Source organism: Oncorhynchus kisutch, linkage group LG16 (genome assembly GCF_002021735.2).
Source record: "Oncorhynchus kisutch isolate 150728-3 linkage group LG16, Okis_V2, whole genome shotgun sequence".
NCBI classification, from domain to species: domain Eukaryota; kingdom Metazoa; phylum Chordata; class Actinopteri; order Salmoniformes; family Salmonidae; genus Oncorhynchus; species Oncorhynchus kisutch.
This window is the reverse complement of record NC_034189.2, coordinates 13,219,300-13,290,030: the sequence shown is the minus strand read 5'-3', so window position 1 is coordinate 13,290,030 and position 70,731 is coordinate 13,219,300. Positions and strand designations below refer to the sequence as shown.

General features: G+C 44.4%; 3 protein-coding genes across 4 annotated transcripts in view; all 3 read right to left on the bottom strand.

The window, feature by feature from the left end:
* Positions 1–21,890: 21,890 nt before the first annotated feature.
* LOC116353950 (mucin-5AC-like) lies at positions 21,891–23,730 on the bottom strand. Its single transcript, XM_031791819.1, has one exon. It carries the CDS (start codon positions 23,640–23,642, stop codon positions 22,086–22,088), a length of 1,557 nt encoding a protein of 518 aa, XP_031647679.1. The 5' UTR covers positions 23,643–23,730; the 3' UTR covers positions 21,891–22,085.
* An 11,057-nt stretch (positions 23,731–34,787) lies between these two features.
* LOC116353949 (mucin-22-like) lies at positions 34,788–47,488 on the bottom strand. Of its 2 annotated transcripts, XM_031791817.1 has the most exons (3): positions 39,147–47,488; positions 36,282–38,573; positions 34,788–35,131 (listed from the first exon to the last, which is right to left on the bottom strand). In XM_031791817.1, the coding sequence occupies exons 1-3, from the start codon at positions 47,440–47,442 to the stop codon at positions 34,956–34,958; spliced, it is 10,764 nt and encodes a 3,587-aa protein (XP_031647677.1). In that variant the 5' UTR covers positions 47,443–47,488; the 3' UTR covers positions 34,788–34,955. The 2 variants fall into 2 exon arrangements, with proteins under 2 accessions (XP_031647677.1, XP_031647678.1); XM_031791818.1 differs by lacking the exon at positions 39,147–47,488 and having other exon boundaries at positions 36,282–38,819.
* A 22,540-nt stretch (positions 47,489–70,028) lies between these two features.
* LOC109887993 (mucin-17) overlaps positions 70,029–70,731 on the bottom strand; it is a 7,515-nt gene continuing 6,812 nt past the window's right edge. Inside the window, exon 12 of the mRNA XM_031791816.1 lies at positions 70,029–70,731. This exon is cut by the window's right edge and continues 1,048 nt beyond it. The gene's annotated coding sequence lies outside the window, so the exon portion shown is untranslated.

The following is a 70,731-nucleotide window of genomic DNA, read 5'->3' as shown; positions in this document are numbered from 1 at the left end:
TGACTAGATGGTGAAGGCTTCTCTCGTGACTAGACGGTGAAGGCTTGTCTTGTGACTAGATGGTGAAGGCTTGTCTTGTGACTAGATGGTGAAGGCTTGTCTTGTGACTAGATGGTGAAGGCTTCTCTCATGAATAGATGGTGAAGGCTTCTCTCATGACTAGATGGTGAAGGCTTCACTTACTGCACGTAAACATTTATGTCACTCTTTGTGTTGTCCCTGATATTTTTAGCTGCTGTGTTGATGTGTAGTCAGTCTCACCTATGTAATTGTCGTCTATGCCAGGGCACATAGACCACCATGACCCCCACGGCTGCTATCGCCAGTCCTGCCAGGGTCAGTAGCGCGGCAAAGAGGTCCCTCTTCAGGATAGGACCGAAGCAATCAGAGTCTAGGTACCAGTAGTCCTGGTTACATCTGTGTGGTGGTGGATGGGACACAGAAGGATGGAGGGTTAAGTGGAGTCATTGTGCTGGTTTTATGTTGGCTATATGTTGGCTAGTATGTTGGCGATATGTTGTATGTTGTATGTTGGCTATATGTTATATGTGTTGTATGTTGGCTATGTGTTGTATGTTGGCTATATGTTGTATATGTAGTATGTTGGCTCTATTTATTATGTTGGCTATATTTAGTATGTTGGCTATATTTAGTGTGTTGGCTATATGTTGTATTTTGGCTATATGTTGTATGTTGGTTATATGTTGTATGTTGGCTATATGTTGTATTTTGGCTATATGTTGTATGTTGGTTATATGTTGTATGTTGGCTATATGTTGTATGTTGGCTATATGTTGTATGTTGGCTATATGTTGTATGTTGGCTATATGTTATATGTTGGCTATATGTTATATGTTGGCTATATGTTATATGTTGGCTATATGTTATATGTTGGCTATATGTTATATGTTGGCTATATGTTATATCTTGGCTATATGTAGTATGTTGTCTATATGTAGTATGTTGTCTATATGTTGTATGTTGTCTATATGTTGTATGTTGTCTATATGTTGTATGTTGTATGTTGTCTATATGTTGTATGTTGTCTACATGTTGTATGTTGTCTATATGTTGTATGTTATGCTATGCTATGTTATAAGAAGTCATAAGAGGTAATACTCTTACCTGCAGACCGGACCGTCCCTTGACATACTACATGTGCCGGTGTTGCAGTTCTTTTCCCTGTTGTGTCCGGGGGCACAGGGAGAGACACAGACCAGTCGCCCATCTATTTGTGCTGCATGGTAGTATATCCTCAAGTCCTTATCTAGTTTGGCCGTGTCGCATACCGCTACACAAAGACGATGGTAAGTTTGTTATGTTATGTTAAAAGTCAATGCAGGAGATGAATTGGAATTTTTCAAAGGTTTGGACAAACCTACTCATTCAAGGGTCTTTCTTTATTTGTACTATTTTCTACACTGTTGAATAATAGTGACGACATCAAAACTATGAAATAACACATATGGAATAATGTAGAAACCAAAATTGTTGAAAGTAGCCACCTTTTGCCTTGGTGACAGTTTTGGACACTCTTGGTGTTCTGAATTACAGTAACCGACCCCAACCCTGGTAGGAACAGCTTTACAGTATAACCTCATTCACTAAAATGTGTTGAATGGATATCCATAGATACCCTGGTGTGGACTCACAAATATAGGCTTTAGTGTACTTACATTCTTTATCAAATGTGGAATTTTTTACTATGACATCTCCAATTATGTCCACCCCAATACAGCCTACTTGGCCTGTGAATGCAACAGAAAGGTTTGTTATACAAAACAAATGATTTGACACGTGATTTGTCAATAATACCATCTTTTAATAACGCAGTAGAATTTTTTTGTCAATGTAAAGTTTACGCGTGGTAATTTTTCTTACTTTTCTTTAATTTCATACACATTGGTCAGCTAACCCAGGTCTAATATGTGATTTTAACAACGTTGGGTGTGATCGTTAATTCAAATCTGGAGTGCCAGAGTGCGCTCTCAGGGTGTTCGGAAATTCAGAACATTGACAGATTGTCCATTCATAAATTCAGAGTGTTTCGCTCTGGCCTACTTAACCGGTTTCTAATATCGTAAGTGTCTGTAGTCTGACTAGCTATACTCGGCCTTGTCTCAGGATGGTAAGTTGGTGGTTGAAGATATCCCTCTAGTGGTGTGGGGGCTGTGCTTTGGCAAAGTGGGTGGGGTTATATCCTGCCTGTTTGGCCCTGTCCGGGGGTATCATAGGATGGGGCCACAGTGTCTCCTGACCCCTCCTGTCTCAGCCTCCAGTATTTATGCTGCAGTAGTTTATGTGTCGGGGGGGTAGAGTCAGTCTGTTATATCTGGAGTACTTCTCCTGTCTTATCCGGTGTCCTGTGTGAATTTAAGTATGCTCTATCAAATATTTTCTTTCTTTCTTTCTTTCTCTCTCGGCGGAGGAGGACCTGAGCCCTCGGACCATGCCTCAGGACTACCTGGCATGATGACTCCTTCCTGTCCCCAGTCCACCCGGCCCCGCTGCTGCTCCAGTTTCAACTGTTCTGCCTGCAGCTATGGAACCCTGACCTGTTCACCGGACATGCTACCTGTCCCAGACCTGCTGTTTTCAACTCTCTAGAGACAGCAGGAGCGGTAGAGATACTCTCAATGATCGGCTACGAAAAGCCAGCTGACACTTACTCCTGAGATGCTGACTTGTTGCACCCTCAACAACTACTGTGATTATTATTATTATTATTTGGCCCTGCTGGTCATCTATGAACATTTGAACATCTTGGCCATGTTCTGTTATAATCTCCACCCGGCACAGCCAGAAGAGGACTGGCCACCCCTCATAGGCTGGTTCCTCTCTAGGTTTCTTCCTAGGTTTTGGCCTTTCTAGGGTGGCTTTTCCCAAGCCACCCTGCTTCTACACCTGCATGCTTGCTGTTTTGAGTTTTAGGCTGGGTTTCTGTACAGCACTTTGAGATATCAGCTGATGTAAAAAGGGCTATATAAATACATTTGATTGGATTTGGATTTGATTTGATTTGTAGTCAGTTACTGACCTGTGGTGCAGTTTTTGGCCGCATTGAGAATGTCCTTGATTTGTTGTTCTGACTCAGCAATCTCATTACTTAGGTTCTTCCCATTCTCTATGCGCAGTAGAACCACATGCTCCACCACGACACTGCCATTCCTGATAGAGAGCGAAGAGATTCCAAAAAAAGGTTCCACATTTTAAATAGACGTTCTAAAAAGAGGTTCAACTAACCTTTTAAAGTAAGTGTTTAATGTACATGCATACTGCCTCTTTGTTGCGACGTTTCCTCAAATGTTCACATACCTGAGTCCTATTATTACTATGCCGATAAAATTGTTAATAGTGCGGTTGTACAGTAAGGTCATCTGGAAAACATAAGTTGTTATAGCTCAGTTAGTTACTATTAATGAGCTCATTAAGATTATACATGTATCATTAAAAAAGAGTTTATGTAAATTAGGCACTTACATCGTTGGTGAAATTTTTTGTAAAATCTTGGTATTCCTGTGTTGACGGGTGACTGTATTCTTCTTTAAATGTTTTGTTGAGTCTAACAGTGACATCTGTTGATACTTCAATAGTGTCTGTAGTTCATTGACATGAATAGGACGATAAGGAACAACAATTAGACCATTTATGGACCAGTAGTGGTTAGATAAACCAGGACAGTATATTCCATAGGACTGGCAGTTTTTTACTGAAAAAAACTTCCAAGCCCTAGTAGTATCACAGAGTATTTCCTGGTCACGTCATGTGATCACTCACCCACAGTCACAATTATCGGAGGTTCAGTTGTTGAGAGTGAAGTTGACGTCAATGAAGCAGATGCAGTTGTAGAAGTTGGACTGGATGCAGTAGAAGGGTTAGTTGGGGTAGTTGAAGTAGGTGTAGTAGAAGGGGTAGGTGTATTAGAAGGGGTAGTTGGGATAGGTGTATTAGAAGGGGTAGTTGGGGTAGGTGTAGTAGAATGGGTAGGTGTATTAGAAGGGGTAGTTGGGATTGGTGTAGTATAAGGGGTAGTTGGGGTAGGTGTTGTAGTTAGGTTAGGTGTAGTAGAAGGGGCAGTAGAAGGGGTAGTTGGGATAGGTGTAGTAGAAGGGGCAGGTGGGATAGGTGTAGTAGAATGTGTAGTTGATGTAAGGGTAGTTGGAGAAGGTGTGGTACGTGTAGTTGATGCAGTTAATGTAGTTGGAGGTGTGGTAGGTGCGGTAGTTGATGTAATTAGGGTGGTTGTAGAAGGTGTGGTAGGTGGGGTAGTTGATGTAGTTGAAGGTGTGTTGGGTGTGGTTGTGAAAGGTAATGTAGTTTGAGTAGTTAGAAAGGGTGTGGTAGATGTGGGAGTTGGAGACTGTGTTGTGGTTATTGCTTCTATCGTTGGGCTAGCTGATGAACCTTGTGTAACAATGGTCGTTGTTTCAGCTGGAATTGTTGACATTTCTAACGTAGTTGTGTGATCTTCAAGGGTCGTTCCCGCTGCAGTTGTGGAGTCAGTTGGCTCTGCAGTTGTACTTTCAGATCCCTGGGTAGATGAGAGTCCAACGGTAGTGGAAGATATTTGCCCGTCCGTCACTGCTGAAGTTAGGTCATTTGTAGTGGCAGGCTCACTGGTAATCGTAGAAGGTTGTGAGGGACTTGTTTCCGGCAAGGTACTGGTTGAAGATTCTGTTACACTTGAGGACATAGCTGTAGTTGTTTCCATTGTGTCTTTGGTTGATTCGGGTGTCATGGTCACTCCCGATGTTGAAAACGTAGCTTCCACAGTTGCACTTGTTAAGCCAGCTGAGGTCGCTGTCGATTCTTCAGCAGATGTGTTTGCTTCAGAAGTTGTTGTTGATAACTCACTTGATGTTGAGGTACCAGCAGTGCTAGATAGAGACTCACTTGTAATGTCAGAGGGCACTGTTGTGTGACCAGAAGTGATTGTGGGAGATGGGCTTGTCACAGTCTCTGAGCTAGCTGATGGTTCTTGTGTAACAATGGTCGTTGTTTCAGCTGGAATTGTTGTTATTTCTAACGTTGTTGTGTGATCTTCAAGGGTCGTTCCCGCTGCAGAAGTGGAGTCAGTTGGCTCTGCAGTTGTACTTTCAGATCCCTGGGTAGATGAGAGTCCAACGGTAGTGGAAGATATTTGCCCGTCTGTGACTGCTGAAGTTAGTTCATTTGTAGTGGCAGGCTCACTGGTAATCGTAGAAGGTTGTGAGGGACTTGTTTCCGGCAAGGTATTGGTTGAAGATTCTGTTACACTTGAGGACATAGCTGTAGTTGTTTCCATTGTGTCTTTGGTTGATTCGGGTGTCATGGTCACTCCCGATGTTGAAAACGTAGCTTCCACAGTTGCACTTGTTAAACCAGCTGTCGTCCATGTTGACGCTTCAGCAGATGTGCTTGCTTCAGAAGTTGTTGTTGATGCCTCACTTGATGTTGAGGTACCAGCAGTGCTAGTTACAGACTCACTTGTAACTTCAGAGGGCACTGTTGTGTGACCAGAGGTGATTGTGGGAGATGGGCTTGTCACAGTCTCTGAGCTAGCTGATGGTTCTTGTGTAACAATGGTCGTTGTTTCAGCTGGAATTGTTGACATTTCTAACGTTGTTGTGTGATCTTCAAGGGTCGTTCCCGCTGCAGTTGTGGAGTCAGTTGGCTCTGCAGTTGTACTTTCAGATCCCTGGGTAGATGAGAGTCCAACGGTAGTGGAAGATATTTGCCCGTCTGTGACTGCTGAAGTTAGTTCATTTGTAGTGGCAGGCTCACTGGTAATCGTAGAAGGTTGTGAGGGACTTGTTTCCGGCAAGGTACTGGTTGAAGATTCTGTTACACTTGAGGACATAGCTGTAGTTGTTTCCATTGTGTCTTTGGTTGATTCGGGTGTCATGGTCACTCCCGATGTTGAAAACGTAGCTTCCACAGTTGCACTTGTTAAACCAGCTGAGGTCGCTGTCGATTCTTCAGCAGATGTGTTTGCTTCAGAAGTTGTTGTTGATGCCTCACTTGATGTTGAGGTACCAGCAGTGCTAGTTACAGACTCATTTGTAACTTCAGAGGGCACTGTTGTGTGACCAGAGGTGATTGTGGGAGATGGGCTTGTCACAGTCTCTGAGCTGGCTGATGGTTCTTGTGTAACAATGGTCGTTGTTTCAGCTGGAATTGTTGACATTTCTAACGTTGTTGTGTGATCTTCAAGGGTCGTTCCCGCTGCAGTTGTGGAGTCAGTTGGCTCTGCAGTTGTACTTTCAGATCCCTGGGTAGATGAGAGTCCAACGGTAGTGGAAGATATTTGCCCGTCTGTGACTGCTGAAGTTAGTTCATTTGTAGTGGCAGGCTCACTGGTAATCGTAGAAGGTTGTGAGGGACTTGATTCCGGCGAGGTACTGGTTGAAGTTTCTGTTACACTTGAGGACATAGCTGTAGTTGTTTCCATTGTGTCTTTGGTTGATTCGGGTGTCATGGTCACTCCCGATGTTGAAAACGTAGCTTCCACAGTTGCACTTGTTAAACCAGCTGAGGTCGCTGTCGATTCTTCAGCAGATGTGTTTGCTTCAGAAGTTGTTGTTGATGCCTCACTTGATGTTGAGGTACCAGCAGTGCTAGTTACAGACTCACTTGTAACTTCAGAGGGCACTGTTGTGTGACCAGAGGTGATTGTGGGAGATGGGCTTGTCACAGTCTTTGAGCTAGCTGATGGTTCTTGTGTAACAATGGTTGTTGTTTCAGCTGGAATTGTTGTTATTTCTAACGTTGTGTGATCTTCAAGGGTCGTTCCCGCTGCAGAAGTGGAGTCAGTTGGCTCTGCAGTTGTACTTTCAGATCCCTTGGTAGATGAGAGTCCAACGGTAGTGGAAGATATTTGCCCGTCTGTGACTGCTGAAGTTAGTTCATTTGTAGTGGCAGGCTCACTGGTAATCGTAGAAGGTTGTGAGGGACTTGTTTCCGGCAAGGTACTGGTTGAAGATTCTGTTACACTTGAGGACATAGCTGTAGTTGTTTCCATTGTGTCTTTGGTTGATTCGGGTGTCATGGTCACTCCCGATGTTGAAAACGTAGCTTCCACAGTTGCACTTGTTAAACCAGCTGTCGTCCATGTTGACGCTTCAGCAGATGTGCTTGCTTCAGAAGTTGTTGTTGATGCCTCACTTGATGTTGAGGTACCAGCAGTGCTAGTTACAGACTCACTTGTAACTTCAGAGGGCACTGTTGTGTGACCAGAGGTGATTGTGGGAGATGGGCTTGTCACAGTCTCTGAGCTAGCTGATGGTTCTTGTGTAACAATGGTCGTTGTTTCAGCTGGAATTGTTGACATTTCTAACGTTGTTGTGTGATCTTCAAGGGTCGTTCCCGCTGCAGAAGTGGAGTCAGTTGGCTCTGCAGTTGTACTTTCAGATCCCTGGGTAGATGAGAGTCCAACGGTAGTGGAAGATATTTGCCCGTCTGTGACTGCTGAAGTTAGTTCATTTGTAGTGGCAGGCTCACTGGTAATCGTAGAAGGTTGTGAGGGACTTGTTTCCGGCAAGGTACTGGTTGAAGATTCTGTTACACTTGAGGACATAGCTGTAGTTGTTTCCATTGTGTCTTTGGTTGATTCGGGTGTCATGGTCGCTCCCGATGTTGAAAACGTAGCTTCCACAGTTGCACTTGTTAAACCAGCTGAGGTCGCTGTCGATTCTTCAGCAGATGTGTTTGCTTCAGAAGTTGTTGTTGATGCCTCACTTGATGTTGAGGTACCAGCAGTGCTAGTTACAGACTCACTTGTAACTTCAGAGGGCACTGTTGTGTGACCAGAAGTGATTGTGGGAGATGGGCTTGTCACAGTCTCTGAGCTAGCTGATGGTTCTTGTGTAACAATGGTCGTTGTTTCAGCTGGAATTGTTGTTATTTCTAACGTTGTTGTGTGATCTTCAAGGGTCGTTCCCGCTGCAGTTGTGGAGTCAGTTGGCTCTGCAGTTGTACTTTCAGATCCCTGGGTAGATGAGAGTCCAACGGTAGTGGAAGATATTTGCCCGTCTGTGACTGCTGAAGTTAGTTCATTTGTAGTGGCAGGCTCACTGGTAATCGTAGAAGGTTGTGAGGGACTTGATTCCGGCGAGGTACTGGTTGAAGTTTCTGTTACACTTGAGGACATAGCTGTAGTTGTTTCCATTGTGTCTTTGGTTGATTCGGGTGTCATGGTCACTCCCGATGTTGAAAACGTAGCTTCCACAGTTGCACTTGTTAAACCAGCTGTCGTCCATGTTGACGCTTCAGCAGATGTGCTTGCTTCAGAAGTTGTTGTTGATGCCTCACTTGATGTTGAGGTACCAGCAGTGCTAGTTACAGACTCACTTGTAACTTCAGAGGGCACTGTTGTGTGACCAGAGGTGATTGTGGGAGATGGGCTTGTCACAGTCTCTGAGCTAGCTGATGGTTCTTGTGTAACAATGGTCGTTGTTTCAGCTGGAATTGTTGACATTTCTAACGTTGTTGTGTGATCTTCAAGGGTCGTTCCCGCTGCAGTTGTGGAGTCAGTTGGCTCTGCAGTTGTACTTTCAGATCCCTGGGTAGATGAGAGTCCAACGGTAGTGGAAGATATTTGCCCATCTGTGACTGCTGAAGTTAGTTCATTTGTAGTGGCAGGCTCACTGGTAATCGTAGAAGGTTGTGAGGGACTTGTTTCCGGCAAGGTACTGGTTGAAGATTCTGTTACACTTGAGGACATAGCTGTAGTTGTTTCCATTGTGTCTTTGGTTGATTCGGGTGTCATGGTCACTCCCGATGTTGAAAACGTAGCTTCCACAGTTGCACTTGTTAAACCAGCTGAGGTCGCTGTCGATTCTTCAGCAGATGTGTTTGCTTCAGAAGTTGTTGTTGATGCCTCACTTGATGTTGAGGTACCAGCAGTGCTAGTTACAGACTCACTTGTAACTTCAGAGGGCACTGTTGTGTGACCAGAAGTGATTGTGGGAGATGGGCTTGTCACAGTCTCTGAGCTAGCTGATGGTTCTTGTGTAACAATGGTCGTTGTTTCAGCTGGAATTGTTGTTATTTCTAACGTTGTTGTGTGATCTTCAAGGGTCGTTCCTGCTGCAGAAGTGGAGTCAGTTGGCTCTGCAGTTGTACTTTCAGATCCCTGGGTAGATGAGAGTCCAACGGTAGTGGAAGATATTTGCCCGTCTGTGACTGCTGAAGTTAGTTCATTTGTAGTGGCAGGCTCACTGGTAATCGTAGAAGGTTGTGAGGGACTTGTTTCCGGCAAGGTACTGGTTGAAGATTCTGTTACACTTGAGGACATAGCTGTAGTTGTTTCCATTGTGTCTTTGGTTGATTCGGGTGTCATGGTCACTCCCGATGTTGAAAACGTAGCTTCCACAGTTGCACTTGTTAAACCAGCTGAGGTCGCTGTCGATTCTTCAGCAGATGTGTTTGCTTCAGAAGTTGTTGTTGATGCCTCACTTGATGTTGAGGTACCAGCAGTGCTAGTTACAGACTCACTTGTAACTTCAGAGGGCACTGTTGTGTGACCAGAAGTGATTGTGGGAGATGGGCTTGTCACAGTCTCTGAGCTAGCTGATGGTTCTTGTGTAACAATGGTCGTTGTTTCAGCTGGAATTGTTGTTATTTCTAACGTTGTTGTGTGATCTTCAAGGGTCGTTCCTGCTGCAGAAGTGGAGTCAGTTGGCTCTGCAGTTGTACTTTCAGATCCCTGGGTAGATGAGAGTCCAACTGTAGTGGAAGATATTTGCCCGTCTGTGACTGCTGAAGTTAGTTCATTTGTAGTGGCAGGCTCACTGGTAATCGTAGAAGGTTGTGAGGGACTTGTTTCTGGCAAGGTACTGGTTGAAGATTCTGTTACACTTGAGGACATAGCTGTAGTTGTTTCCATTGTGTCTTTGGTTGATTCGGGTGTCATGGTCACTCCCGATGTTGAAAACGTAGCTTCCACAGTTGCACTTGTTAAACCAGCTGAAGTCGCTGTCGATTCTTCAGCAGATGTGTTTGCTTCAGAAGTTGTTGTTGATACCTCACTTGATGTTGAGGTACCAGCAGTGCTAGATAGAGACTCACTTGTAATGTCAGAGGGCACTGTTGTGTGACCAGAAGTGATTGTGGGAGATGGGCTTGTCACAGTCTCTGAGCTAGCTGATGGTTCTTGTGTAACAATGGTCGTTGTTTCAGCTGGAATTGTTGACATTTCTAACGTTGTTGTGTGATCTTCAAGGGTCGTTCCCGCTGCAGTTGTGGAGTCAGTTGGCTCTGCAGTTGTACTTTCAGATCCCTGGGTAGATGAGAGTCCAACGGTAGTGGAAGATATTTGCCCGTCCGTCACTGCTGAAGTTAGGTCATTTGTAGTGGCAGGCTCACTGGTAATCGTAGAAGGTTGTGAGGGACTTGTTTCCGGCAAGGTACTGGTTGAAGATTCTGTTACACTTGAGGACATAGCTGTAGTTGTTTCCATTGTGTCTTTGGTTGATTCGGGTGTCATGGTCACTCCCGATGTTGAAAACGTAGCTTCCACAGTTGCACTTGTTAAACCAGCTGAGGTCGCTGTCGATTCTTCAGCAGATGTGTTTGCTTCAGAAGTTGTTGTTGATGCCTCACTTGATGTTGAGGTACCAGCAGTGCTAGTTACAGACTCACTTGTAACTTCAGAGGGCACTGTTGTGTGACCAGAAGTGATTGTGGGAGATGGCCTTGTCACAGTCTCTGAGCTAGCTGATGGTTCTTGTGTAACAATGGTCGTTGTTTCAGCTGGAATTGTTGTTATTTCTAACGTTGTTGTGTGATCTTCAAGGGTCGTTCCCGCTGCAGTTGTGGAGTCAGTTGGCTCTGCAGTTGTACTTTCAGATCCCTGGGTAGATGAGAGTCCAACGGTAGTGGAAGATATTTGCCCGTCCGTCACTGCTGAAGTTAGGTCATTTGTAGTGGCAGGCTCACTGGTAATCGTAGAAGGTTGTGAGGGACTTGTTTCCGGCAAGGTACTGGTTGAAGATTCTGTTACACTTGAGGACATAGCTGTAGTTGTTTCCATTGTGTCTTTGGTTGATTCGGGTGTCATGGTCACTCCCGATGTTGAAAACGTAGCTTCCACAGTTGCACTTGTTAAACCAGCTGAGGTCGCTGTCGATTCTTCAGCAGATGTGTTTGCTTCAGAAGTTGTTGTTGATGCCTCACTTGATGTTGAGGTACCAGCAGTGCTAGTTACAGACTCACTTGTAACTTCAGAGGGCACTGTTGTGTGACCAGAAGTGATTGTGGGAGATGGCCTTGTCACAGTCTCTGAGCTAGCTGATGGTTCTTGTGTAACAATGGTCGTTGTTTCAGCTGGAATTGTTGTTATTTCTAACGTTGTTGTGTGATCTTCAAGGGTCGTTCCCGCTGCAGTTGTGGAGTCAGTTGGCTCTGCAGTTGTACTTTCAGATCCCTGGGTAGATGAGAGTCCAACGGTAGTGGAAGATATTTGCCCGTCCGTCACTGCTGAAGTTAGGTCATTTGTAGTGGCAGGCTCACTGGTAATCGTAGAAGGTTGTGAGGGACTTGTTTCCGGCAAGGTACTGGTTGAAGATTCTGTTACACTTGAGGACATAGCTGTAGTTGTTTCCATTGTGTCTTTGGTTGATTCGGGTGTCATGGTCACTCCCGATGTTGAAAACGTAGCTTCCACAGTTGCACTTGTTAAACCAGCTGAGGTCGCTGTCGATTCTTCAGCAGATGTGTTTGCTTCAGAAGTTGTTGTTGATGCCTCACTTGATGTTGAGGTACCAGCAGTGCTAGTTACAGACTCACTTGTAACTTCAGAGGGCACTGTTGTGTGACCAGAAGTGATTGTGGGAGATGGCCTTGTCACAGTCTCTGAGCTAGCTGATGGTTCTTGTGTAACAATGGTCGTTGTTTCAGCTGGAATTGTTGTTATTTCTAACGTTGTTGTGTGATCTTCAAGGGTCGTTCCCGCTGCAGAACTGGAGTCAGTTGGCTCTGCAGTTGTACTTTCAGATCCCTGGGTAGATGAGAGTCCAACGGTAGTGGAAGATATTTGCCCGTCTGTGACTGCTGAAGTTAGTTCATTTGTAGTGGCAGGCTCACTGGTAATCGTAGAAGGTTGTGAGGGACTTGTTTCCGGAAAGGTACTGGTTGAAGATTCTGTTACACTTGAGGACATAGCTGTAGTTGTTTCCATTGTGTCTTTGGTTGATTCGGGTGTCATGGTCACTCCCGATGTTGAAAACGTAGCTTCCACAGTTGCACTTGTTAAACCAGCTGAGGTCGCTGTCGATTCTTCAGCAGATGTGTTTGCTTCAGAAGTTGTTGTTGATGCCTCACTTGATGTTGAGGTACCAGCAGTGCAGGTTACAGACTCACTTGTAACTTCAGAGGGCACTGTTGTGTGACCAGAAGTGATTGTGGGAGATGGCCTTGTCACAGTCTCTGAGCTAGCTGATGGTTCTTGTGTAACAATGGTCGTTGTTTCAGCTGGAATTGTTGTTATTTCTAACGTTGTTGTGTGATCTTCAAGGGTCGTTCCCGCTGCAGTTGTGGAGTCAGTTGGCTCTGCAGTTGTACTTTCAGATCCCTGGGTAGATGAAAGTCCAACGGTAGTGGAAGATATTTGCCCGTCCGTCACTGCTGAAGTTAGGTCATTTGTAGTGGCAGGCTCACTGGTAATCGTAGAAGGTTGTGAGGGACTTGTTTCCGGCAAGGTACTGGTTGAAGATTCTGTTACACTTGAGGACATAGCTGTAGTTGTTTCCATTGTGTCTTTGGTTGATTCGGGTGTCATGGTCACTCCCGATGTTGAAAACGTAGCTTCCACAGTTGCACTTGTTAAACCAGCTGAGGTCGCTGTCGATTCTTCAGCAGATGTGTTTGCTTCAGAAGTTGTTGTTGATGCCTCACTTGATGTTGAGGTACCAGCAGTGCTAGTTACAGACTCACTTGTAACTTCAGAGGGCACTGTTGTGTGACCAGAAGTGATTGTGGGAGATGGCCTTGTCACAGTCTCTGAGCTAGCTGATGGTTCTTGTGTAACAATGGTCGTTGTTTCAGCTGGAATTGTTGTTATTTCTAACGTTGTTGTGTGATCTTCAAGGGTCGTTCCCGCTGCAGTTGTGGAGTCAGTTGGCTCTGCAGTTGTACTTTCAGATCCCTGGGTAGATGAGAGTCCAACGGTAGTGGAAGATATTTGCCCGTCCGTCACTGCTGAAGTTAGGTCATTTGTAGTGGCAGGCTCACTGGTAATCGTAGAAGGTTGTGAGGGACTTGTTTCCGGCAAGGTACTGGTTGAAGATTCTGTTACACTTGAGGACATAGCTGTAGTTGTTTCCATTGTGTCTTTGGTTGATTCGGGTGTCATGGTCACTCCCGATGTTGAAAACGTAGCTTCCACAGTTGCACTTGTTAAACCAGCTGAGGTCGCTGTCGATTCTTCAGCAGATGTGTTTGCTTCAGAAGTTGTTGTTGATAACTCACTTGATGTTGAGGTACCAGCAGTGCTAGATAGAGACTCACTTGTAATGTCAGAGGGCACTGTTGTGTGACCAGAAATGATTGTGGGAGATGGGCTTGTCACAGTCTCTGAGCTAGCTGATGGTTCTTGTGTAACAATGGTCGTTGTTTCAGCTGGAATTGTTGTTATTTCTAACGTTGTTGTGTGATCTTCAAGGGTCGTTCCCGCTGCAGAAGTGGAGTCAGTTGGCTCTGCAGTTGTACTTTCAGATCCCTGGGTAGATGAGAGTCCAACGGTAGTGGAAGATATTTGCCCGTCTGTGACTGCTGAAGTTAGTTCATTTGTAGTGGCAGGCTCACTGGTAATCGTAGAAGGTTGTGAGGGACTTGTTTCCGGCAAGGTACTGGTTGAAGATTCTGTTACACTTGAGGACATAGCTGTAGTTGTTTCCATTGTGTCTTTGGTTGATTCGGGTGTCATGGTCACTCCTGATGTTGAAAACGTAGCTTCCACAGTTGCACTTGTTAAACCAGCTGTCGTCCATGTTGACGCTTCAGCAGATGTGCTTGCTTCAGAAGTTGTTGTTGATGCCTCACTTGATGTTGAGGTACCAGCAGTGCTAGTTACAGACTCACTTGTAACTTCAGAGGACACTGGTGTGTGACCAGAGGTGATTGTGGAAGATGGGCTTGTCACAGTCTCTGAGCTAGCTGATGGTTCTTGTGTAACAATGGTCGTTGTTTCAGCTGGAATTGTTGACATTTCTAACGTTGTTGTGTGATCTTCAAGGGTCGTTCCCGCTGCAGTTGTGGAGTCAGTTGGCTCTGCAGTTGTACTTTCAGATCCCTGGGTAGATGAGAGTCCAACGGTAGTGGAAGATATTTGCCCGTCCGTCACTGCTGAAGTTAGGTCATTTGTAGTGGCAGGCTCACTGGTAATCGTAGAAGGTTGTGAGGGACTTGTTTCCGGCAAGGTACTGGTTGAAGATTCTGTTACACTTGAGGACATAGCTGTAGTTGTTTCCATTGTGTCTTTGGTTGATTCGGGTGTCATGGTCACTCCCGATGTTGAAAACGTAGCTTCCACAGTTGCACTTGTTAAACCAGCTGAGGTCGCTGTCGATTCTTCAGCAGATGTGTTTGCTTCAGAAGTTGTTGTTGATAACTCACTTGATGTTGAGGTACCAGCAGTGCTAGATAGAGACTCACTTGTAATGTCAGAGGGCACTGTTGTGTGACCAGAAGTGATTGTTGGAGATGGGCTTGTCACAGTCTCTGAGCTAGCTGATGGTTCTTGTGTAACAATGGTCGTTGTTTCAGCTGGAATTGTTGTTATTTCTAACGTTGTTGTGTGATCTTCAAGGGTCGTTCCCGCTGCAGAAGTGGAGTCAGTTGGCTCTGCAGTTGTACTTTCAGATCCCTGGGTAGATGAGAGTCCAACGGTAGTGGAAGATATTTGCCCGTCTGTGACTGCTGAAGTTAGTTCATTTGTAGTGGCAGGCTCACTGGTAATCGTAGAAGGTTGTGAGGGACTTGATTCCGGCGAGGTACTGGTTGAAGTTTCTGTTACACTTGAGGACATAGCTGTAGTTGTTTCCATTGTGTCTTTGGTTGATTCGGGTGTCATGGTCATTACCGATGTTGAAAACGTAGCTTCCACAGTTGCACTTGTTAAACCAGCTGAGGTCGCTGTCGATTCTTCAGCAGATGTGCTTGCTTCAGAAGTTGTTGTTGATGCCTCACTTGATGTTGAGGTACCAGCAGTGCTAGTTACAGACTCACTTGTAACTTCAGAGGGCACTGTTGTGTGACCAGAGGTGATTGTGGGAGATGGGCTTGTCACAGTCTCTGAGCTAGCTGATGGTTCTTGTGTAACAATGGTCGTTGTTTCAGCTGGAATTGTTGACATTTCTAACGTTGTTGTGTGATCTTCAAGGGTCGTTCCCGCTGTAGTTGTGGAGTCAGTTGGCTCTGCAGTTGTACTTTCAGATCCCTGGGTAGATGAGAGTCCAACGGTAGTGGAAGATATTTGCCCGTCCGTCACTGCTGAAGTTAGGTCATTTGTAGTGGCAGGCTCACTGGTAATCGTAGAAGGTTGTGAGGGACTTGTTTCCGGAAAGGTACTGGTTGAAGATTCTGTTACACTTGAGGACATAGCTGTAGTTGTTTCCATTGTGTCTTTGGTTGATTCGGGTGTCATGGTCACTCCCGATGTTGAAAACGTAGCTTCCACAGTTGCACTTGTTAAACCAGCTGAGGTCGCTGTCGATTCTTCAGCAGATGTGTTTGCTTCAGAAGTTGTTGTTGATAACTCACTTGATGTTGAGGTACCAGCAGTGCTAGATAGAGACTCACTTGTAATGTCAGAGGGCACTGTTGTGTGACCAGAAGTGATTGTGGGAGATGGGCTTGTCACAGTCTCTGAGCTAGCTGATGGTTCTTGTGTAACAATGGTCGTTGTTTCAGCTGGAATTGTTGTTATTTCTAACGTTGTTGTGTGATCTTCAAGGGTCGTTCCCGCTGCAGAAGTGGAGTCAGTTGGCTCTGCAGTTGTACTTTCAGATCCCTGGGTAGATGAGAGTCCAACGGTAGTGGAAGATATTTGCCCGTCTGTGACTGCTGAAGTTAGTTCATTTGTAGTGGCAGGCTCACTGGTAATCGTAGAAGGTTGTGAGGGACTTGATTCCGGCGAGGTACTGGTTGAAGTTTCTGTTACACTTGAGGACATAGCTGTAGTTGTTTCCATTGTGTCTTTGGTTGATTCGGGTGTCATGGTCATTACCGATGTTGAAAACGTAGCTTCCACAGTTGCACTTGTTAAACCAGCTGAGGTCGCTGTCGATTCTTCAGCAGATGTGCTTGCTTCAGAAGTTGTTGTTGATGCCTCACTTGATGTTGAGGTACCAGCAGTGCTAGTTACAGACTCACTTGTAACTTCAGAGGGCACTGTTGTGTGACCAGAGGTGATTGTGGGAGATGGGCTTGTCACAGTCTCTGAGCTAGCTGATGGTTCTTGTGTAACAATGGTCGTTGTTTCAGCTGGAATTGTTGACATTTCTAACGTTGTTGTGTGATCTTCAAGGGTCGTTCCCGCTGCAGTTGTGGAGTCAGTTGGCTCTGCAGTTGTACTTTCAGATCCCTGGGTAGATGAGAGTCCAACGGTAGTGGAAGATATTTGCCCGTCCGTCACTGCTGAAGTTAGGTCATTTGTAGTGGCAGGCTCACTGGTAATCGTAGAAGGTTGTGAGGGACTTGTTTCCGGAAAGGTACTGGTTGAAGATTCTGTTACACTTGAGGACATAGCTGTAGTTGTTTCCATTGTGTCTTTGGTTGATTCGGGTGTCATGGTCACTCCCGATGTTGAAAACGTAGCTTCCACAGTTGCACTTGTTAAACCAGCTGAGGTCGCTGTCGATTCTTCAGCAGATGTGTTTGCTTCAGAAGTTGTTGTTGATAACTCACTTGATGTTGAGGTACCAGCAGTGCTAGATAGAGACTCACTTGTAATGTCAGAGGGCACTGTTGTGTGACCAGAAGTGATTGTGGGAGATGGGCTTGTCACAGTCTCTGAGCTAGCTGATGGTTCTTGTGTAACAATGGTCGTTGTTTCAGCTGGAATTGTTGTTATTTCTAACGTTGTTGTGTGATCTTCAAGGGTCGTTCCCGCTGCAGAAGTGGAGTCAGTTGGCTCTGCAGTTGTACTTTCAGATCCCTGGGTAGATGAGAGTCCAACGGTAGTGGAAGATATTTGCCCGTCTGTGACTGCTGAAGTTAGTTCATTTGTAGTGGCAGGCTCACTGGTAATCGTAGAAGGTTGTGAGGGACTTGATTCCGGCGAGGTACTGGTTGAAGATTCTGTTACACTTGAGGACATAGCTGTAGTTGTTTCCATTGTGTCTTTGGTTGATTCGGGTGTCATGGTCACTCCCGATGTTGAAAACGTAGCTTCCACAGTTGCACTTGCTAAACCAGCTGAGGTCGCTGTCGATTCTTCAGCAGATGTGTTTGCTTCAGAAGTTGTTGTTGATGCCTCACTTGATGTTGAGGTACCAGCAGTGCTAGATAGAGACTCACTTGTAATGTCAGAGGGCACTGTTGTGTGACCAGAAGTGATTGTGGGAGATGGGCTTGTCACAGTCTCTGAGCTAGCTGATGGTTCTTGTGTAACAATGGTCGTTGTTTCAGCTGGAATTGTTGTTATTTCTAACGTTGTTGTGTGATCTTCAAGGGTCGTTCCCGCAGCAGAAGTGGAGTCAGTTGGCTCTGCAGTTGTTCTTTCAGATCCCTGGGTAGATGAGAGTCCAACGGTAGTGGAAGATATTTGCCCGTTTGTGACTGCTGAAGTTAGTTCATTTGTAGTGGCAGGCTCACTGGTAATCGTAGAAGGTTGTGAGGGACTTGTTTCCGGCAAGGTACTGGTTGAAGATTCTGTTACACTTGAGGACATAGCTGTAGTTGTTTCCATTGTGTCTTTGGTTGATTCGGGTGTCATGGTCACTCCCGATGTTGAAAACGTAGCTTCCACAGTTGCACTTGTTAAACCAGCTGTCGTCCATGTTGACGCTTCAGCAGATGTGCTTGCTTCAGAAGTTGTTGATGCCTCAATTGATGTTGAGGTACCAGCAGTGCTAGTTACAGACTCACTTGTAACTTCAGAAGGCACTGTTGTGTGACCAGAGGTGATTGTGGGAGATGGGCTTGTCACAGTCTCTGAGCTAGCTGATGGTTCTTGTGTAACAATGGTCGTTGTTTCAGCTGGAATTGTTGACATTTCTAACGTTGTTGTGTGATCTTCAAGGGTCGTTCCCGCTGCAGTTGTGGAGTCAGTTGGCTCTGCAGTTGTACTTTCAGATCCCTGGGTAGATGAGAGTCCAACGGTAGTGGAAGATATTTGCCCGTCCGTCACTGCTGGAGTTTGGTCATTTGTAGTGGCAGGCTCACTGGTAATCGTAGAAGGTTGTGAGGGACTTGATTCCGGCGAGGTACTGGTTGAAGTTTCTGTTACACTTGAGGACATAGCTGTAGTTGTTTCCATTGTGTCTTTGGTTGATTCGGGTGTCATGGTCACTCCCGATGTTGAAAACGTAGCTTCCACAGTTGCACTTGTTAAACCAGCTGAGGTCGCTGTCGATTCTTCAGCAGATGTGTTTGCTTCAGAAGTTGTTGTTGATACCTCACTTGATGTTGAGGTACCAGCAGTGCTAGATAGAGACTCACTTGTAATGTCAGAGGGCACTGTTGTGTGACCAGAAGTGATTGTGGGAGATGGGCTTGTCACAGTCTCTGAGCTAGCTGATGGTTCTTGTGTAACAATGGTCGTTGTTTCAGCTGGAATTGTTGTTATTTCTAACGTTGTTGTGTGATCTTCAAGGGTCGTTCCCGCTGCAGAAGTGGAGTCAGTTGGCTCTGCAGTTGTACTTTCAGATCCCTGGGTAGATGAGAGTCCAACGGTAGTGGAAGATATTTGCCCGTCCGTCACTGCTGGAGTTAGGTCATTTGTAGTGGCAGGCTCACTGGTAATCGTAGAAGGTTGTGAGGGACTTGATTCCGGCGAGGTACTGGTTGAAGTTTCTGTTACACTTGAGGACATAGCTGTAGTTGTTTCCATTGTGTCTTTGGTTGATTCGGGTGTCATGGTCACTCCCGATGTTGAAAACGTAGCTTCCACAGTTGCACTTGTTAAACCAGCTGAGGTCGCTGTCGATTCTTCAGCAGATGTGTTTGCTTCAGAAGTTGTTGTTGATAACTCACTTGATGTTGAGGTACCAGCAGTGCTAGATAGAGACTCACTTGTAATGTCAGAGGGCACTGTTGTGTGACCAGAAGTGATTGTTGGAGATGGGCTTGTCACAGTCTCTGAGCTAGCTGATGGTTCTTGTGTATCAATGGTCGTTGTTTCAGCTGGAATTGTTGTTATTTCTAACGTTGTTGTGTGATCTTCAAGGGTCGTTCCCGCTGCAGAAGTGGAGTCAGTTGGCTCTGCAGTTGTACTTTCAGATCCCTGGGTAGATGAGAGTCCAACGGTAGTGGAAGATATTTGCCCGTCCGTCACTGCTGAAGTTAGTTCATTTGTAGTGGCAGGCTCACTGGTAATCGTAGAAGGTTGTGAGGGACTTGTTTCCGGCAAGGTACTGGTTGAAGATTCTGTTACACTTGAGGACATAGCTGTAGTTGTTTCCATTGTGTCTTCGGTTGATTCGGGTGTCATGGTCACTCCCGATGTTGAAAACGTAGCTTCCACAGTTGCACTTGTTAAACCAGCTGAGGTCGCTGTCGATTCTTCAGCAGATGTGTTTGCTTCAGAAGTTGTTGTTGATAACTCACTTGATGTTGAGGTACCAGCAGTGCTAGATAGAGACTCACTTGTAATGTCAGAGGGCACTGTTGTGTGACCAGAAATGATTGTGGGAGATGGGCTTGTCACAGTCTCTGAGCTAGCTGATGGTTCTTGTGTAACAATGGTCGTTGTTTCAGCTGGAATTGTTGTTATTTCTAACGTTGTTGTGTGATCTTCAAGGGTCGTTCCCGCTGCAGAAGTGGAGTCAGTTGGCTCTGCAGTTGTACTTTCAGATCCCTGGGTAGATGAGAGTCCAACGGTAGTGGAAGATATTTGCCCGTCTGTGACTGCTGAAGTTAGTTCATTTGTAGTGGCAGGCTCACTGGTAATCGTAGAAGGTTGTGAGGGACTTGTTTCCGGCAAGGTACTGGTTGAAGATTCTGTTACACTTGAGGACATAGCTGTAGTTGTTTCCATTGTGTCTTTGGTTGATTCGGGTGTCATGGTCACTCCTGATGTTGAAAACGTAGCTTCCACAGTTGCACTTGTTAAACCAGCTGTCGTCCATGTTGACGCTTCAGCAGATGTGCTTGCTTCAGAAGTTGTTGTTGATGCCTCACTTGATGTTGAGGTACCAGCAGTGCTAGTTACAGACTCACTTGTAACTTCAGAGGACACTGGTGTGTGACCAGAGGTGATTGTGGAAGATGGGCTTGTCACAGTCTCTGAGCTAGCTGATGGTTCTTGTGTAACAATGGTCGTTGTTTCAGCTGGAATGGTTGACATTTCTAACGTTGTTGTGTGATCTTCAAGGGTCGTTCCCGCTGCAGTTGTGGAGTCAGTTGGCTCTGCAGTTGTACTTTCAGATCCCTGGGTAGATGAGAGTCCAACGGTAGTGGAAGATATTTGCCCGTCCGTCACTGCTGAAGTTAGGTCATTTGTAGTGGCAGGCTCACTGGTAATCGTAGAAGGTTGTGAGGGACTTGTTTCCGGCAAGGTACTGGTTGAAGATTCTGTTACACTTGAGGACATAGCTGTAGTTGTTTCCATTGTGTCTTTGGTTGATTCGGGTGTCATGGTCACTCCCGATGTTGAAAACGTAGCTTCCACAGTTGCACTTGTTAAACCAGCTGAGGTCGCTGTCGATTCTTCAGCAGATGTGTTTGCTTCAGAAGTTGTTGTTGATAACTCACTTGATGTTGAGGTACCAGCAGTGCTAGATAGAGACTCACTTGTAATGTCAGAGGGCACTGTTGTGTGACCAGAAGTGATTGTTGGAGATGGGCTTGTCACAGTCTCTGAGCTAGCTGATGGTTCTTGTGTAACAATGGTCGTTGTTTCAGCTGGAATTGTTGTTATTTCTAACGTTGTTGTGTGATCTTCAAGGGTCGTTCCCGCTGCAGAAGTGGAGTCAGTTGGCTCTGCAGTTGTACTTTCAGATCCCTGGGTAGATGAGAGTCCAACGGTAGTGGAAGATATTTGCCCGTCTGTGACTGCTGAAGTTAGTTCATTTGTAGTGGCAGGCTCACTGGTAATCGTAGAAGGTTGTGAGGGACTTGATTCCGGCGAGGTACTGGTTGAAGTTTCTGTTACACTTGAGGACATAGCTGTAGTTGTTTCCATTGTGTCTTTGGTTGATTCGGGTGTCATGGTCATTACCGATGTTGAAAACGTAGCTTCCACAGTTGCACTTGTTAAACCAGCTGAGGTCGCTGTCGATTCTTCAGCAGATGTGCTTGCTTCAGAAGTTGTTGTTGATGCCTCACTTGATGTTGAGGTACCAGCAGTGCTAGTTACAGACTCACTTGTAACTTCAGAGGGCACTGTTGTGTGACCAGAGGTGATTGTGGGAGATGGGCTTGTCACAGTCTCTGAGCTAGCTGATGGTTCTTGTGTAACAATGGTCGTTGTTTCAGCTGGAATTGTTGACATTTCTAACGTTGTTGTGTGATCTTCAAGGGTCGTTCCCGCTGCAGTTGTGGAGTCAGTTGGCTCTGCAGTTGTACTTTCAGATCCCTGGGTAGATGAGAGTCCAACGGTAGTGGAAGATATTTGCCCGTCCGTCACTGCTGAAGTTAGGTCATTTGTAGTGGCAGGCTCACTGGTAATCGTAGAAGGTTGTGAGGGACTTGTTTCCGGCAAGGTACTGGTTGAAGATTCTGTTACACTTGAGGACATAGCTGTAGTTGTTTCCATTGTGTCTTTGGTTGATTCGGGTGTCATGGTCACTCCTGATGTTGAAAACGTAGCTTCCACAGTTGCACTTGTTAAACCAGCTGTCGTCCATGTTGACGCTTCAGCAGATGTGCTTGCTTCAGAAGTTGTTGTTGATGCCTCACTTGATGTTGAGGTACCAGCAGTGCTAGTTACAGACTCACTTGTAACTTCAGAGGGACACTGGTGTGTGACCAGAGGTGATTGTGGAAGATGGGCTTGTCACAGTCTCTGAGCTAGCTGATGGTTCTTGTGTAACAATGGTCGTTGTTTCAGCTGGAATGGTTGACATTTCTAACGTTGTTGTGTGATCTTCAAGGGTCGTTCCCGCTGCAGTTGTGGAGTCAGTTGGCTCTGCAGTTGTACTTTCAGATCCCTGGGTAGATGAGAGTCCAACGGTAGTGGAAGATATTTGCCCGTCCGTCACTGCTGAAGTTAGGTCATTTGTAGTGGCAGGCTCACTGGTAATCGTAGAAGGTTGTGAGGGACTTGTTTCCGGCAAGGTACTGGTTGAAGATTCTGTTACACTTGAGGACATAGCTGTAGTTGTTTCCATTGTGTCTTTGGTTGATTCGGGTGTCATGGTCACTCCCGATGTTGAAAACGTAGCTTCCACAGTTGCACTTGTTAAACCAGCTGAGGTCGCTGTCGATTCTTCAGCAGATGTGTTTGCTTCAGAAGTTGTTGTTGATAACTCACTTGATGTTGAGGTACCAGCAGTGCTAGATAGAGACTCACTTGTAATGTCAGAGGGCACTGTTGTGTGACCAGAAGTGATTGTTGGAGATGGGCTTGTCACAGTCTCTGAGCTAGCTGATGGTTCTTGTGTAACAATGGTCGTTGTTTCAGCTGGAATTGTTGTTATTTCTAACGTTGTTGTGTGATCTTCAAGGGTCGTTCCCGCTGCAGAAGTGGAGTCAGTTGGCTCTGCAGTTGTACTTTCAGATCCCTGGGTAGATGAGAGTCCAACGGTAGTGGAAGATATTTGCCCGTCTGTGACTGCTGAAGTTAGTTCATTTGTAGTGGCAGGCTCACTGGTAATCGTAGAAGGTTGTGAGGGACTTGATTCCGGCGAGGTACTGGTTGAAGTTTCTGTTACACTTGAGGACATAGCTGTAGTTGTTTCCATTGTGTCTTTGGTTGATTCGGGTGTCATGGTCATTACCGATGTTGAAAACGTAGCTTCCACAGTTGCACTTGTTAAACCAGCTGAGGTCGCTGTCGATTCTTCAGCAGATGTGCTTGCTTCAGAAGTTGTTGTTGATGCCTCACTTGATGTTGAGGTACCAGCAGTGCTAGTTACAGACTCACTTGTAACTTCAGAGGGCACTGTTGTGTGACCAGAGGTGATTGTGGGAGATGGGCTTGTCACAGTCTCTGAGCTAGCTGATGGTTCTTGTGTAACAATGGTCGTTGTTTCAGCTGGAATTGTTGACATTTCTAACGTTGTTGTGTGATCTTCAAGGGTCGTTCCCGCTGCAGTTGTGGAGTCAGTTGGCTCTGCAGTTGTACTTTCAGATCCCTGGGTAGATGAGAGTCCAACGGTAGTGGAAGATATTTGCCCGTCCGTCACTGCTGAAGTTAGGTCATTTGTAGTGGCAGGCTCACTGGTAATCGTAGAAGGTTGTGAGGGACTTGTTTCCGGCAAGGTACTGGTTGAAGATTCTGTTACACTTGAGGACATAGCTGTAGTTGTTTCCATTGTGTCTTTGGTTGATTCGGGTGTCATGGTCACTCCCGATGTTGAAAACGTAGCTTCCACAGTTGCACTTGTTAAACCAGCTGAGGTCGCTGTCGATACTTCAGCAGATGTGTTTGCTTCAGAAGTTGTTGTTGATACCTCACTTGTTGAGGTACCAGCAGTGCTAGTAGATAGAGACTCACTTTGTAATGTCAGAGGGCACTGTTGTGTGACCAGAAGTGATTGTGGGAGATGGGCTTGTCACAGTCTCTGAGCTAGCTGATGGTTCTTGTGTAACAATGGTCGTTGTTTCAGCTGGAATTGTTGTTATTTCTAACGTTGTTGTGTGATCTTCAAGGGTCGTTCCCGCTGCAGAAGTGAAGTCAGTTGCTCTTGCAGTTGTACTTTCAGATCCCTGGGTAGATGAGAGTCNNNNGCTGCTGAAGTTCGTTCATTGTAGTGGCAGGCTAACTGGTCATGTATAGAAGTTGTGATGGCTTTGTTTCGGCAAAAGGTACTGTTTGAAGATTCTGTTACACTTGAGGCATAGCTTGTAGGTGTTTCATTGTGTCTTTGGTGATTCCGGTGTAATGGTCACTCCGCCGATGTTGAAACGTAGCTTCCACAGTTGACTTGTTTTCAACCAGCTGTCAGTCAAGTTGACGCTTCAGCAGATGTGCTGACTTCAGAAGTTGTTGATGCCCAATTGATGTTCTTGAGGTACCAGCAGTGACTAGTTACAGACTCACTTGACACTCAGAGGGCACTGTTGTGTGACCAGAGGTGATTGTGGGAGATGTTAGGCTTGTCACAGCTTGAGCTAGCTGATGGTTCTTTTTGTAACCATGGTCGTTGTTTCAGCTGGAATTGTTGACATTTCTAACGTTGTTGTTGTGATCTTCAAGGGTCGTTCCCGCTGCAGTTGTTGGAGTCAGTTTGGCTCTGCAGTTGTACTTTCAGATCCCTGGGTAGATGAGAGTCCAACGGTAGTGGAAGATATTTGCCCGTCTGTGACTGCTGAAGTTATGTCATTTGTAGTGGCAGGCTCACTGGTAATCGTAGAAGGTTGTGAGGGACTTGTTTCCGGCAAGGTACTGGTTGAAGATTCTGTTACACTTGAGGACATAGCTGTAGTTGTTTCCATTGTGTCTTTGGTTGATTCGGGTGTCATGGTCACTCCCGATGTTGAAAACGTAGCTTCCACAGTTGCACTTGTTAAACCAGCTGAGGTCGCTGTCGATTCTTCAGCAGATGTGTTTGCTTCAGAAGTTGTTGTTGATACCTCACTTGATGTTGAGGTACCAGCAGTGCTAGATAGAGACTCACTTGTAATGTCAGAGGGCACTGTTGTGTGACCAGAAGTGATTGTGGGAGATGGGCTTGTCACAGTCTCTGAGCTAGCTGATGGTCCTTGTGTAACAATGGTCGTTGTTTCAGCTGGAATTGTTGTATTTCTAACGTTGTTGTGTGATCTTCAAGGGTCGTTCCCGCTGCAGTTGTGGAGTCAGTTGGCTCTGCAGTTGTACTTTCAGATCCCTGGGTAGATGAGAGTCCAACGGTAGTGGAAGATATTTGCCCGTCCGTCACTGCTGGAGTTAGGTCATTTGTAGTGGCAGGCTCACTGGTAATCGTAGAAGGTTGTGAGGGACTTGATTCCGGCGAGGTACTGGTTGAAGTTTCTGTTACACTTGAGGACATAGCTGTAGTTGTTTCCATTGTGTCTTTGGTTGATTCGGGTGTCATGGTCACTTACCGATGTTGAAAACGTAGCTTCCACAGTTGCACTTGTTAAACCAGCTGAGGTCGCTGTCGATTCTTCAGCAGATGTGTTTGCTTCAGAAGTTGTTGTTGATAACTCACTTGATGTTGAGGTACCAGCAGTGCTAGATAGAGACTCACTTGTAATGTCAGAGGGCACTGTTGTGTGACCAGAAGTGATTGTGGGAGATGGGCTTGTCACAGTCTCTGAGCTAGCTGATGGTTCTTGTGTAACAATGGTCGTTGTTTCAGCTGGAATTGTTGTTATTTCTAACGTTGTTGTGTGATCTTCAAGGGTCGTTCCCGCTGCAGAAGTGGAGTCAGTTGGCTCTGCAGTTGTACTTTCAGATCCCTGGGTAGATGAGAGTCCAACGGTAGTGGAAGATATTTGCCCGTCTGTGACTGCTGAAGTTAGTTCATTTGTAGTGGCAGGCTCACTGGTAATCGTAGAAGGTTGTGAGGGACTTGATTCCGGCGAGGTACTGGTTGAAGATTCTGTTACACTTGAGGACATAGCTGTAGTTGTTTCCATTGTGTCTTTGGTTGATTCGGGTGTCATGGTCACTACCGATGTTGAAAACGTAGCTTCCACAGTTGCACTTGTTAAACCAGCTGAGGTCGCTGTCGATTCTTCAGCAGATGTGCTTGCTTCAGAAGTTGTTGTTGATGCCTCACTTGATGTTGAGGTACCAGCAGTGCTAGTTACAGACTCACTTGTAACTTCAGAGGGCACTGTTGTGTGACCAGAGGTGATTGTGGGAGATGGGCTTGTCACAGTCTCTGAGCTAGCTGATGGTTCTTGTGTAACAATGGTCGTTGTTTCAGCTGGAATTGTTGACATTTCTAACGTTGTTGTGTGATCTTCAAGGGTCGTTCCCGCTGCAGTTGTGGAGTCAGTTGGCTCTGCAGTTGTACTTTCAGATCCCTGGGTAGATGAGAGTCCAACGGTAGTGGAAGATATTTGCCCGTCCGTCACTGCTGAAGTTAGGTCATTTGTAGTGGCAGGCTCACTGGTAATCGTAGAAGGTTGTGAGGGACTTGATTTCCGGCAAGGTACTGGTTGAAGATTCTGTTACACTTGAGGACATAGCTGTAGTTGTTTCCATTGTGTCTTTGGTTGATTCGGGTGTCATGGTCACTCCCGATGTTGAAAACGTAGCTTCCACAGTTGCACTTGTTAAACCAGCTGAGGTCGCTGTCGATTCTTCAGCAGATGTGTTTGCTTCAGAAGTTGTTGTTGATACCTCACTTGATGTTGAGGTACCAGCAGTGCTAGATAGAGACTCACTTGTAATGTCAGAGGGCACTGTTGTGTGACCAGAAGTGATTGTGGGAGATGGGCTTGTCACAGTCTCTGAGCTAGCTGATGGTTCTTGTGTAACAATGGTCGTTGTTTCAGCTGGAATTGTTGTTATTTCTAACGTTGTTGTGTGATCTTCAAGGGTCGTTCCCGCTGCAGAAGTGGAGTCAGTTGGCTCTGCAGTTGTACTTTCAGATCCCTGGGTAGATGAGAGTCCAACGGTAGTGGAAGATATTTGCCCGTCTGTGACTGCTGAAGTTAGTTCATTTGTAGTGGCAGGCTCACTGGTAATCGTAGAAGGTTGTGAGGGACTTGTTTCCGGCAAGGTACTGGTTGAAGATTCTGTTACACTTGAGGACATAGCTGTAGTTGTTTCCATTGTGTCTTTGGTTGATTCGGGTGTCATGGTCACTCCCGATGTTGAAAACGTAGCTTCCACAGTTGCACTTGTTAAACCAGCTGTCGTCCATGTTGACGCTTCAGCAGATGTGCTTGCTTCAGAAGTTGTTGATGCCTCAATTGATGTTGAGGTACCAGCAGTGCTAGTTACAGACTCACTTGTAACTTCAGAGGGCACTGTTGTGTGACCAGAGGTGATTGTGGGAGATGGGCTTGTCACAGTCTCTGAGCTAGCTGATGGTTCTTGTGTAACAATGGTCGTTGTTTCAGCTGGAATTGTTGACATTTCTAACGTTGTTGTGTGATCTTCAAGGGTCGTTCCCGCTGCAGTTGTGGAGTCAGTTGGCTCTGCAGTTGTACTTTCAGATCCCTGGGTAGATGAGAGTCCAACGGTAGTGGAAGATATTTGCCCGTCCGTCACTGCTGGAGTTAGGTCATTTGTAGTGGCAGGCTCACTGGTAATCGTAGAAGGTTGTGAGGGACTTGATTCCGGCGAGGTACTGGTTGAAGTTTCTGTTACACTTGAGGACATAGCTGTAGTTGTTTCCATTGTGTCTTTGGTTGATTCGGGTGTCATGGTCACTCCCGATGTTGAAAACGTAGCTTCCACAGTTGCACTTGTTAAACCAGCTGAGGTCGCTGTCGATTCTTCAGCAGATGTGTTTGCTTCAGAAGTTGTTGTTGATACCTCACTTGATGTTGAGGTACCAGCAGTGCTAGATAGAGACTCACTTGTAATGTCAGAGGGCACTGTTGTGTGACCAGAAGTGATTGTGGGAGATGGGCTTGTCACAGTCTCTGAGCTAGCTGATGGTTCTTGTGTAACAATGGTCGTTGTTTCAGCTGGAATTGTTGTTATTTCTAACGTTGTTGTGTGATCTTCAAGGGTCGTTCCCGCTGCAGAAGTGGAGTCAGTTTGCTCTGCAGTTGTTCTTTCAGATCCCTGGGTAGATGAGAGTCCAACGGTAGTGGAAGATATTTGCCCGTTTGTGACTGCTGAAGTTAGTTCATTTGTAGTGGCAGGCTCACTGGTAATCGTAGAAGGTTGTGAGGGACTTGTTTCCGGCAAGGTACTGGTTGAAGATTCTGTTACACTTGAGGACATAGCTGTAGTTGTTTCCATTGTGTCTTTGGTTGATTCGGGTGTCATGGTCACTCCCGATGTTGAAAACGTAGCTTCCACAGTTGCACTTGTTAAACCAGCTGAGGTCGCTGTCGATTCTTCAGCAGATGTGTTTGCTTCAGAAGTTGTTGTTGATAACTCACTTGATGTTGAGGTACCAGCAGTGCTAGATAGAGACTCACTTGTAATGTCAGAGGGCACTGTTGTGTGACCAGAAGTGATTGTGGGAGATGGGCTTGTCACAGTCTCTGAGCTAGCTGATGGTTCTTGTGTAACAATGGTCGTTGTTTCAGCTGGAATTGTTGTTATTTCTAACGTTGTTGTGTGATCTTCAAGGGTCGTTCCCGCTGCAGAAGTGGAGTCAGTTGGCTCTGCAGTTGTACTTTCAGATCCCTGGGTAGATGAGAGTCCAACGGTAGTGGAAGATATTTGCCCGTCTGTGACTGCTGAAGTTAGTTCATTTGTAGTGGCAGGCTCACTGGTAATCGTAGAAGGTTGTGAGGGACTTGATTCCGGCGAGGTACTGGTTGAAGTTTCTGTTACACTTGAGGACATAGCTGTAGTTGTTTCCATTGTGTCTTTGGTTGATTCGGGTGTCATGGTCACTCCCGATGTTGAAAACGTAGCTTCCACAGTTGCACTTGTTAAACCAGCTGAGGTCGCTGTCGATTCTTCAGCAGATGTGTTTGCTTCAGAAGTTGATGTTGATGTCTCACTTGATGTTGAGGTACCAGCAGTGCTAGTTACAGACTCACTTGTAACTTCAGAGGGCACTGTTGTGTGACCAGAAGTGATTGTGGGAGATGGGCTTGTCACAGTCTCTGAGCTAGCTGATGGTCCTTGTGTAACAATGGTCGTTGTTTCAGCTGGAATTGTTGTTATTTCTAACGTTGTTGTGTGATCTTCAAGGGTCGTTCCCGCTGCAGTTGTGGAGTCAGTTGGCTCTGCAGTTGTACTTTCAGATCCCTGGGTAGATGAGAGTCCAACGGTAGTGGAAGATATTTGCCCGTCTGTGACTGCTGGAGTTAGGTCATTTGTAGTGGCAGGCTCACTGGTAATCGTAGAAGGTTGTGAGGGACTTGATTCCGGCGAGGTACTGGTTGAAGATTCTGTTACACTTGAGGACATAGCTGTAGTTGTTTCCATTGTGTCTTTGGTTGATTCGGGTGTCATGGTCACTACCGATGTTGAAAACGTAGCTTCCACAGTTGCACTTGTTAAACCAGCTGAGGTCGCTGTCGATTCTTCAGCAGATGTGCTTGCTTCAGAAGTTGTTGTTGATGCCTCACTTGATGTTGAGGTACCAGCAGTGCTAGTTACAGACTCACTTGTAACTTCAGAGGGCACTGTTGTGTGACCAGAGGTGATTGTGGGAGATGGGCTTGTCACAGTCTCTGAGCTAGCTGATGGTTCTTGTGTAACAATGGTCGTTGTTTCAGCTGGAATTGTTGACATTTCTAACGTCGTTGTGTGATCTTCAAGGGTCGTTCCCGCTGCAGTTGTGGAGTCAGTTGGCTCTGCAGTTGTACTTTCAGATCCCTGGGTAGATGAGAGTCCAACGGTAGTGGAAGATATTTGCCCGTCCGTCACTGCTGAAGTTAGGTCATTTGTAGTGGCAGGCTCACTGGTAATCGTAGAAGGTTGTGAGGGACTTGTTTCCGGCAAGGTACTGGTTGAAGATTCTGTTACACTTGAGGACATAGCTGTAGTTGTTTCCATTGTGTCTTTGGTTGATTCGGGTGTCATGGTCACTCCCGATGTTGAAAACGTAGCTTCCACAGTTGCACTTGTTAAACCAGCTGAGGTCGCTGTCGATTCTTCAGCAGATGTGTTTGCTTCAGAAGTTGTTGTTGATAACTCACTTGATGTTGAGGTACCAGCAGTGCTAGATAGAGACTCACTTGTAATGTCAGAGGGCACTGTTGTGTGACCAGAAGTGATTGTGGGAGATGGGCTTGTCACAGTCTCTGAGCTAGCTGATGGTTCTTGTGTAACAATGGTCGTTGTTTCAGCTGGAATTGTTGTTATTTCTAACGTTGTTGTGTGATCTTCAAGGGTCGTTCCCGCTGCAGAAGTGGAGTCAGTTGGCTCTGCAGTTGTACTTTCAGATCCCTGGGTAGATGAGAGTCCAACGGTAGTGGAAGATATTTGCCCGTCTGTGACTGCTGAAGTTAGTTCATTTGTAGTGGCAGGCTCACTGGTAATCGTAGAAGGTTGTGAGGGACTTGATTCCGGCGAGGTACTGGTTGAAGATTCTGTTACACTTGAGGACATAGCTGTAGTTGTTTCCATTGTGTCTTTGGTTGATTCGGGTGTCATGGTCACTCCCGATGTTGAAAACGTAGCTTCCACAGTTGCACTTGCTAAACCAGCTGAGGTCGCTGTCGATTCTTCAGCAGATGTGTTTGCTTCAGAAGTTGTTGTTGATGCCTCACTTGATGTTGAGGTACCAGCAGTGCTAGTTACAGACTCACTTGTAACTTCAGAGGGCACTGTTGTGTGACCAGAGGTGATTGTGGGAGATGGGCTTGTCACAGTCTCTGAGCTAGCTGATGGTTCTTGTGTAACAATGGTCGTTGTTTCAGCTGGAATTGTTGACATTTCTAACGTTGTTGTGTGATCTTCAAGGGTCGTTCCCGCTGCAGTTGTGGAGTCAGTTGGCTCTGCAGTTGTACTTTCAGATCCCTGGGTAGATGAGAGTCCAACGGTAGTGGAAGATATTTGCCCGTCCGTCACTGCTGGAGTTAGGTCATTTGTAGTGGCAGGCTCACTGGTAATCGTAGAAGGTTGTGAGGGACTTGATTCCGGCGAGGTACTGGTTGAAGTTTCTGTTACACTTGAGGACATAGCTGTAGTTGTTTCCATTGTGTCTTTGGTTGATTCGGGTGTCATGGTCACTCCCGATGTTGAAAACGTAGCTTCCACAGTTGCACTTGTTAAACCAGCTGAGGTCGCTGTCGATTCTTCAGCAGATGTGTTTGCTTCAGAAGTTGTTGTTGATACCTCACTTGATGTTGAGGTACCAGCAGTGCTAGTTACAGACTCACTTGTAATGTCAGAGGGCACTGTTGTGTGACCAGAAGTGATTGTGGGAGATGGGCTTGTCACAGTCTCTGAGCTAGCTGATGGTTCTTGTGTAACAATGGTCGTTGTTTCAGCTGGAATTGTTGTTATTTCTAACGTTGTTGTGTGATCTTCAAGGGTCGTTCCCGCTGCAGAAGTGGAGTCAGTTGGCTCTGCAGTTGTTACTTTCAGATCCCTGGGTAGATGAGAGTCCAACGGTAGTGGAAGATATTTGCCCGTTTGTGACTGCTGAAGTTAGTTCATTTGTAGTGGCAGGCTCACTGGTAATCGTAGAAGGTTGTGAGGGACTTGTTTCCGGCAAGGTACTGGTTGAAGATTCTGTTACACTTGAGGACATAGCTGTAGTTGTTTCCATTGTGTCTTTGGTTGATTCGGGTGTCATGGTCACTCCCGATGTTGAAAACGTAGCTTCCACAGTTGCACTTGTTAAACCAGCTGTCGTCCATGTTGACGCTTCAGCAGATGTGCTTGCTTCAGAAGTTGTTGATGCCTCAATTGATGTTGAGGTACCAGCAGTGCTAGTTACAGACTCACTTGTAACTTCAGAGGGCACTGTTGTGTGACCAGAGGTGATTGTGGGAGATGGGCTTGTCACAGTCTCTGAGCTAGCTGATGGTTCTTGTGTAACAATGGTCGTTGTTTCAGCTGGAATTGTTGACATTTCTAACGTTGTTGTGTGATCTTCAAGGGTCGTTCCCGCTGCAGTTGTGGAGTCAGTTGGCTCTGCAGTTGTACTTTCAGATCCCTGGGTAGATGAGAGTCCAACGGTAGTGGAAGATATTTGCCCGTCCGTCACTGCTGGAGTTAGGTCATTTGTAGTGGCAGGCTCACTGGTAATCGTAGAAGGTTGTGAGGGACTTGATTCCGGCGAGGTACTGGTTGAAGTTTCTGTTACACTTGAGGACATAGCTGTAGTTGTTTCCATTGTGTCTTTGGTTGATTCGGGTGTCATGGTCACTCCCGATGTTGAAAACGTAGCTTCCACAGTTGCACTTGTTAAACCAGCTGAGGTCGCTGTCGATTCTTCAGCAGATGTGTTTGCTTCAGAAGTTGTTGTTGATACCTCACTTGATGTTGAGGTACCAGCAGTGCTAGATAGAGACTCACTTGTAATGTCAGAGGGCACTGTTGTGTGACCAGAAGTGATTGTGGGAGATGGGCTTGTCACAGTCTCTGAGCTAGCTGATGGTTCTTGTGTAACAATGGTCGTTGTTTCAGCTGGAATTGTTGTTATTTCTAACGTTGTTGTGTGATCTTCAAGGGTCGTTCCCGCTGCAGAAGTGGAGTCAGTTTGCTCTGCAGTTGTTCTTTCAGATCCCTGGGTAGATGAGAGTCCAACGGTAGTGGAAGATATTTGCCCGTTTGTGACTGCTGAAGTTAGTTCATTTGTAGTGGCAGGCTCACTGGTAATCGTAGAAGGTTGTGAGGGACTTGTTTCCGGCAAGGTACTGGTTGAAGATTCTGTTACACTTGAGGACATAGCTGTAGTTGTTTCCATTGTGTCTTTGGTTGATTCGGGTGTCATGGTCACTCCCGATGTTGAAAACGTAGCTTCCACAGTTGCACTTGTTAAACCAGCTGAGGTCGCTGTCGATTCTTCAGCAGATGTGTTTGCTTCAGAAGTTGTTGTTGATACCTCACTTGATGTTGAGGTACCAGCAGTGCTAGATAGAGACTCACTTGTAATGTCAGAGGGCACTGTTGTGTGACCAGAAGTGATTGTGGGAGATGGGCTTGTCACAGTCTCTGAGCTAGCTGATGGTTCTTGTGTAACAATGGTCGTTGTTTCAGCTGGAATTGTTGTTATTTCTAACGTTGTTGTGTGATCTTCAAGGGTCGTTCCCGCTGCAGATTGTGGAGTCAGTTGGCTCTGCAGTTGTACTTTCAGATCCCTGGGTAGATGAGAGTCCAACGGTAGTGGAAGATATTTGCCCGTCCGTCACTGCTGGAGTTAGGTCATTTGTAGTGGCAGGCTCACTGGTAATCGTAGAAGGTTGTGAGGGACTTGATTCCGGCGAGGTACTGGTTGAAGTTTCTGTTACACTTGAGGACATAGCTGTAGTTGTTTCCATTGTGTCTTTGGTTGATTCGGGTGTCATGGTCACTCCCGATGTTGAAAACGTAGCTTCCACAGTTGCACTTGTTAAACCAGCTGAGGTCGCTGTCGATTCTTCAGCAGATGTGTTTGCTTCAGAAGTTGTTGTTGATGCCTCACTTGATGTTGAGGTACCAGCAGTGCTAGTTACAGACTCACTTGTAACTTCAGAGGGCACTGTTGTGTGACCAGAAGTGATTGTGGGAGATGGGCTTGTCACAGTCTCTGAGCTAGCTGATGGTTCTTGTGTAACAATGGTCGTTGTTTCAGCTGGAATTGTTGACATTTCTAACGTTGTTGTGTGATATTCAAGGGTCGTTCCCGCTGCAGTTGTGGAGTCAGTTGGCTCTGCAGTTGTACTTTCAGATCCCTGGGTAGATGAGAGTCCAACGGTAGTGGAAGATATTTGCCCGTCTGTGACTGCTGAAGTTAGTTCATTTGTAGTGGCAGGCTCACTGGTAATCGTAGAAGGTTGTGAGGGACTTGATTCCGGCGAGGTACTGGTTGAAGTTTCTGTTACACTTGAGGACATAGCTGTAGTTGTTTCCATTGTGTCTTTGGTTGATTCGGGTGTCATGGTCACTCCCGATGTTGAAAACGTAGCTTCCACAGTTGCACTTGTTAAACCAGCTGAGGTCGCTGTCGATTCTTCAGCAGATGTGTTTGCTTCAGAAGTTGATTGTTGATGTCCTCACTTGATGTTGAGGTACCAGCAGTGCTAGTTACAGACTCACTTGTAACTTCAGAGGGCACTGTTGTGTGACCAGAAGTGATTGTGGGAGATGGGCTTGTCACAGTCTCTGAGCTAGCTGATGGTTCTTGTGTAACAATGGTCGTTGTTTCAGCTGGAATTGTTGACATTTCTAACGTTGTTGTGTGATATTCAAGGGTCGTTCCCGCTGCAGTTGTGGAGTCAGTTGGCTCTGCAGTTGTACTTTCAGATCCCTGGGTAGATGAGAGTCCAACGGTAGTGGAAGATATTTGCCCGTCCGTCACTGCTGAAGTTAGTTCATTTGTAGTGGCAGGCTCACTGGTAATCGTAGAAGGTTGTGAGGGACTTGTTTCCGGCAAGGTACTGGTTGAAGATTCTGTTACACTTGAGGACATAGCTGTAGTTGTTTCCATTGTGTCTTTGGTTGATTCGGGTGTCATGGTCACTCCCGATGTTGAAAACGTAGCTTCCACAGTTGCACTTGTTAAACCAGCTGAGGTCGCTGTCGATTCTTCAGCAGATGTGTTTGCTTCAGAAGTTGTTGTTGATGCCTCACTTGATGTTGAGGTACCAGCAGTGCTAGTTACAGACTCACTTGTAACGTCAGAGGGCACTGTTGTGTGACCAGAAGTGATTGTGGGAGATGGGCTTGTCACAGTCTCTGAGCTAGCTGATGGTTCTTGTGTAACAATGGTCGTTGTTTCAGCTGGAATTGTTGTTACATTTCTAACGTTGTTGTGTGATCTTCAAGGGTCGTTCCCGCTGCAGAAGTGGAGTCAGTTGGCTCTGCAGTTGTACTTTCAGATCCCTGGGTAGATGAGAGTCCAACGGTAGTGGAAGATATTTGCCCGTCTGTGACTGCTGAAGTTAGTTCATTTGTAGTGGCAGGCTCACTGGTAATCGTAGAAGGTTGTGAGGGACTTGATTCCGGCGAGGTACTGGTTGAAGATTTCTGTTACACTTGAGGACATAGCTGTAGTTGTTTCCATTGTGTCTTTGGTTGATTCGGGTGTCATGGTCACTCCCGATGTTGAAAACGTAGCTTCCACAGTTGCACTTGTTAAACCAGCTGAGGTCGCTGTCGATTCTTCAGCAGATGTGTTTGCTTCAGAAGTTGTTGTTGATGCCTCACTTGATGTTGAGGTACCAGCAGTGCTAGTTACAGACTCACTTGTAACTTCAGAGGGCACTGTTGTGTGACCAGAAGGTGATTGTGGGAGATGGGCTTGTCACAGTCTCTGAGCTAGCTGATGGTTCTTGTGTAACAATGGTCGTTGTTTCAGCTGGAATTGTTGACATTTCTAACGTTGTTGTGTGATCTTCAAGGGTCGTTCCCGCTGCAGTTGTGGAGTCAGTTGGCTCTGCAGTTGTACTTTCAGATCCCTGGGTAGATGAGAGTCCAACGGTAGTGGAAGATATTTGCCCGTCTGTGACTGCTGAAGTTAGTTCATTTGTAGTGGCAGGCTCACTGGTAATCGTAGAAGGTTGTGAGGGACTTGATTTCCGGCAAGGTACTGGTTGAAGATTCTGTTACACTTGAGGACATAGCTGTAGTTGTTTCCATTGTGTCTTTGGTTGATTCGGGTGTCATGGTCACTCTCGATGTTGAAAACGTAGCTTCCACAGTTGCACTTGTTAAACCAGCTGGTCGTCCTGTCGATGCTTCAGCAGATGTGCTTGCTTCAGAAGTTGTTGTTGATACCTCACTTGATGTTGAGGTACCAGCAGTGCTAGATTAGAGACTCACTTGTAATGTCAGAGGGCACTGTTGTGTGACCAGAAGTGATTGTGGGAGATGGGCTTGTCACAGTCTCTGAGCTAGCTGATGGTTCTTGTGTAACAATGGTCGTTGTTTCAGCTGGAATTGTTGTTATTTCTAACGTTGTTGTGTGATCTTCAAGGGTCGTTCCCGCTGCAGAAGTGGAAGTCAGTTGGCTCTGCAGTTGTACTTTCAGATCCCTGGGTAGATGAGAGTCCAACGGTAGTGGAAGATATTTGCCCGTCTGTGACTGCTGAAGTTAGTTCATTTGTAGTGGCAGGCTCACTGGTAATCGTAGAAGGTTGTGAGGGACTTGTTTCCGGCAAGGTACTGGTTGAAGATTCTGTTACACTTGAGGACATAGCTGTAGTTGTTTCCATTGTGTCTTTGGTTGAGTCGGGTGTCATGGTCACTCTCGATGTTGAAAACGTAGCTTCCACAGTTGCACTTGTTAAACCAGCTGTCGTCCATGTTGACGCTTCAGCAGATGTGCTTGCTTCAGAAGTTGTTGTTGATACCTCACTTGATGTTGAGGTACCAGCAGTGCTAGATAGAGACTCACTTGTAATGTCAGAGGGCACTGTTGTGTGACCAGAAGTGATTGTGGGAGATGGGCTTGTCACAGTCTCTGAGCTAGCTGATGGTTCTTGTGTAACAATGGTCGTTGTTTCAGCTGGAATTGTTGTTATTTCTAACGTTGTTGTGTGATCTTCAAGGGTCGTTCCCGCTGCAGAAGTGGAGTCAGTTGGCTCTGCAGTTGTACTTTCAGATCCCTGGGTAGATGAGAGTCCAACGGTAGTGGAAGATATTTGCCCGTCTGTGACTGCTGAAGTTAGTTCATTTGTAGTGGCAGGCTCACTGGTAATCGTAGAAGGTTGTGAGGGACTTGTTTCCGGCAAGGTACTGGTTGAAGATTCTGTTACACTTGAGGACATAGCTGTAGTTGTTTCCATTGTGTCTTTGGTTGATTCGGGTGTCATGGTCACTCTCGATGTTGAAAACGTAGCTTCCACAGTTGCACTTGTTAAACCAGCTGAGGTCGCTGTCGATACTTCAACAGATGTGTTTGCTTCAGAAGTTGTTGTTGATGCCTCACTTGATGTTGAGGTACCAGCAGTGCTAGTTACAGACTCACTTGTAACTTCAGAGGGCACTGTTGTGTGACCAGAGGTGATTGTGGGAGATGGGCTTGTCACAGTCTCTGAGCTAGCTGATGGTTCTTGTGTAAAAATGGTCGTTGTTTCAGCTGGAATTGTTGACATTTCTAACGTTGTAGTGTGATCTTCAAGGGTCGTTCCCGCTGCAGAAGTGGAGTCAGTTGGCTCTGCAGTTGTACTTTCAGATCCCTGGGTAGATGAGAGTCCAACGGTAGTGGAAGATATTTGCCCGTCTGTGACTACTGAAGTTAGTTCATTTGTAGTGGCAGGCTCACTGGTAATCTTAGAAGGTTGTGAGGGACTTGTTTCCGGCAAGGTACTGGTTGAAGATTCTGTTACACTTGAGGACATAGCTGTAGTTGTTTCCATTGTGTCTTTGGTTGAGTCGGGTGTCATGGTCACTCTCGATGTTGAAAACGTAGCTTCCACAGTTGCACTTGTTAAACCAGCTGTCGTCCATGTTGACGCTTCAGCAGATGTGCTTGCTTCAGAAGTTGTTGTTGATACCTCACTTGATGTTGAGGTACCAGCAGTGCTAGATAGAGACTCACTTGTAATGTCAGAGGGCACTGTTGTGTGACCAGAAGTGATTGTGGGAGATGGGCTTGTCACAGTCTCTGAGCTAGCTGATGGTTCTTGTGTAACAATGGTCGTTGTTTCAGCTGGAATTGTTGTTATTTCTAACGTTGTTGTGTGATCTTCAAGGGTCGTTCCCGCTGCAGAAGTGAAGTCAGTTGGCTCTGCAGTTGTACTTTCAGATCCCTGGGTAGATGAGAGTCCAACGGTAGTGGAAGATATTTGCCCGTCTGTGACTGCTGAAGTTAGTTCATTTGTAGTGGCAGGCTCACTGGTAATCGTAGAAGGTTGTGAGGGACTTGTTTCCGGCAAGGTACTGGTTGAAGATTCTGTTACACTTGAGGACATAGCTGTAGTTGTTTCCATTGTGTCTTTGGTTGAGTCGGGTGTCATGGTCACTCTCGATGTTGAAAACGTAGCTTCCACAGTTGCACTTGTTAAACCAGCTGTCGTCCATGTTGACGCTTCAGCAGATGTGCTTGCTTCAGAAGTTGTTGTTGATACCTCACTTGATGTTGAGGTACCAGCAGTGCTAGATAGAGACTCACTTGTAATGTCAGAGGGCACTGTTGTGTGACCAGAAGTGATTGTGGGAGATGGGCTTGTCACAGTCTCTGAGCTAGCTGATGGTTCTTGTGTAACAATGGTCGTTGTTTCAGCTGGAATTGTTGTTATTTCTAACGTTGTTGTGTGATCTTCAAGGGTCGTTCCCGCTGCAGAAGTGGAGTCAGTTGGCTCTGCAGTTGTACTTTCAGATCCCTGGGTAGATGAGAGTCCAACGGTAGTGGAAGATATTTGCCCGTCTGTGACTGCTGAAGTTAGTTCATTTGTAGTGGCAGGCTCACTGGTAATCGTAGAAGGTTGTGAGGGACTTGTTTCCGGCAAGGTACTGGTTGAAGATTCTGTTACACTTGAGGACATAGCTGTAGTTGTTTCCATTGTGTCTTTGGTTGATTCGGGTGTCATGGTCACTCCCGATGTTGAAAACGTAGCTTCCACAGTTGCACTTGTTAAACCAGCTGAGGTCGCTGTCGATACTTCAACAGATGTGTTTGCTTCAGAAGTTGTTGTTGATGCCTCACTTGATGTTGAGGTACCAGCAGTGCTAGTTACAGACTCACTTGTAACTTCAGAGGGCACTGTTGTGTGACCAGAGGTGATTGTGGGAGATGGGCTTGTCACAGTCTCTGAGCTAGCTGATGGTTCTTGTGTAAAAATGGTCGTTGTTTCAGCTGGAATTGTTGACATTTCTAACGTTGTAGTGTGATCTTCAAGGGTCGTTCCCGCTGCAGAAGTGGAGTCAGTTGGCTCTGCAGTTGTACTTTCAGATCCCTGGGTAGATGAGAGTCCAACGGTAGTGGAAGATATTTGCCCGTCTGTGACTGCTGAAGTTAGTTCATTTGTAGTGGCAGGCTCACTGGTAATCGTAGAAGGTTGTGAGGGACTTGTTTCCGGCAAGGTACTGGTTGAAGATTCTGTTACACTTGAGGACATAGCTGTAGTTGTTTCCATTGTGTCTTTGGTTGAGTCGGGTGTCATGGTCACTCTCGATGTTGAAAACGTAGCTTCCACAGTTGCACTTGTTAAACCAGCTGTCGTCCATGTTGACGCTTCAGCAGATGTGCTTGCTTCAGAAGTTGTTGTTGATACCTCACTTGATGTTGAGGTACCAGCAGTGCTAGATAGAGACTCACTTGTAACATCAGAGGGCACTGTTGTGTGACCAGAAGTGATTGTGGGAGATGGGCTTGTCACAGTGTCTGGGCTAGCTGATGGTTCTTGTGTAACAATGGTCGTTGTTTCAGCAGGAATTGTTGACATTTCTAAAGTTGTTGTGTGATCGTCAAGGGTCGTTCCCGCTGCAGTTGTGGAGTCAGTTGGCTCTGCAGTTGTACTTTCAGTTCCCTGGGTAGATGAGAGTCCAACGGTAGTGGAAGATATTTGCCTGTCCGTGACTGCTGAAGTTAGTTCATTTGTAGTGGCAGGCTCACTGGTAATCGTAGAAGGTTGTGAGGGCCTTGTTTCCGACGAGGTACTGGTTGAAGTTTCTGTTACACTTGAGGACATAGCTGTAGTTGTTTCCATTGTGTCTTTGTTTGATTCTGGTGTCACGGTCACTCCCGATGTTGAAAACGTAGCTTCCACAGTTGCACTTGTTAAACCAGCTGAGGTCGCTGTCGATACTTCAGCAGATGTGTTTGCTTCAGAAGTTGTTGTTGATGCCTCACTTGATGTTGAGGTACCAGCAGTGCTAGTTAGAGACTCACTTGTAACGTCAGAGGGCACTGTTGTGTGACCAGAAGTGATTGTGGGAGATGGGCTTGTCACAGTCTCTGAGCTAGCTGATGGTTCTTGTGTAACAATGGTCGTTGTTTTAGCTGGAATTGTTGACATTTCTAACGTTGTTGTGTGATATTCAAGGGTCGTTCCCGCTGCAGTAGTGGAGTCAGTTTGCTCTGCAGTTGTACTTTCAGATCCCTGGGTAGATGAGAGTCCAATTGTAGTGGAAGATATTTGCCAGTCCGTGACTGCTGAAGTTAGTTCATTTGTAGTGGCAGGCTCACTGGTAATCGTAGAAGGTTGTGAGGGCCTTGTTTCCGACGAGGTACTGGTTGAAGTTTCTGTTACACTTGAGGACATAGCTGTAGTTGTTTCCATTGTGTCTTTGGTTGATTCTGGTGTCATGGTCACTGCCGATGTTGAAAACGTAGCTTTCACAGTTGCACTTGTTAAACCAGCTGAGGTCGCTGTCGATTTTTCAGCAGATGTGTTTGCCTCAGAAGTTGTTGTTGATGCCTCACTTGATGTTGAGGTACCAGCAGTGCTAGTTAGAGACTCATTTGTAACTTCAGAGGGCACTGTTGTGTGACCAGAAGTGATTGTGGGAGATGGGCTTATCACAGTCTCTGAGCTAGCTGATGGTTCTTGTGTAACAATGGTCATTGTTTCAGCTGGAATTGTTGTTATTTCTAACGTTGTTGTGTGATCTTCAAGGGTCGTTCCCGCTGCAGTTGTGGAGTCAGTTTGCTCTGCAGTTGTACTTTCAGTTCCCTGGGTAGATGAGAGTCCAACGGTAGTGGAAGATATTTGCCTGTCCGTGACTGCTGAAGTTAGTTCATTTGTAGTGGCAGGCTCACTGGTAATCGTAGAAGGTTGTGAGGGCCTTGTTTCCGACGAGGTACTGGTTGAAGATTCTGTTACACTTGAGGACATAGCTGTAGTTGTTTCCATTGTGTCTTTGGTTGAGTCGGGTGTCATGGTCACTCTCGATGTTGAAAACGTAGCTTCCACAGTTGCACTTGTTAAACCAGCTGTCGTCCATGTTGACGCTTCAGCAGATGTGCTTGCTTCAGAAGTTGTTGTTGATACCTCACTTGATGTTGAGGTACCAGCAGTGCTAGATAGAGACTCACTTGTAACATCAGAGGGCACTGTTGTGTGACCAGAAGTGATTGTGGGAGATGGGCTTGTCACAGTGTCTGGGCTAGCTGATGGTTCTTGTGTAACAATGGTCGTTGTTTCAGCAGGAATTGTTGACATTTCTAAAGTTGTTGTGTGATCGTCAAGGGTCGTTCCCGCTGCAGTTGTGGAGTCAGTTGGCTCTGCAGTTGTACTTTCAGTTCCCTGGGTAGATGAGAGTCCAACGGTAGTGGAAGATATTTGCCTGTCCGTGACTGCTGAAGTTAGTTCATTTGTAGTGGCAGGCTCACTGGTAATCGTAGAAGGTTGTGAGGGCCTTGTTTCCGACGAGGTACTGGTTGAAGTTTCTGTTACACTTGAGGACATAGCTGTAGTTGTTTCCATTGTGTCTTTGTTTGATTCTGGTGTCACGGTCACTCCCGATGTTGAAAACGTAGCTTCCACAGTTGCACTTGTTAAACCAGCTGAGGTCGCTGTCGATACTTCAGCAGATGTGTTTGCTTCAGAAGTTGTTGTTGATGCCTCACTTGATGTTGAGGTACCAGCAGTGCTAGTTAGAGACTCACTTGTAACGTCAGAGGGCACTGTTGTGTGACCAGAAGTGATTGTGGGAGATGGGCTTGTCACAGTCTCTGAGCTAGCTGATGGTTCTTGTGTAACAATGGTCGTTGTTTTAGCTGGAATTGTTGACATTTCTAACGTTGTTGTGTGATATTCAAGGGTCGTTCCCGCTGCAGTAGTGGAGTCAGTTTGCTCTGCAGTTGTACTTTCAGATCCCTGGGTAGATGAGAGTCCAATTGTAGTGGAAGATATTTGCCAGTCCGTGACTGCTGAAGTTAGTTCATTTGTAGTGGCAGGCTCACTGGTAATCGTAGAAGGTTGTGAGGGCCTTGTTTCCGACGAGGTACTGGTTGAAGTTTCTGTTACACTTGAGGACATAGCTGTAGTTGTTTCCATTGTGTCTTTGGTTGATTCTGGTGTCATGGTCACTGCCGATGTTGAAAACGTAGCTTTCACAGTTGCACTTGTTAAACCAGCTGAGGTCGCTGTCGATTTTTCAGCAGATGTGTTTGCCTCAGAAGTTGTTGTTGATGCCTCACTTGATGTTGAGGTACCAGCAGTGCTAGTTAGAGACTCATTTGTAACTTCAGAGGGCACTGTTGTGTGACCAGAAGTGATTGTGGGAGATGGGCTTATCACAGTCTCTGAGCTAGCTGATGGTTCTTGTGTAACAATGGTCATTGTTTCAGCTGGAATTGTTGTTATTTCTAACGTTGTTGTGTGATCTTCAAGGGTCGTTCCCGCTGCAGTTGTGGAGTCAGTTTGCTCTGCAGTTGTACTTTCAGTTCCCTGGGTAGATGAGAGTCCAACGGTAGTGGAAGATATTTGCCTGTCCGTGACTGCTGAAGTTAGTTCATTTGTAGTGGCAGGCTCACTGGTAATCGTAGAAGGTTGTGAGGGCCTTGTTTCCGACGAGGTACTGGTTGAAGTTTCTGTTACACTTGAGGACATAGCTGTAGTTGTTTCCATTGTGTCTTTGTTTGATTCTGGTGTCACGGTCACTCCCGATGTTGAAAACGTAGCTTCCACAGTTGCACTTGTTAAACCAGCTGAGGTCGCTGTCGATACTTCAGCAGATGTGTTTGCTTCAGAAGTTGTTGTTGATGCCTCACTTGATGTTGAGGTACCAGCAGTGCTAGTTAGAGACTCACTTGTAACGTCAGAGGGCACTGTTGTGTGACCAGAAGTGATTGTGGGAGATGGGCTTGTCACAGTGTCTGGGCTAGCTGATGGTTCTTGTGTAACAATGGTCATTGTTTCAGCTGGAATTGTTGACATTTCTAACGTTGTTGTGTGATATTCAAGGGTCGTTCCCGCTGCAGTTGTGGAGTCAGTTTGCTCTGCAGTTGTACTTTCAGATCCCTGGGTAGATGAGAGTCCAATTGTAGTGGAAGATATTTGCCAGTCCGTGACTGCTGAAGTTAGTTCATTTGTAGTGGCAGGCTCACTGGTAATCGTAGAAGGCTGTGAGGGACTTGTTTCCGGAGAGGTACTGGTTGAAGTTTCTGTTACACTTGAGGACATAGCTGTAGTTGTTTCCATTGTGTCTTTGTTTGATTCTGGTGTCACGGTCACTCCCGATTTTGAAAACGTAGCTTCCACAGTTGCACTTGTTAAACCAGCTGAGGTCGCTGTCGATACTTCAGCAGATGTGTTTGCTTCAGAAGTTGTTGTTGATGCCTCACTTGATGTTGAGGTACCAGCAGTGCTAGTTAGAGACTCACTTGTAACGTCAGAGGGCACTGTTGTGTGACCAGAAGTGATTGTGGGAGATGGGCTTGTCACAGTCTCTGAGCTAGCTGATGGTTCTTGTGTAACAATGGTCGTTGTTTTAGCTGGAATTGTTGACATTTCTAACGTTGTTGTGTGATATTCAAGGGTCGTTCCCGCTGCAGTAGTGGAGTCAGTTTGCTCTGCAGTTGTACTTTCAGATCCCTGGGTAGATGAGAGTCCAATTGTAGTGGAAGATATTTGCCAGTCCGTGACTGCTGAAGTTAGTTCATTTGTAGTGGCAGGCTCACTGGTAATCGTAGAAGGTTGTGAGGGCCTTGTTTCCGACGAGGTACTGGTTGAAGTTTCTGTTACACTTGAGGACATAGCTGTAGTTGTTTCCATTGTGTCTTTGGTTGATTCTGGTGTCATGGTCACTGCCGATGTTGAAAACGTAGCTTTCACAGTTGCACTTGTTAAACCAGCTGAGGTCGCTGTCGATTTTTCAGCAGATGTGTTTGCCTCAGAAGTTGTTGTTGATGCCTCACTTGATGTTGAGGTACCAGCAGTGCTAGTTAGAGACTCATTTGTAACTTCAGAGGGCACTGTTGTGTGACCAGAAGTGATTGTGGGAGATGGGCTTATCACAGTCTCTGAGCTAGCTGATGGTTCTTGTGTAACAATGGTCATTGTTTCAGCTGGAATTGTTGTTATTTCTAACGTTGTTGTGTGATCTTCAAGGGTCGTTCCCGCTGCAGTTGTGGAGTCAGTTTGCTCTGCAGTTGTACTTTCAGTTCCCTGGGTAGATGAGAGTCCAACGGTAGTGGAAGATATTTGCCTGTCCGTGACTGCTGAAGTTAGTTCATTTGTAGTGGCAGGCTCACTGGTAATCGTAGAAGGTTGTGAGGGCCTTGTTTCCGACGAGGTACTGGTTGAAGTTTCTGTTACACTTGAGGACATAGCTGTAGTTGTTTCCATTGTGTCTTTGTTTGATTCTGGTGTCACGGTCACTCCCGATGTTGAAAACGTAGCTTCCACAGTTGCACTTGTTAAACCAGCTGAGGTCGCTGTCGATACTTCAGCAGATGTGTTTGCTTCAGAAGTTGTTGTTGATGCCTCACTTGATGTTGAGGTACCAGCAGTGCTAGTTAGAGACTCACTTGTAACGTCAGAGGGCACTGTTGTGTGACCAGAAGTGATTGTGGGAGATGGGCTTGTCACAGTGTCTGGGCTAGCTGATGGTTCTTGTGTAACAATGGTCATTGTTTCAGCTGGAATTGTTGACATTTCTAACGTTGTTGTGTGATATTCAAGGGTCGTTCCCGCTGCAGTTGTGGAGTCAGTTTGCTCTGCAGTTGTACTTTCAGATCCCTGGGTAGATGAGAGTCCAATTGTAGTGGAAGATATTTGCCAGTCCGTGACTGCTGAAGTTAGTTCATTTGTAGTGGCAGGCTCACTGGTAATCGTAGAAGGCTGTGAGGGACTTGTTTCCGGAGAGGTACTGGTTGAAGTTTCTGTTACACTTGAGGACATAGCTGTAGTTGTTTCCATTGTGTCTTTGTTTGATTCTGGTGTCACGGTCACTCCCGATTTTGAAAACGTAGCTTCCACAGTTGCACTTGTTAAACCAGCTGAGGTCGCTGTCGATACTTCAGCAGATGTGTTTGCTTCAGAAGTTGTTGTTGATGCCTCACTTGATGTTGAGGTACCAGCAGTGCTAGTTAGAGACTCACTTGTAACGTCAGAGGGCACTGTTGTGTGACCAGAAGTGATTGTGGGAGATGGGCTTGTCACAGTCTCTGAGCTAGCTGACGGTTCTTGTGTAACAATGGTCGTTGTTTTAGCTGGAATTGTTGACATTTCTAACGTTGTTGTGTGATATTCAAGGGTCGTTCCCGCTGCAGTTGTGGAGTCAGTTTGCTCTGCAGTTGTACTTTCAGATCCCTGGGTAGATGAGAGTCCAATTGTAGTGGAAGATATTTGCCAGTCCGTGACTGCTGAAGTTAGTTCATTTGTAGTGGCAGGCTCACTGGTAATCGTAGAAGGCTGTGAGGGAATTGTTTCCGGAGAGGTACTGGTTGAAGTTTCTGTTACACTTGAGGACATAGCTGTAGTTGTTTCCATTGTGTCTTTGGTTGATTCTGGTGTCACGGTCACTCCCGATGTTGAAAACGTAGCTTCCACAGTTGCACTTGATAAACCAGCTGAGGTCGCTGTCGATACTTCAGCAGATGTGTTTGCTTCAGAAGTTGTTGTTGATGCCTCACTTGATGTTGAGGTACCAGCAGTGCTAGTTAGAGACTCACTTGTAACTTCAGAGGGCACTGTTTTGTGACCAGAAGTGATTGTGGGAGATGGGCTTGTCACAGTGTCTGGGCTAGCTGATGGTTCTTGTGTAACAATGGTCATTGTTTCAGCTGGAATTGTTGACATTTCTAACGTTGTTGTGTGATATTCAAGGGTCGTTCCCGCTGCAGTTGTGGAGTCAGTTTGCTCTGCAGTTGTACTTTCAGATCCCTGGGTAGATGAGAGTCCAATTGTAGTGGAAGATATTTGCCAGTCCGTGACTGCTGAAGTTAGTTCATTTGTAGTGGCAGGCTCACTGGTAATTGTAGAAGGCTGTGAGGGACTTGTTTCCGGAGAGGTACTGGTTGAAGTTTCTGTTACACTTGAGGACATAGCTGTAGTTGTTTCCATTGTGTCTTTGGTTGATTCTGGTGTCACGGTCACTCCCGATGTTGAAAACGTAGCTTCCACAGTTGCACTTGTTAAACCAGCTGAGGTCGCTGTCGATACTTCAGCAGATGTGTTTGCTTCAGAAGTTGTTGTTGATGCCTCACTTGATGTTGAGGTACCAGCAGTGCTAGTTAGAGACTCACTTGTAACGTCAGAGGGCACTGTTTTGTGACCAGAAGTGATTGTGGGCGATGGGCTTGTCACAGTCTCTGGGCTATCTGATGGTTGTTGTGTAACAATGGTAGTTGTTTCAGCTGGAATTGTTGACATTTCTAACGTTGTTGTGTGATATTCAAGGGTCGTTCCCGCTGCAGTTGTGGAGTCAGTTTGCTCTGCAGTTGTACTTTCAGATCCCTGGGTAGATGAGAGTCCAATTGTAGTGGAAGATATTTGCCAGTCCGTGACTGCTGAAGTTAGTTCATTTGTAGTGGCAGGCTCACTGGTAATCGTAGAAGGCTGTGAGGGACTTGTTTCCGGAGAGGTACTGGTTGAAGTTTCTGTTACACTTGAGGACATAGCTGTAGTTGTTTCCATTGTGTCTTTGGTTGATTCTGGTGTCACGGTCACTCCCGATGTTGAAAACGTAGCTTCCACAGTTGCACTTGTTAAACCAGCTGAGGTCGCTGTCGATACTTCAACAGATGTGTTTGCTTCAGAAGTTGTTGTTGATGTCTCACTTGATGTTGAGTTACCAGCAGTGCTAGGTAGAGACTCACTTGTAACGTCAGAGGGCACTGTTGTGTGACCAGAAGTGATTGTGGGCGATGGGCTTGTCACAGTCTCTGGGCTATCTGATGGTTGTTGTGTAACAATGGTAGTTGTTTCAGCTGGAATTGTTGACATTTCTAACGTTGTTGTGTGATCTTCAAGGGTCGTTCCCGCTGCAGTTGTGGAGTCAGTTGGCTCTGCAGTTGTACTTTCAGTTCCCTGGGTAGATGAGAGTCCAACGGTAGTGGAAGATATTTGCCTTTCCGTGACTGCTGAAGTTAGTTCATTTGTAGTGGCAGGCTCACTGGTAATCGTAGAAGGTTGTGAGGGACTTGTTTCCGGCGAGGTACTGGTTGAAGTTTCTGTTACACTTGAGGACATAGCTGTAGTTGTTTCCATTGTGTCTTTGGTTGATTCGGGTGTCATGGTCACTCCCGATGTTGAAAACGTAGCTTCCACAGTTGCACTTGTTAAACCAGCTGAGGTCGCTGTCGATACTTCAACAGATGTGTTTGCTTCAGAAGTTGTTGTTGATGCCTCACTTGATGTTGAGGTACCAGCAGTGCTAGTAGTGGAAGATATTTTCCCTTCCTTGACTGCTGAAGATTGTTCATTATTAGTGGCAGACTCATTTGTAACCGTAGAAGGTTGTGAGGGTTTTATTTCCTGCAAGGCACTTGTTGCTGCCACCATATTCCTCACAGATGCATTTATATTTGTTTTGAGTCTGTCTGGGTTTTTCACCCCCATTTTAAATGTTGTAATCCCATCTGTTGGTGGATGAATTTTCTCTTTAGATGTTATAGTGAAATCAGTTGATGAGGCTGTATTTGCTGTTTTGGGTGGTAGAGAATGAATCATTAGAATCATTTTCTAACAGTTATTTCAACAAAAACAAATATATAATTATTACTGCTTTCCCACATCGTCTATATTTTCCTTGCTCGTTAAATACAATCCTTTATTGAATTAAATATTTCAATATAATGTTTTTGTAACTTCACATCCCAATATAATGGCGCCGGAAGAGATGGCTGCCGCTTTGTTGTTCGTTTTCCGGTCCCCTAACCATTTGTGCTATTGTGTGTTTTTTCGCGTTATTTGTAATTTATTTTGTACATATTGTTTCTGCCACCGTCTCTTATGACCGAAAATAGCTTCTATACATCAGGACAGCGATTACTTACCTCTTACTGGAAGAAGATTTTTTTCTTTAATGAGTCGGACACAAAGGATTTACTCCAGACACCCGACAAGGCCCTCATCCCCGTCATTCGCAGGAGAATGAGACAGAGATATCGGGGACGTAGCTCTGGGTGCCTTGTAAGGATCCGCGGCTAGTGGGTAATCTGCCTCTATATTCTACCAATGTGACATTAAAAATGGTAATATCTTGTGTTTCACTGAGTCGTAGCTGAACGACGACATGAATGACACACGGCTGGAAGGTTATACGATTTTTCGGCAGGGTAGAACGGACGCCTCTGGTAAGATAAGGGGTGACGGTCTATGTACAGTATATTAGTAAACAACAGCTGGTGCACAAAATAATAAGGAAGTCTCAAGGTTTTGCTCGCCTGAGGTAAAAGATCTCCTGATAAGCTGTAGACCATACTATTTACAGAGAGAGTTTTCATCTATATTCTTTGTAGCTGTCTATTTACCACCAAAAACCAATGATGGCACTAAGACTGCACTCAATCACCTGTATACGGCCATAAGATAGCACAGACTTGAATATGTTCCGGGATTCTTCCGATGGCATTGAGGAGTACACAACATCAGTCACTGGCTTCATAAATAAGTGCATCGATGACGTCGTCCCCACAGTGGCTGTACATATAGTTGAATTCGGAAGTTTACATACACTTAGGTTGGAGTCATTAAAACTAGTTTTTCAACCACTCCACAAATTTCTTGTTAACAAACTATAGTTTTGGCAAGTCGGTTAGGACATCTTTGTTTTGACACAGGTCATTTTTCCAACAATTGTTCAGACAGACTGTTGTATTCTGTGCATGTGACTAATAACATTTGATTTGATAATATAATTACATACATTTTCCATCTCAGATAATGTCAAAAGATTCATGAGCACTGAGCAGTTAGCTGAACTCATTTGACATTTTTCCATTGGTTCATTTTATTGCAGGTTCAAAGTATGGTGCAACATACAAGGTTATATGGCTATGAAAGCTGCTGAAACGAAACTCTAGAAGTAAATAGTTCCCTATAAATGCCACTCCCTTCCTCTTACTAGCGAAATCCTACCAAATTACTTTTATCGTCATTATAAAAATTGCTTATTAACATTTGCTCATAGCATTAGATGACTTGTAGCACAACTGTCTTAAGATTTTCTACAACGCATCACCGGTGGCAAACTACCTGCCCTCTAGGACACCTACACCACCCGATGTCACAGAAAGGCCAAAAAGATCATCAAGGACAAGGATAAACTTTTGTTATTGACCAAATACTTATTTTCCACCATAATTTGCAAATACATTTGTCATAGTTGAAGTTGTTTAAGTGTACCTATGATGACAATTACAGGCCTCTCTCATCTTTTTAAGTGGGAGAATTTACACAATTGGTGGCTGACTAAATACTTTTTTGCCCCACTGTATATTTTTATGTACATATTCTTATTCATTCCTTTATATTAGTGTGTATAAGGTAGTTGTTGTGGAATTGTTAGAATCCTTGTTAGATATTACTGCATGGTCGGAACTAGAAGCACAAGCATTTCGCTACACTCATATTAATAACATCTGCTAACCATGTGTATGTGACAAATAAAATTTGATTTGATGTCCACTGTCCCTCTTCAGAAACAGAGGTTCTTGCCCTATAGGTTGTTCTGACGTGGACAAGGCTTACTTTAATGACTACTATACGTTTGCCTATAGTTTGACTAGAAATTCAAATTTCTCTAATTTGACTATTCACATTGCAAGTTTTTCACAAATACTCAGGTCACATAAACATTCCCATAATTTGCCAGTTCACTCACTGATACTCTTCACATTTGCGACAAATACCGTGCATATATTTGAGTGTGTTTTTCGGAAGTTCAATACGTTTGGTTTTGAGCATCATTGCAGTGTTGCAATATGTTGTAACTTATATTTGACCTTACAAATGGACGTATTTACACATCTTGTAGTGTCCATGAGTTACATTAAATAAAATACTGTATTAGAACTGTATTATTATTTCAATGTAAAAACATTCTGAAAACTAAATGCCATGTAAAACACACTCCAGGTCCTGTATTCACCAAGTGTCTCAGAGTACGGGTGTTGATTTAGGATCAGGTCCCCCATATCTTGTTCATTATGATCTGAAAGGCAAACCTGATCCTAGATCAGCACTAAACCAAACCTAAATTCCAGGTGAGATATTTCAAAGATTATTCAAGATTTTCTTTTCAGTTTTAAGAGTCAAATGTGCTATCCATACCAGCAAATGGGCTTTTATATGTTCATATCATTCATCTATTATCATTACAGAAAATGTATAATACAATTATTCTATAACAATTCCCTACTCATTTAACAGCTTTAATATTTCTCAAATTATCACCAAGTATAAAGGATAACCCCTTACCATTCCATATACTCCCTGCCTACCATTTGTCAAAATGCACAAAGTTGGAAAACATAAAAAATGTGTTTTCACAAGATATTGATTACAAGCATCAACTGATAAATACATTACTACATACATTACAATACATCAATGCATCAATACAAATGTAATTGTATCATAAATACCTATTAAAATAATCAGAAGTACAGTATATATCTTATCCTGTACATATATAATAAGTACGGGGTCTTGCAGCGATCAATAAGAGAGAACTTAGTTGTATATCCATTGCGTGTGCATTGCTGATGACTGATACTAACTTATTAAGTTACCAACTGTTAACTGCAGTTTAAAATCACATCTGCCATTGAAAAAATATAATACTAAACATTTGAATGGGGTCTTACCTATAAGAGCCATTAATATTAGAAAACTCTGTAGTATATCCATAGCATGGTCACCCAGGAAACCCATGTTTGCTAAGGAGCAAACACTGTTTCAATGATGTTCAACAAGAGCTGAGAAACATATGATACTTTATATTCAATGATAAAGTGACTACAGGGAGGTTATCCGGGTCAAACAGGCTGTTACGTGTTTCAATGTTCAGCCACTTAACTATCAGCTCTCTATGAGCTCTAGAACATTTATTATAGCCGTTGTGTAAGTTCACGAGGGCACTGGAATGTAGGCAAAGGCATCACAGTCAGAGATAAGAGATCTGTAGCTGTGATGGAGCTCCCACTGTAAAAAGGTGACAAAGGATTGTAAATATCAACGCAAATAATATTTGTACAATAATAATTTCATGTACACATTTGAAGATACATTCTGCGATTTAATAAAACAGCAAAATGGCCAACCCCCCTTTCAAAAACAAACACGATACCAAATGTGGAAAATCATAATGTTTTTACATGTGAAATTCTCACATATTGCACATGTGAAACCATGTGGCTTTAGAACACTTCACATGTGATGATATTTCACATGAAGGGGAGGGGAAGGGGATTTTCATGTGATCACAGCCTTTCACATGTGAAATTATGTGGTTTTGGAACAACTTCGCAGGTGCGGATATTTCACATGTGGATTTTCACGTGATCACACAACCTTTCACATGTGTATTCACATTTTCACATGATGCCCTGCAAACATTCTGGATCCGTTCTGAGCATTTCACGGCTACGTTGTGACAATGACTTATCAGTGGCCCAAGCACTGCTCAGATAATCCCTACCATTGTGTCACAGAGTTGTTGTAGTAGTGCTACAAATGTACATTATCCCAGGGGTGATGGCAGTAAGTAACCTAATGTATGTCCCTCTAACTCCCCTGAATGCCTCTGTCAGTCATACAGCTATTGTATTTTATTTACATTTATTTAACTAGGCAAGTCAGTTAAGAACAAATTCCTATTTTCAATGGCGGCCTACCAAAAGGCATATAACCTCCTGCGGAAACAGGGGATTAAGCAGTAATCATCCGACTATGAACCTGAGTTATACTTTGGACTGAGGCTGTTTGCCCTAGTCCACATCGGCTGAAACATATCATGTCATGTCTACCTCTGATAAGCCTTCCAGTAAAGCAATAAAAACAATAAATATTCCCAGAAAAGTGCTAAAAATAGCCCACATTAACATACACTATGTAGCCTAAGAAAGAAGGTTCATGAAATCGATAACTTGCTAGTAACAGACAACACTCATATACTGACTATCTCTGAAACTCACTTAGATAATACCTTTGATGATACAGTGGTAGCAATACATCTTTTCAATATCATCAGAAGATACAGGAATGCCAATGGTGGAGGTGTTGCCATTGTTGTTCAGTCATATTCCTGTAAAACCTAGCGAGGATCTCTTGTCAAATGCTGTTGAAGTAGTATGGCTAGAGGTTCACATGTCTCACCTAAAGCCCGCTATAAACCACCAAGTGCTAACAGAAAGTATCTAGATAATATGTTTGAATTGCTTGATAATCTGCACTACATGTATGTGTACACCTGTTGGTCGAACATCTCATTCCAAAATCATGGGCATTAATATGGAGTTGGTCTCCCCTTTGCTGCTATAACAGCCTCCACTCTTCTGGGAAAGCTTTCCACTAGATGTTGGAACATTGCTGCGGGGACTGGCCTCCATTCAGCCACAAGAGCATTTGTGATGTCGGGGCACAGATGTTGGGCCATTAGGCATGGCTCGCAGTCGTGTTTGATGAGGTTGAGGTCAGGGCTGTGTGCAGGCCAGTCAAGTTCTTCCACGCCGATCTCGACAAACCGTTTCTGTATGGACCTGGCTTTGTGCACAGGGGCATTGTTATGTTGAAACAGGAAAGGGCCTTTTTCAAGCTCTTGCCACAAAGTTGGAAGCACAGTATCATCTAGAACAGGCCTAGGCAATTCCAGTCCTCGGGGGCCTGATTAGAGTCACACTTTCCCCCCATCCCTAGCAAACACACCTTATTTTAAACTAATTGCATTTTAACTGAATATCATAATTAATTGATTATTGGAGTCTGGAGAAAAGTGTGACACCAATCAGCCACACAAGGACTGGAGTTGCCCAGGCCTGGTCTAGAATGTCAAGGTATGCTGCAGCTTTAAGATGTTCCTTTTCTGGAACTGAGGGACCTAGGCCCGAACCATGAAAAACAACCCCAGACCATTATTCACCATCCACCAAACTTTACAGTTCACACTATGCATTGGGGCAGGTAGAGTTCTCCTGGCATCTGCCAAACCCAGATTCATCTATCGGACCGCCAGATGGTGAAGCGTGATATATCACTCCAGAGAACACGTTTCCACTGATCCAGAGTCCAATGGTAGCGAGCTTTACACCACTCCAGCCGACTCTTATATATTGATTGCAATTGTTCCCGAATGAGTGAGCGTTCATGTGCAAAGGACTAGCTTTTCAATTGTTATAATTATCAACTCTGTAGTGACTTCTCAGCTGACCCCCACCTCCCCTTTTTGTCCACCAAGCCGCGATGCCGGTTTATCCCACTAGGGCACATTTCCTATAATTTCTTGTAAGCATATTTACTGTGTTGTTTTGTTTATGCATTTGCATTTTATTTTTATTTATTTGACCTTTATTTAACTAGGCAAGTCCGTTAAAACTTCTTAGAGCTGCAATCCTGTTAAGGGGATTGATATGACAACAGCCAGGGAAAGTGCCAAGCGCCAAATTCAAACAACAGAAATCTCATAATAAAAATTCCTAAAACATACATGTATCTTATACCATTTTAAAGGTCATCTTGTTGTTAACCAAAGTGTCCGGTTTCAAATAGACTTTACACCGCCAAGTCACAGAAAAATTCAGCCATTTTTCCAGCCAAAGAGAGGAGTCACAAAAAGCACATATAGAGATAAAATGAATTACTAACCTTTGATGATCTTCATCAGATGACACTCATAGGATTTCATGTTACACAATGCATATGTTTTGTTCGATAAAGTGCATATTTATATAAAAAAATCTCATTATACATTGGCGCGTTATGTTAACTAGTTACAAAAACATCCGTTGATATTGCAGAGAGCCACATAATTTTACAGAAATACTCATTATAACTGTCGATGAAAATATAATTGTTAGACATGAAAATATAGATACACTTCTCCTTAATGTAACCGCTGTGTCAGATTTTTTTTTTACTTTACGAAAAAGCAAACCATGCAATAATCTGAGTACAGCTTTCAGACAACAAAGCAGCCAAAAAGATATCCGCCATATTGGGTAGTCAACGGAAGTCAGAAATAGCATTATAAATATTCACTTACCTTTGATGATCATCATCAGAATGCACTCCCAGGAATCCCAGTTCCACATTAAATGTTTAATTTAGTTTGATAATGTCCATCATTTATGTCCAAAGAGCTACTTTTGTTAGCACGTTTGGTAAACAAATCCAAAGTCATGAAGCGCGTTCCCTAGTTGCAGACGAAATGTCAAAAAGTTACTGTCCATAGAAACATGTCAAACGATGTATGGAATCAATCTTTAGGATGTATTTAACATAAAATGTCAATTATGTTCCAACCGGAGAATTCCTATGTCTGTAGAAAAGCAATGGAACGAGAGCTAACTCTCTCGTGACTGCGCCTCAGAGCCTGTGGCAATCTGCCAGACACCTGGCTCAAACAGCCCTTATGAGCCCCCATTTCACAGTAGAATCCTCAAAAGAGTTTCTAAAGACGGTTGACATCTAGTGGAAGCATTAGGAAGTGCAACATAACCAATATCCCACTGTGTATTCAATAGGGGCTGGGTTGAAAATCAACCAACCTCAGATTTCCCACTTCCTGTTTGGATTTCTTCTCAGGTTTTTGCCTGCCATATGAGTTCTGTTATACTCACAGACATCATTCAAACAGTTTTAGAAACTTTGGGGTGTCCAATACTAATAATAGTATGCATATATTAGCAACTGGGACTGAGGAGCAGGCCGTTTACTCTGGGCACCTTTCATCCAAGCTACTCAATACTGCCCCTGCAGCCATAAGAAGTCTTTAAGAACAAATTCTTATTTACAATGATGGACTACCAAAAGGCAAAAGGCGTCCTGTGGGGACGGGCGAATAAGCAGTAATCATGCACCTATTAACCTGAGTTATACTTAGCACTGAGGCGGTTTGCCCTAGTCGGAAGTCCACTGTGTGCAGCTTACCCTGCTATCGGCTCAAACATATCATGTCATGTCTACCTCTGATAAGCCTCCCTGTAAACAATACAAACAATCAATAATCCTAGAAAAGTGCTAAAAATAGCCCACATTAACATACACTATGTAGCCTAAGAAAGAAGGTTCATGAAATCGATAACTTGCTAGTAACAGACAACACTCATATACTGACTATCTCTGACACTCACTTAGATAATACCTTTGATGATACAGTGGTAGCAATACATCTTTTCAATATCATCAGAAGATACAGGAATGCCAATGGTGGAGGTGTTGCCATTGTTGTTCAGTCATATTCCTGTAAAACCTAGCGAGGATCTCTTGTCAAATGCTGTTGAAGTAGTATGGCTAGAGGTTCACCTGTCTCACCTGAAGCCTGCTATAAACCACCAAGTGCTAACAGAAAGTATCTAGATAATATGTGTGAATTGCTTGATAATCTACACTACATGTATGTGTACACCTTTTGGTCGAACATCTCATTCCAAAATCATGGGCATTAATATGGAGTTGGTCCCCCCTTTGCTGTAATAACAGCCTCCACACTTCTGGGAAGGCTTTCCACTAGATGTTGGAACATTGCTGCAGGGACTGGCTTCCATTCAGCCACAAGAGCATTTGTGATGTCGGGGCACTGATGTTGGGCCATTAGGCCTGGCTCGTAGTCTGCGTTCCAATTCATCCCAAATGTGTTTGATGAGGTTGAGGTCAGGGCTGTGTGCAGGCCAGTCAAGTTATTCCACACCGATCTCGACAAACCATTTCTGTATGGACCTCACTTTGTGCACAGGGGCATTGTCACGCTGAATCAGGAAAGGGCCTTCTTCAAGCTCTTGCCACAAAGTTGGAAGCACAGTATCAACTAGAACAGGCCTTGGCAATTCCAGTCCTCGGGGCCTGATTGGAGTCACACTTTTCCCCCATTCCTAGCAAACACACCTGATTTAAACTAATGCATTTTTAACTGAAGATCCTGATTAGTTGAACATTGGAGTCAGGTGTGTTAGCTGGGGTTGGGACAAAAGTGTGTCACCAATTAGGCCCCCGAGGACTGGAGTTGCCAAGGCCTGGTGTAGAATGTCATTGTATGCTGCAGCTTTAAGATTTCCCTTCACTGGAATTAAGGGACCTAGGCCAAACCATGAAAAACAACCCCAGACCATTATTCCTCATCCACCAAACTTTACAGTTGGCACTATGCCTTGGGGCAGGTAGCGTTTTCCTGGCATCTGCCAAACCCAGATTCATCCATTAGACTGCCAGATTGTGATGAGTGATTTATCCCTCCCTTGGTATGTTATTTTTATATCTGAGAATTAACCAATGATACCAGGCCACACCCAGCCATGATTACAGACACCTGTGTGTGTCCTTTGACACTATATAAACTAGTCACCCCGCAGTGTTTGTCATTATACCCTGATGAAGACAGCTTGTCTGTCGAAACGTTGGTTATTAGGTTATTCAATTATTGCATCTGAACTCCTTGAGTGTGCGGCTCTCCTTTAATTTTTCAAGTGTTCTACTCCGCTAGCCAGCACCTCGCATAAATAGGTGTGTTTCTTTCGCCTCTAGATGAGTCTGTTACCCAGTAAACAGCACCCTACCGACAAAAAGCTCTAAAACGATGCTGAATTATAATTATTTTCCTGACACTGGTTAAAGACCCAAACCAGATTTACTTTGAATATAACCAAAGGGAAAGTAATAAGATAATTGTCTCGGAGTCCCTTTTTGATATGCCGGAGCATAATTCTGACCTCTCGAAAGAACTGTTAAACTTATCAACGCGCCAGACGAGAATGCGTCTACATATAGTCTGTGCGTCAGCGGGGACTCATCATTGGGACAGCACACAGATGATTTCTGTGAGCGCTGGTGTGCCATCCTGAACAAATGCTTGATTGATTTAATAACATTTAATTGTTGACCAGTTGAAAAAGGATTTGATTTTCAATGGATAACACGATTGAAGAGAAACAAACAGCTCTGCAAGGAGCTGTTAATGAGGATGGCATAGTCAATGAACTGATGAAACTAACCAAGCGCTCCAGGACAAGTTGTCTACAGAAATAAAGGAACTTAAAATCAAGAAATTCAAACAAGACAAAAAAGACAAGGCCGAGGTCAGTCTACGTCTGGAGAAGCCCTGATAAAAGAGGTCCTGCTACTCCTCTCCATGACAGACGCAGGAGGGAGGCCGCTTACTTCTATCCACCAACGTCTGACCAACGCTCTCCAGCCAGCTTCCAGTGGCAGTTTATCCAAGAGAGACTGAGCCGAACCGACGAGATGCCTTACCCGACGGGGTAAGAAGAAACGACTACTAGAGGCAGAGGGTCCCAGAACCCATTGGACTGTGTGTCTTCAATTTATCAAGCAAGATATTGATCCCTGCCCATGTCTCCTTGCTTAATAAAGGGTTATATGTTGTGCCTACAACTAAGTGCAATGATTTCGATGTTAAGGTAGACATGTTTACGTTTTTTTGAAACATCAGTTTAAGGAAATACTTTAGCTTCCCTAATCGTGATATTTCTACTGAACATGTAGGTTGCTTACCTGCACATACTCTGACTCCTTTTAGAAGTAAGAGTTATTTTGTACCTCCATCCAATCACAATCACTCTAATTGAGACATATTGCAGACTCGTTGAAAAATGTTGTTCATCTCCTTAAGAACAAACAGGAGTACATGTTTGTCACGCCTTGGTCTTAGTGTTTTCGTTATATATTTGGTCAGGCCAGGGTGTGACATGGGTTTACGTGTTGTGTTTCGTATTGGGGTTTTATAGGATTTGGGATTGCTAGGTTTAGGGGTGTGTCTAGTTAGGCTTGGCTGCCTGAGGCGGTTCTTGATCAGAGTCAGGTGCTTCTCGTTGCCTCTGATTGGGAACCGTATTTAGGTAGCCTGAGTTCGCTTTGTCTTTCGTGGGTGATTGTTCCTGTCTCTGTGTAGTGTTCACCAGATAGGCTGTAATAAGTTTCACGTTCCGTTTGTTGTTTTCGTATTTATTTAGTTATTTCATGTATCGCCGTTTTCTTCATTAAAGATCATGAGTAACCACCACGCTGCATTTCGGTCCGACTCTCTTTCAACAAACGAAGAAAAGCGAAAGGAGGACGTTATGGACAGCAATGGCATGGAGTATACGACGTGGGAAGAAATCGACAGGTGGGCGGCCGACCCAGAGAGAGTGCAGGAGCCCGCATGGGATTCGCTGGAGCAGTGCGAAGAAGGCTATAGGCGAATGGAGTTGGAGAAACAGACACGGCGGCGCAGAGTGAAACCCGAGAGTCACCCCAAAAAATGTATTGGGGGGGGGGCTCAGAGGGAGAGTGGCTGAGTCAGGAGATGGACCTGAGCCAACTCTCCTTGTTTATCGTGAGGAGCCAAGGAGGAGACCAGAACCAGAGCCGGTGTTAGAGGTGAGCGAAGCAGAGACTGTGAAGGAGTTAATGGGGAAAGTGGAGTGGAGAGTAATGAGGGAGTTGCTAGCTTGGTGCTATAGATATCATATTCGTCCGACGGATCGTGTCGGGGATTTGATGGCACCTGAGTTAGCTCTCCATACTCGTCCTGAGGTGCATGTTAGTCGGCTGGTGAAGTTGGTGCCAGCCTCACGCACCAGGCCTCCTGTGCACATCCCTAGCCTTGCACATCCTGTGCCACCTCCACACACCAGTCCTCCGGTAGCAGCTCCCCGCACCAGGCTTCCTGTGCGTGTCCTCGCTCCAGTATCACCAGTGCCCGCACCACGCATCAGGCCTACAGTGCGCCTCGCCTCTCCTGCTCTGTCGGAGTCTCCCGCCTGTTCAGCACAGCCAGAGCCTTCCTTCCCTCCTGCGCTGTCGGAGTCTCCCGCCTGTTCAGCACAGCCAGAGCCTTCCTTCCCTCCTGCGCTGTCGGAGTCTCCCGCCTGTTCAGCACAGCCAGAGCCTTCCTTCCCTCCTGCGCTGTCGGAGTCTCCCGCCTGTTTAGCGTAGCCAGAGCCTTCCTCCTCTCCTGCGCTGCCAGAGCCTCCTGCCTGTTTGAAGCAGCCTGATTGCCAGTCTGCAGGGTGCTGTCAGTCTGCAAGGAGCTGTCAGTCTGCAAGGAGCTGTCAGTCTGCAGGGTGCTGTCAGTCTGCAAGGAGCCGCCAGTCTGCAAGGAGCTGTCAGTCTGCAAGGAGCTGCCAGTCTGCATGGAGCAGTCAGAGCTGTCAGTCTGCATGAAGCAGCCAGAGCTGCCAGTCTGCGAGGAGCTGCCAGTCTGCAAGGAGCTGCCAGTCTGCAAGGAGCTGTCAGCCTGCATGGAGCAGTCAGAGCTGTCAGTCTGCAAAGAGCTGCCAGTCTGCAAGGAGCTGTCAGCCTGCATGGAGCAGTCAGAGCTGTCAGTCTGCATAGAGCAGCTAGATACGCCAGTCAACCAGAATCTTCCAGATCTGCTAGTCAACCAGAATCTTCCAGATCTGCTAGTCAACCTGAATCTTCCAGATCCGCCAGCCAGCCAGGATCTACCGGAGCCTACTACCTACCTGAGCTTCCTCTCAGTACTGGGCTTCCTCTCAGTACTGGGCTTCCCCTCAGTTCCGGGCTGCCCCTCAGTCCCGAGCTGCCCCTCAGTCCCGAGCTGCCCCTCAGTCCCGAGCTGTCCCTCAGTCCCGAGATGCCCCTCAGTCACGAGCTGCTCCTTAGTTCTGTGGGGTTCTGGGTGAGGACTATTAGGCCATGGTCGGCGGCGAGGGTGGATTATCCCAGGACGCGAAGGGGAGGAACTAGGACATTAATGAAGTGGGGTCCACGTCCCGAGCCGGAGCCGCCACCAATGACAGACGCCCACCCGGTCCCTATGGTTTTGAGGTGCGTCCGGGAGTCCGCACCTTGGGGGGGAGGGGGGGGGGGGGTTCTGTCACGCCTTGGTCTTAGTGTTTTGTGTTTTCGTTATATATTTTGGTCAGGCCAGGGTGTGACATGGGTTTACGTGTTGTGTTTCGTATTGGGGTTTTATAGGATTTGGGATTGCTAGGTTTAGGGGTGTGTCTAGTTAGGCTTGGCTGCCTGAGGCGGTTCTTGATCAGAGTCAGGTGCTTCTCGTTGCCTCTGATTGGGAACCGTATTTAGGTAGCCTGAGTTCGCTTTGTCTTTCGTGGGCGATTGTTCCTGTCTCTGTGTAGTGTTCACCAGATAGGCTGTAATAAGTTTGTTATGTTATGTTTGTTCCTTGTATAATGACCAACCAGGGCTTAGGTTTAACTACTTTTAATGAACATATACTTCAGCTAGAAAACTCCTTGTTTAGCCATGCAAGGCATTCTTCAACCACCTGGACCCCCCTGCATAGCCTGCTGGGTAACATAGTTTAAATGTTATTAACACATAACAACACACACATCTTTCCATAATTCACCTAAGGATGAAAAACAATCTTTGCTTGATTTACAATCTGATACGTCAGTCCTTACCCGCCCTATTAATAAGGGTGTGTCGATTGTACTCATGGACTGGACATCTTATGTAAATTACTGTCATAGACAACTGCTTGACAACACCTTTTACAAGATACACAGAAGTGACCCCACTTCCCAATTTCAGAACACTATCTACCACTGTCCTAGATAGGCAAGTTCTGGTCAAATCACCAAAATAAAAACAACCTTTTGGCCATTCAACACCCTAAATTGCTACTTTCTATACTTTGCCAAAATTACACAAGAATGTTACAAAACCTCGAGGGCGCCCTATTGTAGTGGGCATTGATGCAGTAACGGCCCCTCTATCGACTTTTGTTGACTTTTTATTAGACCACTCGCAGAACAGCTCCCCTCCTTTGTAAAGGACACTAGTAGTATGATCTCTATTATTGAAACTCTTGATCCTCTCTGATAACACTTTGTTAGTTACTTTTTGATGTGGAGTCGTTATACACAATATTCCACACGGGGGCAGTATTGAAGCTATGGAACATTATCTTCTGCAACGTGACCCTAATGATCTGCCTTCCAGTGCACGCATTATAACATTGGCTGAAATAGTACTCACACACAACTACTTCATGTTTCGAAATGATTTCTTTATTCAGATGAAGGGTACTGCTATGAGATCCCCCATGGCTCCTAACTATGCTAATTTGTATGTGGGTTACATGGAGAAACAGTCCATTTTCCATCCTCTCAAATGTTTTCTTGCCTAACATCCATTATTTGGAAACGGTATATTGATGATATTTTTGTTCTATGGAGGGGAGATGCAAAAGAGCTCCAGGCATTCCATGCTTTTCTTAACTCTTGTTCTGAGCATCTGAGATTTACTATGCAATCTGACACATGTCAAGGACAGTCTCGCAAAAATAAGCATTCTTGCATTCTAATGACCCGCTATTCAAAGTGCTCTGAACAAATTAAGGGAATAGTTCACAAATATTGGCACATTCTATGATCCAATGATAGTATCTGTAATGTGTTTTTGGACCCTCCCATGATTGTGTTCTCGCCGGGTAGAAATCTCAGAGATCAATTGGTAAACTCTGATTTACCACCCCAAGATATCCCTGCACAAAGTCTATTTGCGCCCCTACTGGATGGAAACTGTAATGGCTTTGCTCAATGTAATGGCACTTATAAATGTAGATCCTTCAAATACCCCAAACAGGGAAATCGATCCCAATCAAAGGTGTTATTACGTGCTCCACTAAGGCAGTTATTTATCTTATAACTTGTCCTTTTGGTAAAAATTATGTGGGTAAAACAAAGCTCAAATTAATAGTACGAATCTCAGAGCATCGTAGCACCATTAGGTGCAAAAACTTGACTTACCCAGTTGTGACCCACTTTTTGGAAGCACACCACTCGATTTTGTCCCTATGTTATATCGGCATGGAACTTGTCACCCTCCCTCGGAGAGGGGGCGACATCGACAATTTATTGTTAAAAAGAGAGGCTGCCTGGATGTTTAATTTAAAGACCCTTGCTCCCGTCGGTCTTAACGTAAACTTTGATCTGAGGCCATTCTTGTGATTTTTCTATTCATTGTTAGTATTTGTAGGCCTATGTAGCCCAATTGTATCTATTATCGTATGCTATGCATTCATGTTTTTGTATGTTCTTATATCTGAGAATTAAACAATGATATCTGGCCACACCTGGCCATGATTACAGACACCTGTGTGTGTCCTTTGACACTATATAAACTAGTCACCCCGCAGTGTTTGTCATTATAACATTGGTTATTAGGTTATTAAATTAGTGCATCTGCGCTTCTAGAGTGTGCGGCCCTCCTTTAATTTTTCAAGTGTTCTACTCCGCTAGCCAGCACCTCGCCTAAATAGGTGTGTTTCTTTCGCTTCTAGACTGACCAGGGCAGCTCTAGCAGGGCAGAAATTTGTTGAACTGACTTGTTGGGAAGGAGGCATCCTATGACGGTGCCACATTTACAGTCCCTAAGCTCTTCAGTAAGGCCATTCTACTGCCAATGTTTGTCTATGGAGATTGCATGGCGGTGTGCTTGATTTGATACACCTGTAAGCAACCGGTGTGGCTGACATAGCCAAATCCACTAACTTGAAGGTGTGCCAACATACTTTTGTATATATAGTGTTTGTGATATCAACAGAGAGGTGTATTTTCTGGGTTATATAAATATTGCCTGGCTTTCATCAAGCTGCCACTCAAGAAAAAGCTTCAAACTGTAACCCGTGCCTCAAACATGGTTCAGTCAAGCTACCAGGGTATTAACAAACAGTAAAGATGTATTGATCACATCTTTACTATCGTTGCAGACATCTGCTCTAAAGCAGTGTCCAAATTCATCAGATGTAGTCATCATAATATAGTAGCCATATCTGGGAAAATCAACGTTCCAAAGGCTAGGCCTAGTATAGTGTATAAGAGGTCATATAATACGTTTTGTAGTTATTCCTATGTTAAAGATGTAAAGAATATTTGCTGGTCTGGGATGTGTAATGAGGAGCAACCAGATGCTGCACTTGACACATTTATGAAATTGCTTATTGCAGTTACTTATAAGCATGCACCCAACAAGAAAATGACTCTAAAACCTGTTAAATCCCCGTGGTTTGATGAATAATTGTATGGTTGAGAGCGATGAGGCAAAAATAATGGCTGCACTGCCGATTGGCAAATGTACTGCAAATTGAGCAATCATCTGACTAAACTGAATAAATAGAATAAACTATACTGTGAAACAAAGATACATTTTTATAAAGAATGATAGTCAATAGCTTTGGAGCACCTTAAATTACATTTTTGCCAAAGAGGGCAAACTCAGCTCAATCATCTATTGAATCAGATGGCTCATTTATCACAAAACCAACTGAAATTGCCAACTAATAAAAAAATATATATATATATTGGCATGATTAGTGAATTTAGGCATGACATGCCAACAACAAATTCTGAACCTACACATCCATCCATAACTGACCTGTTACAGGCTTTGGTTTTTCTATTTATATTTAGAGGGTGGACGTTAACGGGTCAGCACATCCCGAAGAGCATGACAATAATGCAATAATGCTTACATGTACTGCATGAGAGAAATTTTCAATAAAAAATATTATGGGAGCTGTTTTGTTTGACTTCAGTGCAGCATTTGACATTATCAATAATAATCTGCAGCTGGAAAAACGTATGTGTTATGGCTTTACATCCCCTGCTATATTGGGAATCGAGAGTTACCTGTCTAACAGAACAAAGAGGGTGTTCTTTAATGGAAGCCTCTCAAACATAATCAAGGTAGAGTCAGGCATTCACCAGGGCAGCTGTCTAGGCCCCTTACTTTTTAAAATCTTTACTAATCACCTGCCACTGGCTCTGAGTAAAGCCGGTGTGTCTATGTATGCTGAGGACTCAACACTATACATGTCAGCTACCACAGCAAGTGAAATCACTGCAATACTTAACAAAAGCTGCAGTTAGTTTCAGAATGGGTGACAAGAAATACATTGGTCATATATATATATATATATATAGGACCAATGTATTTCTTGTCACCCCTATATATATATATATATATATATATATAAGCATTTGTATTTCGGACAAATCATTCACTAAACCCCAAATCCAAACTAAATCTTGTAATGATTAATGTAGATATTGAGCAATTTGAGGAGACTAAACTGCTTGGTGTAACCCTGGATTGTGAACTGTCATGGTCAAAACATGTTGAGACAACAGTTGCTAAGATGGGGAGAAGTCTGTCCATAATAAACTCCCGCTCTGCCTTCTTAACAACGCTATCAACAAGGCAGGTCCTACAGGCCTTAATTTTGTCACAACAGGACTACTGTCCAGTCATGTGGCCAGGTGCCACAAATAGGGACTTCGGAAATTACAATTGGCCCAGAACAGGGCAGCCATGGGTGGCCCTTAAATGTACAAGGAGAACTAACATTAATATGTAAATCTACCTGACTCGAAGCAGAGGTGAAATTGACTTCATCGCTACTTGTATTTGTGAGAGGTTGAATGTTGAATGCACCAAGCTGTCTGTTTAAACTACTAGCACACAGCTCAGACACCCATGCATACCCCACAAGACATGCCACCAGAGGTCTCTTCACAATCCTCAAGTCCAGAACAGACTACAGGAGGCACACTTCTACATAGAGCCATGACTACAGTACATGGAAGTCTGCTCCACATCAAGTAACTCATGCAAGCAGTGAAATCTGATTTAAAAGACACACAAAGACACACATACTGTACACACACACATGATAAAATACACATTATATACACATGTACACTTTTTGAAGATACTGTATGTGGTAGTATAGTAGAGGCTTGAGGGCACACCCTTAATGTGTTGTGAAATCTGTTGTGAAATGTAATGTCATATTTTTTATTGTACATAACGGCCTTCATTTTGCTGGACCCCAAGAAGAGTAGCTGCTGCCTTGGCTGGAACTAATGGGGATCCATAATAAATCCCAGGGAGTGTAGCTACTGTCTTGGCAGGAACTAATGGGGATCCATAATAAATCCCAGGAAGATTTGCTACTGCTATGGAAGTAACCAATGGAGATCCATAATAAACACCAAGAAGTGTAGCTACTGTCTTGGCAGGAACTAATGGGGATCCATAATAAATCCCAGGAAGATTTGCTGCTGCTATGGAAGTAACCAATGGAGATCCATAATAAACACCAGGAAGTGTAGCTACTGTCTTGGCAGGAACTAATGGGGATCCATAATAAATCCCAGGAAGATTTGCTGCTGCTATGGAAGTAACCAATGGAGATCCATAATAAACACCAGGAAGTGTAGCTACTGTCTTGGCAGGAACTAATGGGGATCCATAATAAACCCCAGGAAGTGTAGCTACTGCCTTGGCAGGAACTTATGGGGATCCATAGTAAATGCACAAACATTGTACCACTTACCTTAATTTAAAAACACCATGCTCTTTCATCACTTCCCTTACAAAGAAATCATGTTAAATGTTCAGTTTCACATGTGAAAACCACCATTTTCACTTGAAAAAGAATCGCTATTTCACATTGAGCTGAAATGTGAAAACCATAGAGACACACGTGAGGTCAGTTGTTCACATGTGAAACCATATTTTGAGATGTATTCAATGTAGACTTCACATGTTAACACACCTTTTCACATGGGAAAATTTCACTCTCACATTGGAATAACAATTTCTGTGTAATGTAACCCTTCTCAAATTCATACACAACACTCTAGATGCAAGGACTGACAGTCCATGACAACCACATGATGGTTTTAACCATGTTTTGATGCTTTACCTTGTTTGTATACAATGGAATGAATGGATGAATGGACAAACAAATTAAATAATGCATGATTGAATTAATGAACAAATGAGCGAAGAGTTGAATGTTTCTTGTTTTGGATCTGAGGTTTCCAGTTTCTACATAGTACAGGTTATTTGAGGTGATTGCTTCGTGAAAACTCATTACTACATCTATAAATTGTATCCTTAAACTTACAATCTATCGATGTTTGCCCATCCTTGAAGTGTGACATGTGGCTGGCGTCACTAATCTCTTCCCCGGGCTCAATTGATAGAGAGAGCCAGCTGGTGGATGAGATTGCATGAGAACTGAGTCCACTTTCATTTGCCCTTTCCCTGACACTTTTTTGTTACACAGCAGATATACCAATTCCAGAATGCTTTAAATGCAAAACAATAGAAGTAAATGGACTTAGGATCCAACTCACTAGTCTTCTTACAGAAGTGTGCATTTTACCTGCTACAGTCGGAAGTTTACATACACCGTAGCCAAATATATTTAAACTCAGTTTTTCACAATTCCTGACTTTTAATCCTAGTAAACATTCCCTATCTTAGGTCAGTTAGGATCACCACTTTATTTTTAAAATGTGAAATGCCAGAATAATTGTAGAGAGAATGATTTACTTCAACTTTAATTTCTTTCATTACATTCCCAGTGGGTCAGAAGTTTACATGCACTCAATTTGTATTTGGTAGCATTCCCTTTAAATTGTTTAACTTGGGTCAAACATTTCGGGTAGCCTTCCACAAGCTTCCCACATTAAGTTGGGTGAATTTTGGCCCATTCCTCCTGACAGAGCTGGTGTAACTGAGTCAGGTTTGTAGGCCTCCTTGCTCATACATGCTTTTTCAGTTCTGCCCACAAATGTTCTATATGATAGAGGTCAGGGCTTTGTGATGGCCACTCTAAATACCTTGACTTTGTTGTCTTTAAGCCATTTTTCCACAACTTTGGAAGTATGCTTGGGGTCCAATTGGAAGAACCATGTGCAACCAAGCTTTAACTTCCTGATTGATGTCTTGAGATGTTGTTTCAATATATTGACATTATTTTCCTTCCTCATGACGCCATCTATTTTGGGAAGTGCACCAGTCCCTCCTGCAGGAGAGCACCCCCACAACATGATGCTGCCACCCCCGTGCTTCACGGTTGGGGTGGTGTTCTTCGGCATGCAAGCCTTCCCCTTTTTCCTCCAAACATAACGATGGTCATTATGGCCAAACAGTTCTATTTTTGTTTCATCAGACCAGAGGACATTTCTCCAAAAAGTATGATCTTTGTCCCCATGTGCGTTGCAAACCGTAGTCTGGCTTTTTTATGGTGGTTTTGGAGCAGTGGCTTCTTCCTTGCTGAGCGACCTTTCAGTTATGTCACTATAGGACTCGTTTTATTGTGGATGTAAATACTTTTGCACCTGTTTCCTAGCATCTTCACAAGGTCCTTTGCTGTTGTTCTGTGATTGATTTGCACTTTTCGCACCAAAGTACATTCATCTCTAGGAGATAGAATGCTTCTCCTTCCTGAGCGGTATGACGGCTACGTGGTCCCATGGTGTTTATACTTGCGTACTATTGTTTGTACAGATGAACGTGGTACCTTCAGGCATTAGAAAATTGCTCCCAAGGATAAACCAGACTTGTGGAGATCTATAATAATTTTTCTGAGGTCATTCAACTCTTCGCTCATTTGTTCATTCCCATGATGTCAAGCAAAGACACACTGAGTTTAAAGGTAGACCTTGAAATACATCCACAGGTAAAACTCCAACTGACTCAAATGATGTCAATTAGCATATCAGAAGCTTCGAAAGCCATGACATAATTTTCTGGAATGTTCCAAGCTGTTTAAAGGCACAGTCAACTTAGTGTATGTAAACTTCTGACCCCTTGGAATTGTGTGGGATACAGTGAATTATAAGGGAAATAATCTGTCTGTTAACAGTTGTTGGAAAGATGGCTTGTGTCATGTACAAATTAATGTCCTAACCGTCTTGCCAAAACTATAGTTTGTTAACAAGACATTTGTGGAGTGGTTGAAAAACAAGTTTTAATGTTTCCAACCTAGGTGTATGTAATCTTCCGACCTCAACTGTACCTATAATCCAGATTTTCTATTAAAAATATATTTGAAATTGTATTTCAGGTTGTAACACATAAACTGGGGTCCAAAATGATTGAAACCCTTTATAAAAAGGTGCAATAATGACTGGATAGAATAAACATTTCAAATACTGAGCTACATTGTATGCTCGAAAATTTTTTATTTTTTAAATCAAAAGGTAGGGGTCAAAATGATTGACACCCTTACAATCTCGTGTAAATAAAGTAGCTAAAAGTTTAGCATTTGGTCCCATATTCCTACCACGCAATGACGACATCAAGCTTGTGACTCTACAAACTTGTTGGTTGCAATTGCAATTCATTTAGATGTGTTTCAGATCATTTTGTGCCCAATAAAAATGTACGGTAAATAATGTATTGTGTCAGTTTGGAGTTACTTTCATTATAAATAAGAATATAATATGTTTCTAAACACGTTCATGTGGATTATGGAATTAATCTTAAAATTAGAATATCACAGAGGGTCAAAGATTATACCCCAAAGACATGCTAACTTCTCACCGTTACCAATAACAGGGGAGGTTAGCATGTCTTGGGGGTATGATCTTTGACACTCTGTAACTTTCTTTCTCATCATTATTCATTATTCATTCAGGATTCATTCAGGAGTATCTGTTAGAAACATACTATATTCTTATTTTGAATAAAAGGGACTCCAAAATGACACAATACATTAAATACCATTCATTCTATTGGGGACAAAATAATCTGAAACGCAACCAAAAGTAACTACAAATGCATCCAACAACTGTGTAGACTCACAAGCTTGATTTAGTCTTTGCATGCTAGGAATATGGGACCAAATACTAAACTTTTGGCTACATTATTTATACGAATCCTTAGGGGTGTCAACCATTTTGACCTCTACCTCTTTTGAGGAATAAATGTATTACTTGTTAAACAAAATAGTGGATTAGACTATTTCAGCCTTACTTGTTGCTGTGTATAAAATCCAGCACACAGCCATGCAATCTCCATAGACAAACATTGGCAGTAAATTGTCCTTATTGAAGAGCTCAGTGACTTTCAACGTGGCACCGCCCTAGGATGCCACCTTCCCAACAAGTCTGTTTGTCTTATTTCTGCCTTGCTAGAACTTCCCCACCAACTGTAAGTGCTGTTATTGTGAAGTGGAAACGTCTAGGAGCAACAACGGCTCAGACGGGGTAGCGCGTAAAACCGTGTGTCCTTGGTTGCAACACTCACTACTGAGTTCCAAACTGCCTCTGGAAGCAACGCAAGCACAATAACTGTTTGTCGGTAGCTTCATGAAATGGGTTTCCATGGCCGAACAGCCACACACAAGCCTAAGATCATCATGTGCAATGGCAAGCGTCAACCTGAGAGGTGTAAAGCTTGCGGCCATTGGAAACACGTTATCGGGAATGAGAAATCACGCTTCACCATCTGGCAGTCCGACGGACAAATCTTGGTTTGGCGGATGCCAGGAGACCGCTACCTACCCGAATGCATCGTGCCAACTGTAACGTTTGGTGGAGGAGGAATAATGGTCTGAGGCTGTTTTCATGGTTCGGGCTAGGCCCCTTACTTCCAGTGTAGGGCAATCTTAATGCTTCAGCATGCAGTGACATTTTAGACGATTCTGTGCTTCCAACTTTGTAGCAACAGTTTGGGGAAGGCCCTTACCTGTTTCAGCATGAATGCCCTTGTGCACAAAGCGAGGTCCATGCAGAAATGGTTTGTCGAGATCGGTGTGGAAAAACTTGACTGGCAGGCACAGAGCTCTGACCTCAACCCCATCGAACACCTTGGAGATTAATTGGAATGCCTACTGCGAGCCAGGCCTAATCGCCCAACATGAGTGCCTGACCTCACTAATGCTCTTTTAGCATAATGGAAGCAAGTCTCCGCAATGTTCCCACATCTAGTGGAAATGCCTTCCCAGAAGAGTGGAATCTGTTATAGCAGCAAAGGACGGACAAACTCTATATTAATGCCTATGATTTTGGAATGAGATGTTTGACGAGCAGGTGTCCAATTACTTTTGTTCATGCAGTGTAGTTCAGTACTTGAATTATTTATTTTATACAGTCATTATTGCTCATCTTTATCAAGGGTGTCAATCATTTCGGACCCCACTGTGTACCGTACTGTATCAGGTTTCAAAAAGAACTTTTACAACTGACATTGGAACATTTTCAGGAACTATTTTATTTCTTGATAACAAAAATATAGTAAACATAGTTATCAATTTCTGATTACAATTGACATATTTACATAACAGTATTAACAGTGATACAAATTGTTTGGCAGACCGCATACAGTGTAATACAGAGCTAATATACAATAACAAGTAAACAAAAACAAATAAATAAATGAAAGCTATATTACTTATAACCTTCCATAACTATTGCTAAACATTGAATTCATCAATGTGCATTTGATCATTCTATCTTAAAGTGCAATAAAATTATATTTGATCCTCTGTCAAAATGAATAAATATTCTATTATGAGTATAAATACCATAGCTGTTTTAATCCTATATGTTTCAGGCATCCTGAGCTGGACACCAGTGGTCTCATACTGTGGGTATCCTCTCATGGGCGAAGCCCTCCTGGAAGAACATATGCTATACATACTTGGACAACATAGGCAGAGACGCCGTCTCAGAGCAGAGTATCCAGCAGCTTTACTGAAAAACAGAGAGCACTGGCTCATTTGGCCTCCATAAACAAGCAATCCTATGTGTATTTACCACATTTACATTCAATGTGTTCATACAGATGTAGGATCTTAATTTGATCACCCTGTCATTTCAGAACAAAATACTTAGCAGCTTTAAACCTCTAGAGTCCCCAAATTATTTGATGAAACATTGAATTTGGCATTACTGC

What these genes read in the sequence shown, in the direction of transcription:
- LOC116353950 (XM_031791819.1), bottom strand. Translation starts at nt 23,642, where the DNA reads ATGACACCCGAATCAACCAAAGACACAATGGAAACAACTACAGCTATG.
- LOC116353949 (XM_031791817.1), bottom strand. Translation starts at nt 47,442, where the DNA reads ATGGGGGTGAAAAACCCAGACAGACTCAAAACAAATATAAATGCATCT. An exon ending in GTCAACATGGACGACAGCTG is followed by an intron (nt 38,574 to 39,146) that starts GTTTAACAAGTG and finishes CGACCTCAGCTG; the next exon opens with GTTTAACAAGTGCAACTGTG. An exon ending in GTCAACATGGACGACAGCTG is followed by an intron (nt 35,132 to 36,281) that starts GTTTAACAAGTG and finishes CGACCTCAGCTG; the next exon opens with GTTTAACAAGTGCAACTGTG.